This window comes from Stegostoma tigrinum, chromosome 7 (assembly GCF_030684315.1).
Source record: "Stegostoma tigrinum isolate sSteTig4 chromosome 7, sSteTig4.hap1, whole genome shotgun sequence".
NCBI lineage: Eukaryota > Metazoa > Chordata > Chondrichthyes > Orectolobiformes > Stegostomatidae > Stegostoma > Stegostoma tigrinum.
Genome location: NC_081360.1, coordinates 39,103,636 through 39,166,971, shown reverse-complemented (window position 1 = coordinate 39,166,971; position 63,336 = coordinate 39,103,636). Strand labels below are relative to the sequence as shown.

The window sequence follows — 63,336 nt, the reverse complement described above, 5'->3', positions numbered from 1 at the left end:
ACTGTCACAATTCCAAACCATCATTTGTCACACTGAACCCCCTTTGAGGTTGAGAGTATACAACCGTTTTCAGGCTCCTTTTATTTTGTTTTTTTGTGGTCAATGTGTATTTTTATACAGGAATGCTTCTCTTCAAGCGTCGGAGGTTTTCTAACGCGAGGGTGACTCTCAAATGCTAACATTAGAATCCAGGTCAGTTTATCGCAAAATGAGCTTGTTTTTGATGATGCTTTACTTCTAACTATTTTAAACAAACAATTTATTTTAAATGCGTCATTTTGAATTTCTGTTAACAATGGAGGCTAATTATTTTCACGATATTAAAATGAATATTTAAACCGATAAACTGCCTTACGTTAGGATCAAGATACCGAATGTTAATAGTTGCAAGCCCCAGGACTGTATTTTGGCGGGAAGCTGATGTGCCATATTGTGTGAAAAGGGACATGTACAATTAGTGTTTCGCTGTACACTGTCCTCAGGATCAGGTCACAGTCCAGTATTAACATCTCTTAACAGGTGATTTGAAAATAGCTCCAAGCCTTGATGGAGCATCTCCAACTGACTAATACTCATGAACGTTAATTTCTGCATTACGACTTACTGGGGCCATTTGTTTTAAGTGTCTGAAATTTTGCTTACCAGTTTAGTATTTGAAAATAAAACTAGTGAGAAAAGATATCTATTTTGCATTTGATCGAAAATCAATCGTGACTTATAACTACCGAGATAGTTGTCCCTTTATGAATGTGGCATATCATAAATTGCAGAAAAATTTCTGAAGAATACTGTTCTACAGTAGATTAATTTAAAAATATTGAATTGTGGTGCTTGAACACTGCCATGGCATTTTTTAACACTCCCCCAAACCCACAATAAAAAAATGAAATCTGGCTTTAATGTCAAATCTCACCCTGAAAGTTGCATGCTTTGAAGATGCAAGGAAATGTAGAACATTAACTTATATAACATTTTATTATATATTTCAAATATCCCTCAGTACTTAATACACAATGATTTGCTTTGAGATTTTGGCAGTTTGTTGTGAAAAGTGACTTCTGTGCTTGTGCTGCATAACTGGTCACAAAAACCACATGAGATTGTCTCACACATACGGAGGTTTCACTGCATTTGTTAATAGATAGCATATTTTTATCGGGCCACACATGTTTCACTACATGTACAGTATCTAGTGTGAATTATAAGTTGCTGAACGGTTTCAAAATGCATCAGAGATAGTAGGAACTGCAGATGCTGGAGAATCTGAGATAACAAGTGTAGAGCTGGATGAACACAGCAGGCCAAGCAGCATCATAGGAGCAGGAGAGCTGACGTTTCGGGCCTAGACCCTTCATCAGAAATGAGGGAGGAGGGAGGGGGTTCTTAAGTATGGAGAGGGGGCAGTGGATAGAAGATGGATAGAGGAGAAGATAGGTGGAGAAGAGACAGGCCGGTCAAAGAGGCGGGAATGGAGCCAGTAAAGGTGAGTGTAGGTGGGGAGATAGGGAGGAGATAGGTCAGTCCCTGGCAGGATGGACAGGTCGGGGGGGGAGGTGGGATGAGTTAGTTGGTAGGAGATTGGGGCTATGGCTTGAGGCAAGAAGGAGGGGGATAGGTGGGAGGAAGGACAGGTTAGGGAGGCAGGGACGAGCTAGGCTGGTTTTAAAGATGCAGTAGGGGGAGGAGAGATTTTGAAGCTTGTGAAGTCCACATTGATACCATTGGGCTGCAGGGTTCCCAAGTGGAATATGAGTTGCTGTTCCTGCAACCTTCGTGCAGCATCGTTGTGGTGGGAGGGAAGATTTTGTGGACTTCACAAGCTTCAAAATCTCCCCTCCCCGCCACAACAATTGCTATCCGCCACTGCCACAATGATGCCACCCGAAGGTTCCAGGAACAGCAACTCATATTCCGCCAGGGAACCCTGCAGCCATATGGTATCAATGTGGACTTCACCAGTTTCAAAATCTCCCCTTCCCCTACTGCATCCCTAAACCAGCCCAGTTCGTCCCCTCCCCCCCACTGCACCACACAACCAGCCCAGCTCTTCCCACCCCCACCCACTGGATCCAAAAACCAGTCCAACCTGTCTCTGCCTCCCTAACCGGTTCTTCCTCTCACCCATCCCTTCCTCGCACCCCCAGCTACCTACTAACCTCATCCCACCTCCTTGACCTGTCCGTCTCCCTGGACTGACCTATCCCCTCCCTACCTCCCCACCTATACTCCCTCCACCTATCTTCTTTACTCTCCATCTTCGGTCCGCCTCCCCCTCTCTCCCTATTTATTCAGTTCCCTCTCCCCATCCCCCTCTCTGATGAAGGGTCTAGGCCCGAAACGTCAGCTTTTGTGCCTCCTGAGATGCTGCTTGGCCTGCTGTGTTCATCCCAGCCTCACATTTTATTATCTACACCTTGTTATCTCGGTTTTAAAATGCATCTTTTTCTGTAATAACCAAGATTAACCTGTAATTTAAAAAATGTATCATCACCAAAGTCAGTGCTTTGTAAAGAAAAAGAAACTTTTTTAGGTTTCACTACAACAACATGTCAAAATTGAAGAACCAAGTACAGTGACATCTGCCATTGTAATTATTCTAGATTATCTTAGTACTGTACCAAATCTTTGAAAAATGGATGAACACATTTCTATACAATGATTTTTCTTAAACCAAAATACTTGGTTTCAGCCATTAAACCAAGAACACTTTATCTCTATGAAATTGTCAGACAGTCTCTGGAGGTGGCAACTAGATTCCTGCATCTGTTGCTGGTAAAGAGAACCTGGTAAGAAATTTAATATATAAAAATAAAATTACAGTTTGACTTATTTCCTCATTCAGTTACGCTAGTCAGTATTTGAATGAATTCCATGTCCCCCAAGAAGGTAAACAGTGAAGTATATATACAGATTGTCCGGTTGTAAGATTGCAATTTTAAGACATTATTTTTGATTTCCAGTAGTTGGAGAAAAAATCTGTACATAGGATATCAACACATCTCTCTCTCTCTCTCTCTCTCTCTCTCTCTCTCTCTCTCTCTCTCTCTCTCTCTCTCTCTCTCTCTCTCCCTCCCTCCCTCCCCTCCCTCTCTCTCTCCCTCTCCCTCTCCTCTCCCTCCCTCTCCCTCTCCCTCTCCCTCTCCCTCTCCCTCTCCCTCTCCCTCTCCCTCTCCCTCTCTCTCTCTCTCTCTCTCTCTCTCTCTCTCTCTCTCTCTCTCACACTCACACACACACACAACAGCACATCATGCTGCCTCCTTTCCTCTCTCAGTTAAAATTAGTTCAAGATTGTGATTGAGATATTGAATTTATCATATTAGTTTTTAGTGATATCTTGCAGGAATTGCAGTATGTGAAAGATTAAAAAAAAATGCTCAGATCGGTATTGGTACTAACGCTTATACTACTACAAGAAAGCTACAGAACAAAAAATATAAAGATGTATTTGCCTTTAAATTAATCAGTGGCATTTTATTGTTAGGATCACCTGTCTGGAATAGCTGCTTTAAATGGATGGACTGAATACACTCTAGTTGTGCACTCTGACAGGTATCTGCTTAGCTGAATGGCTGTGCTCTCATATTCAGACCTGTTTTATGTTTAAGCCCCAGTGCAGAAACTCAGTATGCACCCTTTCTCAAGCTGACACTTCAGGACAGCACTAAGGGAGTTCTGCAGTATTAGAGATGCCATCTTTTGGGTGGAAAATTTAACCAATGCTGTTTACCTTGTTAGTTTGAAGGCAAAGACTCACTGATGTGTTTGTAAAAAAGAGTAAGAGATTCTCCCCATGTTCTGACCAAAATTTGTCATTCAACCAGCGCCGCAAAGAAAACATGAATGGTTTGATCATCCCATTGGTATTTTGATTTTGTTGTGCAGCTGTCACATTTGCTAACACACAGTATTCACTGTGCATGGTTAGAAAGTAATTTGGAACGTCAGGAGTTGAAAGGCCGCCAATAAATATGGTCTAAATTTTTAAACTTTACTTTCTTTCTGGTACTCCCAGTGTCTGAACATATTTGCCTCAGACTGTGTAGTATAGTTATAGATCCAGTTAGCTTTGCTGACATCTCAGACAATATGAGCTCTTGGACTGGGTGAACCTAAAAAAATTCACGTGCAGCATAAATAACGTAACAGTATATTCAAAATAGCAGCTGACATGGGAGAATTCACAGTGAGTGTGTCAACGTAATGTTTATAGTGGTATTAATAGCAATTGGAGTTTGAAAATTTCACATCAGGCTAGGGTTCGATTCCATTTTTGATTTTTTTTAAGCCACTGTAGGTTCATATTCCTACTGTGAGAGAGCTTGAAAAAATATAATAGGTAAAAAAAACGTGATTCTGTGTTATGAGTGCTGACTTTCCCTGAAGGGAATAAACTGGGCATGGATTTGAGTGGGAGCCTAAACTCTTAGATGTTACCAACATGAGTTCCTTGGGGGTTTTCAATTGTAGGCTCTAGCTGAATTAACCCATAATGCTGATGGTCATGAATAGATGGTCCAGAGGACATCAGTCTGTCAGCCAGTACCATGAGTCAGCAGTTGGGTGAATCTCAAGAAGAAGGTCTCAGGAAACTCCCAATCTGCAGGAGGCAAGGAAGATTTGAACTTTCCTTGTGGGGCTTTGAGGACCATTCTTGAAACTCCACAAGAATCTGTTTTGTAAAAAGAACTTACTATTTGGCCATATGTTCTTCCTGCTGGCTTCACCTGGTGGGAAAACTAAAATGACTCGTCACCAATTTTAGAAGTCTTTCCCTCAGTTTTCACTGGACAGGCTGAGTTCAGATGTTTTGAACATATAAATTAGGAGCAGAAGAAGGCTGCATGATCCCTTGTATCTGCTTCACTATTCAGTACGATTAAAGCTGATGTGATTACTCTACTGTAAATCCGCTATAAGCGTTCACCATTTTCTTAGGTGAATCTATCACTGTTTTAAAAATATTGAGAGAGTCCACTTCCTCAAAAGGTGGTGAAAACAGTTCCAAAGTCTCACGAACCTCTTTGAGGGGGGGAGAAAGAAATCTCATTACTGCCTGGTGTTATTCACGACTGAAAAATATTTAAGTTGCTGTGGCCCAGTTGGTGATCATGGTACATGGGCTAGCTGCCTGATCCTCCAAAAGCTGGATTGTCCTTGTCTTAAAAGTATAATATAGTTATTTTAATGAACCTGCGGAGCAAGAGGGAATTTAACCCAGATCTCCTTGCCCAGAGGGAGGGACAATGCCAGTGTGTAACTAAACTTTATAGTTAAGGAAATACCTGATGTCCTTTATAATGCTGAGAACTGCTTTTACTATGCAAGGTGTCAGGAACATTAATTACATGTCATTTACGTCATAAAATAAATGTGCTATTTAAGAATCCACATTATGTCAGTTAATATTGACATAGCAGTTGACAGAATGGTGGATTACTCATTTTATTTGTTTATAAAAAAAATTACTCCGCCTACCCACATGTCACATGAGATTTGCTTGTGTCATTGCGAAGCTGTCAAAAAGAGGAATCATTAGAAACCAGCATTACTTAAGTACCTCATTAAATCATCTGGCACTGAGATCATATTTCAGTAACACATTTCCACTGCAGGTCAGCTGGGTCCCAGATTGATTGAAGCCTGACTGGTAGATTAAATTCAATGTCTTGTTCCTGTTTGAACTTTATATTATGCACAATCTGATATGACTGGAACTCCCAAAATACAAATTAATTATTGATTTGAAACATTATGGTTAATAATGACCCTACTGTTAAAGTCTCTTCTTTGCCCTCATTCATATTTCTTTTTATGCTATGTTTCCCCTGATTTATATTGTATGGAAAAACAGCGTAAACAATGATCAGATATTTCCATTCTATCCTTGACACATATCCCATCTTAGGTGAGCCAACCATAAGAATCACAAGCAGTTGAAAATTGTAATAATATTTTGATGTTCATTATTCTAAGAATGTTCTGTATGTAAAGCATGAGCCACAGCTTAAGCATTGGTGTGAAAATTACGTGTGAAATCCCCAGTGGATGTGTATCATCCTATTGGGTTCATATCACTGTCTACATTATACGGCATCTGAATCTGATTTTAAAGTGGTCAGTTTTGAAATTTAATTGTGTCATATTTAACTCTTTCGATGGCGTGGACATTTTCTGACTCAACAATTCAACTAATACAGAATTACCACAAGAAGGAAGCTCTGACCATATTATTATGTGCTCAAGAGCAGGGCTTTCTTCTGGCTGGCTTAGGAGGGGCTCAGTATTTGATCTGATTGAAAGAACAGAATGGTTTGTTGCATCATGTTACATTTCACTTCTGTTTGCCTCTGTTCTTAGTTCCGTGCAACAGAATCTGTCCCATTTCAGTAATTAATGATATCTCGGTGTGGTTGATTGAAGTGGCAGAAAAGCAAGCTTTGAGTCGCCATGTGATGATTAACATACATGCTGCAAGAATAAATTGCCAGAAACATGAAAGCAATGTGGAAAAGGGCTTCCTGTTAGCAGGATAGGAATTGCTAAACTAGAAATCTGTGATCGGTTGCTTCTGAGAAATTATCATCAGAATTTATTTAATCTGAAAGATTCCCAACTCCTCCTGTGCTGTTAATCACAGACTGGAGGAGGACAGAGATCATAATGCTGAGAACTGCTGTTCTGTGCAAGCTGTCGGGTACATCTATTCTCTTAGATCCTATATGCAAAAGGTGGCAACTGTACAATGTTAACTATTAAACACACTGAAAGTTGGTGAAAAGGGCAGAAAATGATTGGGAGTCAGAAAACATTCCTAAGGAACAGCTGCTCTCTAGGTTAATAATAGCTGATTTTTTTGAATTCTTCGTACAGAGTTTGATTATTAGAAGTTCTAAAACGAGCCAATGCTGTATTAGAATTTTTCAAATGCAACTTCAGCTCTTTTCAGGTTCTATGAATTTAAATAAGCATTCCTTTGCCTTTGAAATAAACATTTCTGAGTGGGTGCATGGAATTTGTATGTCTCGGAGTCAATAATGAGGTTGCAATTAATTCTACTAACACAAACCTACGATAAACCAGAAGCATGATGTTGTTAGATGGATTTCTGTACCATTTGAATGGCAAAATCATTCATACTCTGACTATTTCACCATTAGCCATTTATACCTTCATGGCATGTAATTGTCACCAGCTAGGCCAGCATTTATTATCCATCCCTAATTGCTCAGAGGGCAGCTAAGAGTCAACCACATTGCTTAGGGTTGGGTGTCACATGCAGGCCAGACCAGATAAGGATGGCAGCTTCCTTCTCTAATGGGCATCAGTGAAGGATTTGGATAAGGTTTCATGGTCATTGTTAGACTCTTAATTCCAGATTTTTATTGAATTCAAATTCTATGATCTGCAATGGTGTGATTTGAACCTGGGTCCGAGAGTATTACCAGGGTCTCTGGATTAACAGTCTGGCAGTAACGCTACTTGGTCATGACCTCCAGCTCCCTGCCCTTTCTGGAATTAATCTTGGACCATCCTGCCTTGTTGCTAACTGAGACTCTTAAGTGATTAATGAATGACCAGTTAAGCGCCTTTCCAGCTTTTGCTGCAGTTATTTTGACTCCATGTGTGATAAGAAAGGGTTGGTCAACTTGCTTAACCAGTGCGGGCATCTTTAGTTTTAACATGCAGGTTCAGTTAAGAAGGCAGATGAAATGTTAGCGTTCATTTCAAGAGGGCATGAATACAAGAGCAAAGATATAATGTTGAGGCAGTATGAGGCTCTGGTCAGACTGCTTTGGAATATTGTGAGCAGTTTTGGGCCTTGTATCTGAGGAGGAATATACTGGTCCTGGAAGAGGTTTCCAGAAATAATTCTGGGGATGAAGGGCTTGTCATATGAGGAGTAGCTGAGGACTCTGGGTCTGTACTCTATGGAGTTTAAAAGGATGAGGGGGAATCTAATTGAAACTTACACAATATTGAGAGGCCTGGATAGAGTGGACATGGAGATGATGTTTCCCCTAGTAGGAAAAACTAGGACCCAAGAGTACATGCTCAGAATGAAGAGACAACTCTTTAGAACTGAGATGAGGAGGAATCTCCTCAACCAGAGAATGGCGAATCTGTGAAACTCATTGCCTCAGAAGACACTGGAGGCCAAGCAATTGAGTGCATTTAAGACTGAGATAGATAGGTTCTTGATTAGTAACGGGATCAAAGGTCATGGGGAGAAGGCAGGAGAATGAAGTTAAGAAACATATAAGCCAGGATCAAATAATGAAGCAGAATCATTGGGCAATTCTGCTCCTATATCTTGCGGTCTTACCATTTTATTGTTAAACCCTGTAGCATCTCGTGATTTTTTTTTTCAGTGAAAGATCACTTTGTTAAAACTAAAACAAAAAAAAACAAATTGGATCTGTCAAGCCAGATTTATCTTGGGATCTGACATGCCCGGTGATAGCATCAGCTGGGATCATATAGTAAGAAAATATAGAGATGGTGGAAAATGTCAGGCAAAGAGGAAAGAACAAAGCATATTATCCGGAAGGAAGGACAGAAGTGATTAGCTGGCGAAGACTGGTGATGCAAGGCAAAATTGTGGACAAATAAAGAAACAGAAGGTGGGTTTAGAGGAGATGGAATTGATTTATGGTGAAACCATGAGAATAATATTGTTTTGAATCAGATTAAGGATTTTGAGCTCAATTTGACGTTATACACAGATGGGTTCAATACGAGTAAATTGCCAGAATATGGAGCGATTTAAAATTTATATGTTGAAGTTTTACTAAGAGCCAAACAGGTTGACTTCTCTCTTGCTAGTGCTTGATTGAAAAACAAACTGTGTTTTATCCGTAGCTCAATGTAAAACAGACTAACAGCAGCTGAGAAGTTGATGTGGCAGTGGCTGTTACCCCACATGCATGGATGTTATGAGGAGAAGAAACTTGCAGATGCAATGCAAGAGGGCTGAAGATTGCGCCTCAAATACATAATTGTTGCCATGAAAATTGAAGTTAGCATTTTGCAAGCACCTAGAATAGTAGGTATATCTGGAAATGTCACAGTCGTCTTTTCTGATAATTTGAATTAGGTGAAGGAGCAAATTTAGAAATGGTTGACTATCATTTGCGTGCCGAAATAGGTTGTAGTTTTGGGTTTGGTTCATGTGTTCATATAGTTACACTAGACATGACCATATCTGTTCCTTTTTGTTATCAACCTCTACAGTAGAATGACATACTCGTAATATGCCCAATAAAGCCATTTTGATAGCAATAAAGTGTCTAAATTTGAAAGGAAGACACACAGTTAGTAAGCATATGATAAAAGGAGGAGTGGGGTCATTTAGAGATTTAAAAAGATTCCTGCATGGAATTAGAGAGCACAGCTGAGTTACTTTGTATCTGACTTCATCAAGGAGAAAGGCATCACCACAGTTAACGTGAAAATGGAGGCAATTAAAACATTAGGTGAGCTAAAAATTGACGAACAAGTATTAGTTTGGGTATTGTATTTGAGGTTAGAGACAGCAGAACCAGATGACATGCATCCAAAGAGATTGAAGGACGGCAAAGAGGAATATGCAGAAGGAATGGCCATACAGTTCCAGCTCAGCTTGGATACAGGGTTGGTGCTACAGCACTGAGTAACAGCAAATGGTTACGCCATGGCGCCCTTTTTATAAATAAGGACTAGCCCAGCAACTACTAGCCAGCTAATTTAACCCAGTGGTCAGAAAACTTTCCAGAATAATAATTAACTGCCATTTGAGAAATGTGGATTATTGAGGAAAGCCAGCATGGACTTGTTATGGACTGACCTTTCTTAATTGATTTGATTACCCACATTATTTTAATGAGGCAATTAAAGGTAATGTAGTCCATATGGACTTCCAACATAATGTTTAATAAACTACACGTAAAGTGGCTTGTCAGCAAAATTAAAGCCTATAGAATAATAGGAAACTAGCAGCACAGATAAAGAATCCCTACCGTGTGGAAGCAGGCTATTCGACCTATTGAGTCTACGCTGACCCTCTGAAGGGCATCCCACCCAGATGCATTCCCTCTACCCTATCTCCCTGCATCTCCCATGGCTAATCCACCTACCCTGCACATCTGTGGACACTGTGGGCAATTTAGCATGGCTAAACCCCCTGACCTGCTCATCTTTGGACTGTGGGAGGAACCTGAAGCACCCAGAGAATGTGCAAACTCCACATAGACAGTTACCCAAGAGTGGAATCAAACCCGAGTCCCTGGTGCAGCAAGCTAGCAGTGCTAACCACTGTGCAACCATGCTTTGCCAATATAGGGGTTATAAGAAACCGCATAATGGTGAATAATTCTTTTTCAGACTGCATTGGTATACACCTAGGTTCCCCTGGATTGGTTTTGGGACCTTTCATTTTTATATATGGGTGTTCAAAGCATATTTACAAAATTTACACAGATAACACTGAACAATGAGGAGGAACTGAAGGTTTTCAAGAGGGTGTAGACATGCTGGTCAAATGGAAGAAAATGGTGAGTAATATTCGTTACAGATAATGTTTCTGACTGATGTGAAACATGTTGGTAAGAAAAGTAAGAAGAGACAAATGTAAATAAAAGATAATTCTAAAGGGGGTGCAGGAGCAAGTTGCTGGTGTATGTACATAAGACGTAGTGGGTTTCGGGGCAGGTATAAACAAGGGAAGTAATACAAAGGAAAATAAGTAATGTCAAATCTTTATCATTGGTAAGGCCTGGTTTGGAGTATTGTGTCAATTTCTGGCACCTTTTAGGAAAGATGTGAAGGTATTCACGAGGATGCAGAGAATATTTACTAAATGGTTCTAGAGATTAGAAGCTTCAGCTTATGTAAATGGCTGCCTCCTAATAGAGGAGAAGATGGAGAGCAGATTTGACAGAGATATTCAAAATCAGGAGGTGTCTGAACAGAGAAGATAGGGAGAAACCATTTGGTGAAGTGCTGAGAGCCACAACTTTCAACTTAATATCAAATGTACTAAAGAATTATAACATTTAAGAGGCACCTGGATGGGTATATGAATAAGAAAGGTTTAGAGGGATGTGGGCCAAATGCTGGCAAATAAGTCAAGGTCTATGACTTTACAAATCACAAAGAAGAACTAACAGTGATTAAGATTTAGAATGTATTGCCTTGGAGATCCAGTTTAATTGTGGCTTTCAGAAGGGAATTGGGTAATGGTCTGGAGAGCTACTTGTATAGCTAGGAGGATTATGCAGGGGAGCAGACCTAGCCTTAGTTGAGTTCATGTTGCAAAGCACAGGCACAGACATGACAGGCTAAATGGTCTCCTTCAGAGTGTAAGTGCTCTAGGATTATGTGATACGGTATCAAGAATGCCTTATTTCATTTTGTCTGATTAAACCTGTGAAAACAAGAAGCCTTGATAGAAACTGCAGCCTAAATATAGATATGACTGTGTATCTAGCCAGCTGTTGTGTAAGATTCATGCATGGTGTGCAGACAGCAGAAAGGAGCTGCCCTTCACCAAAGAATATTTGCTTTCTCACATCCTAATAAGTATCCGAATAATCTTACACTATTCTTGTCCAGGTAAATGTTTTTTTTGATGTGAAACTGGAATGTTTCTTCCCTACTTACATTGCTTAATAAATGCAAAACAGCAAAATGCAAAACAGCATTATGTCATACTGTTTCATGTTCCTTCCTGGTGATATAATTCTGCACCTCACCTAATTCTCATGTTTTAACATGGGTGATTAAAAAGATTGTTGTCTCTGATTCTGCAAAGTAAGTATAGAAGGGAAGAGATCAACATGTGTTCTATTTTACATGGGTAATATATTTATTATTATAGATGGTTTCATCAAAGTAATTTGAAATAAATTATCGTAAATAGGATCATAGAATCACAATTATTACAATGCAGAAGAGGTCATTTGGCCCATAATGCCCCATGTTGAGTTCTATTTCCTACTGCTAATCACCTGCATTTTCCCCATTACCCTGCTGACCATTTCTGTTAAAATAATTATCCAGTGCCATGTGTCATGGCCTCACTTGAGCCTGCCTCCACCACATTTCCAGGCAATGCATTCCATACCCTAACTGCTCACCTGTGAATTTTTTTTTTCTCACATCACCTTTGCTTCTTATGCACATCACTTTATATCTATGCATTCTTCTTCCTGCCTCTCAGCTGTTAGGTGTGGGTTTATAGCACAATGGTAGCATGTATGCCACCAGATCAGAAAGCTGCATGTTCAGATCACATCAGGCTCAGTGTTTGATGGCACCTCAATTCCCTGGACCTTATTGAGGTGGCATGGTGGCTCACTGGTTAGCACTGTTGCCTCACAACGTCAGGGACCTGGTTCAGTTCCGGCCTCAGGCGACTGTCTGTGTGAAGTTTGCACATTCTCCCCCAGTCTGGGTTTCCTTCGGGTGCTCCGGTTTCCTCCCACAGTCCAAAGATGTGCAGGTTAGGTGGATTGGCTATGCTAAATTGCCTGTCGTGTCCACAGATGTGCAGGCTAGGTGGGTTAGCCTTGGGAAATGCAGGGTTACAGGGATAACATAGGAAGGTGGGTCTGGTTGTGACGATGTACGGAGGGTTGGTGTGGACTGAATAGGCCAAAAAGCCTGCTTCCACACTCTAGTGATTCTGTCATTCCAGTCTACCTGCCTGCTTATGATTTTTAAAACCTGTATCAAATCTTCTCTTAGTCTTCTTCAATCCAAGGAGAACCGTCCCAACATCTTCAATCAATCCTCATACATAGAACATAGAACAATACAGCGCAGAACAGGCCCTTCAGCCCTCGATGTTGCGCTTACCTGTGAACTAATCTAAACTCCTCCCCCACACTAGTCCATCATTATCCATATGTTTATCCAAGGACTGTTTAATTGCCCCTAATGTGGCTGAGTTAACTACATTGGCAGGCTGGGCGTTCCACACCCTTACCACTCTGATCTTCTGAGTGTTTTCCCAGTACTGTTTAAAACTCACATATGCCCATCATTCTGAAAGCGAGAGCCTTCATGGCCACGTGAATTCACTCATTGTTTTCCTGTATCTAAAGACAAGAGAAATGTAGAAACTAGGACCAGAAGCGATTGATTAGACAACTCAAACCAATTCACCATGTGATGAGATCTTGGATGATCTGATGGTGGGTTCAAATAAACATTCCTCCCCACCCCTTATAATGTTAGTGCAGCATTCTTAGTCAAGAATCTGTTTGCCTTTGCCTTAAGAATATTCAATGACTTATCCACTTAAGCTGGATAAGAGCTCCACAAACACACTGTCCTTTGAGATGGTTAAAAAAGACACCATTTTTTTAAACTACGATGCTCTTCAGTTTTACTTACCTGAAGCTTTTTATTCTTGTAACCATTCTTGTGATTAAATGTGTACCAATTAGGTGATTTTTGATAGCAGTTTGAACTACATCTGAGAGAGAGCTGGTTTTTGATGTCGGTTGATAAACTACAAATTGGTTAACACTTGTACCTGTTACTGTTAAAACTAGTACTCTTTAGAAGCCCCATTTAGTTCCTACATTGTCTTGTACAAACATTGCATTTACCCACTATAGACTATCAGTATAATGTACTGCAAACTATTTGTCATTTTCAATTAATAGATTGTTCCGAAGAGTACAGTTACTGCCTTCAATTGTCACCTGACTCCTCCTTGGAGAAATGGACTGTGTTCTCTGATTAGCTGACCCCCAGGAAGTTGCTGTCCGTTGTTGTGCTATTTCATCACTTTTCCCATCATTCTTCATTTTCAGTTAGAATTCAATCTGTAATGTTAAATATCCTAGAAATTTAAATCATATAATGCTGTTAAATGTTAGTTCTTGCTCCCATTGTAGCCTTTTTTATAGTGGTTTTGAAACGAGTATCAATAACCAAATCTCACGTGTGCAAAATAAATTGTTTTGATTTGTTATTTTGATTTTCTTTTACTGAAGACTATTGAACCAGTAAAGTAAGAAATGTATTGACCATTTTTATGTAATGCTCAAAAGCAAATATTGCACAATGCTCGTCTAAGAAATCATAAATTGAGAGGTTATTGTCTGGAACATAATTGACAGTAAAACAGAATGAGTCAAAAAATTCCTGACTAAGTTTCACTTACTTTCTGTCGTCATCATATCCTTGTGGCCATGTTCACTGTAATCATAGATATGGGATTTGCAAGTCCATTGCTAATACATGGCTAACATGGTATTGGTCTGTACTTCTCGTGTATATGTAACAAGTTTTCATTGAAAATTGAGGATGCCTTTCTGAAAAATGCAACTATAAGCTTAGTGGAATCAGAGATTTTCCCTTTTCAACCAATGTAAAAGCTTGTAGGACCTTTCTTATTAGAATAAAACTATATCCTGCAAAATACATTGTTAAATGAAGTATTTTAAAATGAAGACATTTTAAAACAAAATAAATTTTAAAAAATACCTTCTGGAAGAGGCTGTGAATTGGAAGAAAAGCGGCAATTGAGACGTTACATGCGGGAAGTTAAGGTAGTGGGAAAGCCTCCTCCAAAATAGTGTTAATTGAATTTAGTGAAACCAGAGACTGGGCAGGTGAGCGGCCTACGCACTTTAAAGCGATGGGATTGAACTTGTGAATGTGTATGGACATTGGTGACGTTCTACTTTTGAATTTCTGCTGTTGACAGGTTTCCCAAGTTCTGAGGAACTTGGCACCTTCCTCATGATGAGGACTTTGTGGGCTTGAGGAGGCAAGTGCTTTCACCTTAAGTGCCAGTCAGGCTGAGCTTCAGGTCAGGAATCTGACCACTGACGCCAGAGACTCATTGTCATGTCGAAATATTACATGTGGATGAATACCAATTTGTGGATTTCCTTGATTTTCTGATTGATCTGCTCCCAAAGGTCCTTTGAGTAAAGCCTTGGCCATGTAGCCCCATCAGCCTCAAAATAAATAAACACCCTAGCCCAGGATGTGTGTTATGAAGAAACTTCAGGTTTAGAACTATCAGACAGCAGCCCGTCTGCTGTACATCAATATGAGCAACACACTTCAGTAAGCAAAGTAATGGATGACCCAAAAGTGACTAAAGTTAATGTAGAGACCAAATTATAAACAAAATGGGTGTGTTGATACTCCTAAAACATTCTCCACTTCCTTGCCACCTTCAGTGATTTGTGCTTATATAGTCCTACATCCTCCTACAAACAGTGGGCAGCGCAGGGGTTGTGTTTGCATTGCCAGTACTGAGAGTGATAATTTTATAGAAATTTAACTATTGAGTGCTACTTCTTGAAGTAAATTGGTTCATTTGACCCCCCTGGAAGAGTATTAAAAGGGACTGACCTGATGCTTGCCCCTCTTTTGTGATTGTATCTGTGCCTGGGTATCCCTGCAGAGGGAGCACAGAGCCCACTGATATGCTTGAGACCTTCTGCAACCAATGTGGCAGGGGCTAGAGTGAATTCTTAATCCTGGTAAAGTTATTTCGATTGGATAACCTTGCTTTAAAGTTTGTTTTTTGCTACAGTTTTCTCTTAAGGAGTTGTGAGTTAATTTATTAAGTTGGTTATTACTTGGTTAAGTGATTATACTCCCAAGTCTTTCTGTTCTTGTCCTGCTTTTAGAATTGTACCCTTCATTTCATTTTGTCTTTCCCTGTTCATTCTACCAAAACTTTCCGCTTTGTATTTTTCTACTTTGAATGAGTGGACGTGTGGCAGATAAAACTCAATCAGCCCGCAGCCTCTTGAAGTCAATTGCCACTTTTCTCATAGTTCACAATACTTCCAAGCTTTGTCAGCTGAAAATTTTAAAATTGTGCCATGGATACCTACAATTAGACCATTAATATGGATTTTGAAAATTGCAATTTTCCCAGTTCCTGAGGAAACCCCACAGTTTTTACCTTCTCCCAGTCTTATAAGCAGCTGTTCACCTCAATTCAGTTTCTGTCATAGAGCCAAATTTCTATCCACATTACCACTTTCTCTTTTATCCTATGGGTTTCAACTTTTTAAAGCAGGCACGTGGCACTTCATCGAAAATGCATGTTTGAATTTCATTTCTACCACATGAAATGCATTTCCTTATTGACTATCTCTTAACAACAAAAAACGTGAATCTATGAAAGAAGGAAATCAATGCATTGACCAAAGGAATCCGAGCTGCAGAGGTTTTTATACAAATAAAATACGCCTGAATGTGTAGTTTACATATTTATAAGTGGTAAAATTTCACTGTAATCAAGGCCAGAGCTGTCTGCAATGAAGAGAGAACTACTGCAGAGAGGCAGTCTATCACCTCTGCTATTTCACATTGCCAAGAGTAATTCCAGTGCAATATTCTGTCTGGCTTAAAACGTGCCTGGGGGTATGTTGGAAGTTCTAGACATCTCAAACATTCAATTAACTAGGCAAAGCAGACTATGCAGCATGTCATGTTTAAATGTTTAATAAATAGCAAGTCAGAGAGCAGAAGCATTGAAGTTAGGGAACTGAAATGTAGTCATAAATCAGGGATAGGTAGCAACAGTGCAAGTTGCACATTTTAAAATTTCCAATCAATTATCTCATGCTCCCTCCTGTCACCATTAACTTGTGTCCTAATCATCATGTACTTCAATTACTTAAAATCAAGAGTAATACCAAAATGTTTATTTTACTGCTCTTTAAACAATTTTAATCTATCTGAGGATGACGAATATGAGACATAGTGTTTAATGAATACTCTGCATCTGACTTCATAAAAGAAGGATGATGCACACATGTAACATGTACCAGGTCTATGTACTTGGGGGAAAAATGGATGCTGGTTTATAGCCCTCTCTTCCTTAAAGGGCAAAGATTTCATCTCCAAGACTTTAAGTCGGACAGTCCCACCAGGAGCGGTGACCACTGCTGTCACTGCAACTGCACGAGAGCAGCAAGAAAGGAGGTGGCTTTAGAATGGACAAAACTATTACAAACTCGCCTGGGTGTTGTGTTTGGGGGAGGAGTGTGACAGTGGCGATGGGTTTGGGGGAGGAGTGTGATAGGTGATGAACGAAGCAGGGGACTTTCTGAAGAACTGAACCTAGCTCTGGGCTGATGAGCAAGTCCCTCCTTGTCTCCACACCAGAGTCTGCAACAAAGCTATCAATTTTTACAAGGCGTCCTCCCCATCCCCTCTTTAAAAAAAATAGAAGAGATCCATTACTGACCATTATTTAGCAAGTTGGAAGGTTCAATCAATTCCTGGATATTTTTACCTTCCCTACCACTAAGAAAACATCCTGCATTTCACTTCCCTGCTTGCTCTCGTAATTATATGTTGTCACCTACCCTACACCCTTTGCCATTACTCAGCTTGATAGCCTTCATTGTCCAGACTTCCATCCTCTTGCTCCCATTTCTGTTATTGCAAGTGTATCTTATATACTTTTTACGTTGTTACCATATGCAACTTTCTTTGTCTCTCCCTGCTCCCCCCAACCATTCCCTACTGTAGCCTAGAGTACGCTTACTGTCATTTCCCCAAGTGTGTTCAGGGAGCCAATTTTAGCTTCTTTTAAAATGCTTAGCTAAATAGATAACGCATAATCAATATTTTAATGCACTTACAACCAGTGCGGAGGTCTTGGTCACAAGCTCAGCTTTTCAAATTGATACCTAACAATTTCCTTTACTGACAACACATTCACAGTACATTAAGAAAATGTATGTCATTTACACTAAATGCAATTCATAAATTTATTTTTAAACACAAAAAGCTGAAGGTTGAGTGTATGATAGACTTTCTTAACCTGTAATGATTGCTTTATGTATGATTTGGAGGGCTTGTATATTCATCATTAACATACGTTATTGAAAATTTTGTTGGATGTAAGCATGTTTTGCTCAAAAAAAAAGCAGACTGCATATTTGTCATGGAAATCAGTGCAGCCACTAATTTTCTGGTAATTAAAGTTAACAGCCATGGGGTTCTGAGCCAGGAACATTAATTCTAAAATTTACTGTACAATATCATAACAATCAAGATTGTTCCTTATGAAGTGATTTAATGTAGCTTGATAAAATAATGCAGTAATTCATCATGTTCACTAACGTGCGAGCTGTTGGATTCCATTGCAAGTTTGGAATATTTGGGTTTCTCTTTTGACTGCATTCATATTCTTTGCTTTGGTAAATCTGAGTAAATTTTTCGTTCTTCCTTCGAAAACATTATTTTTCCTAGCTAAATGGTGTAAAGCACTTGGGTATATTCACATATTTCTGTTTGTATGTTTGTCAGGTTTACAGAGAAGTTAGAAATATTTGTCAATTTAATTCACAATTTACGTTGCCTCCTGAAAAATTTACTAGAAGGTATCAATATAGATGTTGTAAATTGCTTCATCAGAGCTTGTACTACATAGGTGTTTATAACTATTTCCCTTTATTCATTACTTTGCTCAGTGGGTGATAAAAATTTTCTGTTAATCAGTTATTTTACAAAGTGTCTGATAGTTAAAGCAGTAAGTCAAAGTAGAGTGCATAGAAATTGTTGGTTGGTTGATTGATTTATTGTGTGTAATACAGTGAAAATCTTTGTTTAAGAGCAGTGCAGGCAGATCACAGCAAACAAGGGATGTACAGATCAAAAAGACTTAGAGGCATACAGGTTGCATTGCAGGTTACTTTATTTGAGGCTAGAGTTCATCAATAGTCTGATAATGGCCAGAAAGGAGCTGTTCCTGAGCCTGCTCGTATGTGTGTTCAGGCTTCTGTAACTTCTGCCTGACGAAAGCAATTGTAGGACATCATTACCGGGGCGGGCGGGGGGGTGGGGCTTGATGTTGGCCACCTTTCTGCGGCAACAAGGCATGTGATGGAAGGTTGGCTTCCGTGATGGTCTAGGCTGTACACACCATCTTCTGTAGTTTCTTACAGTCCTGGGGGCAGAGCAGTTACCATACCGGGCCATTATGCACTCAGACGGTATGCGTTCAATTGTGAGGGACCTTATGGACGTGTCAAATTTCCCGAGCTGCCTGAGGAGGAAGAGGTGTTGGTGTGCCTTCTTGACTGTCACATTTAGGCGGGAAGTCCAAGATAGGTCATTGGTTATTGTTGCTCCAAGGAACTTGATACTCTTCACTTTCTCAACCTCAGTTCTGTTGATGTAGATGTCGAATAGTTTCTGCTTTAGATTCATAATTTGTGGTGTAAGAGGTTGTTAGCTCACAGTGACAAACAAAAAAAGTTTAAAAATGCTCTGTCACTTAGAAGAATGGGCCTTAGTTATACTTTGCAGTAGTAAACGTGTATGCAACAAATATTTTGATAATTAAATACTTAGAACAATTTTGAAAGTTATCTGTTGTAGAACAATTGGATGCATGGTTCTCTGAGAAGTGGTTTAATCAGTCTTTGCTCTAAATGGGTGTACAGATGATTGTGTTTCTTGACTGGGATTTTCATTGTAACCTCCAACTTGTCGATAGTGAGCACTTCCTCTCCTCAAAAAAGACTGTTAGAAGATTGTCGAAAATCTGGCAATTAAACATTTTCATTTGGTGTAATGTTTTAAATATCCACTTTAAGAAATTATGCTGAAATGGTAATCTAGTGTTCCTGTCAATAAACTAGAAATCCAGAAACTAGACTAATGTCAGGGTCATGACTTCAAATTCTACCGTAGCAGATGGTAAAATTTGAATTTTTTAAAAAATCTAAAATTTAAAAAAAGCTGGTTATTTAACCATTGTTGATTATTGTAAAATGCACTGGTAACATGTAGGAAAGGGAATTTGCCATCCTTACCTGATCACATAGGATCCAGGGAGAGCTAGCCAATTGGATACAAAATTGGCTTGATGACAAAAAACAGAGGGTGGTGGTAGAGGGTTGTTGTTCAGATTGGAGACCTGTGACCAGCAGTATGCTGCAAAGATCAGTGTTGGGTCCACTGTTGTTTGTGATTTATATAAATGATTTTGCTGAGAATTTAGGAAGCATGATTAGTAAGTCTGTGGATGACAACAAAATTGGTGCTATAGCGAACAGTGAAGAAGGTTTGAGGAAGGGTAAATTGGGGTCTTAATCAGCTGAGCCAGTGGGCTGAGAAATGGCTGATGGAGTTTAATGCAGATATATGTAAGATTTTATACTTTAATAAGACAAACCAGGGCAGACATTATGCAGTTAATGGAAGAGCCTATGGGAGTGTTGTCGAACAGCAAGTCCTGTGGGTACAAGTACGTAATTTTTTGAATTTGGTGTCACCGGTGGACAGTTTGCTGAAGAAGGTTTTTGGCAAGCTTGCTTTCATTGCTCAGAGCATTGAGTACAGGAGTTGGGATGTCATGTTACAGCTATAAAAGACAATGACATGACAATATGGGAAATTTAAGGCCATATTTGCAGTACTGTGTACAAATCTGGTTGTCCTGCTACAGGAAGTATGTTATTAAACTGGAGAGAGTGAAAAGATGATTTACTAGAATGTTACTGAGTCTGAAGGATTTGATTTGTAAAGAGAGGCTGAAGGGACTGGGACTTCTTTCCATGGAGTATCGGATGCTGAGGGGTGACTTTTAGTAGCATGGATAAGGTGCATAACCAAGGTCTTCATCCCAGGATTGGGAATCCAAAACCGGACAGCATCGGTTTAAGGTGAGAGGGGAAGAATTTGAAAGGAACCTGAGGGGCAGTTTTTTTCACACAGAGGTTGATGTGAATATGGAATGAGCTGCCAGAGGAAGTGGTAGAGGTGGGTACACTTTCATCATTTAAAAGGCATATAGACAGGTATATGAATAGGAAAGGTTTAGACGGATATGGACCAAATGTAGGCAATGGAACTAATTCAGTTCAGGAAGCCTGGTCACAGGGCCTGTTTCAGTGCTATTTGACTCTGTGACTCCATACCCATTGCAATGTGATTGACTCTTAACTGCCCTGTACAAGATTAGGCACAGGCGATAAGCACTTACCTAGTTAGCAAAACCCGCATCCCATGAACAAATAAAAACATGTTTTCAGGCTAGAATTCATTATTGAATTAACTTACCCAAAAAGTTATTACCTGGAAGCAGAAGGCACTCATCCACAAAGCAATACTGGTTTGTGTGCAGAGTCAAATACTGATCAGCTACTTCCAAAGAAAATCTGAGTTGTGATCTACTTTTTAAGGATGCTTTAGCAAAATTTATTTTCTCTTGTTCCAGGGACATTATTTACCTTGAAGGTGCAAATAAACGATCTGGTCACTCGTCATTATCTGGATCAGGTCCTTGTTGATGTCTTTGTTAACTACACAAAAACAAACTCAGCCATCACTGAGAATGGTGGAGGAGTTGTTTTGAAAGTACCTTACAAGCTGGGCCTTACTCTGACTGTTACAGCACGTAAAGGAGGATACCTGCTAGCATCGTTGCCTTGGAAAACTCAAAAAGTGCCAGGTAAACTTTAATTCACCATTTATATTGCCACCTGAACAGTATACTAGAATAGAAATCTCTCTGAATATGTCAAAGGAGATTATCTTTTTATCATCTTTGTCCAATTTTAAATTGTTCTTCCCTTTTCCCGAGTTTTGCTTCACCCTTTTCAGCTAAATTAGCTTCATAATAAAAAAGATGTTTTCTTCAGAGGTATGAGGCATATATACCAGTCCCATTATTGCAGGCCCATTCCTGGAATGTCTTAAATGTAGTCTAGGGATGGCTAAGGAGAAGGAGTAGAATGAATGGCACATAGATTTTTGGCAGCCAACATTAGAACAAGTATAGAGTCCTGTAATACAATTGCTTTCCCACCAGTCCAAATGAGGAAGAGTTTAGATACTAGCTGCCCTGACTCATTTTTGAATCAATTGTCTCTGCTGCTTGTCATAAAATTGGTTATGATTTCAAGGGCCAAAAGAGACTTGCTCACCCTTGACCCTTCAGCCAGTGGTGGGACCATGTGTTTTAGTAGCTTGTGTATTATTGTGAGATGCCACAGTGTGTAACAACTTGTCAAGAATGCATTGACAGAACTTTATTTAATGCTTTTAGCCTTGCTTGTTGCACCGTCTTTGTAGAATCTCCTTAGAAAGTCTTCAGAAAATCTTGGGGCTTTCTTAGGATTTCATTTCCATGTTTTTTATTGTCTGATTCATATACGAGACAGTGAAGAAAGATTTTGTACAGACATTTCATTATGATAATTTATTTGGTGACTCAGGCTTTAGTTTTGGAAAGCATGGTCAAAATGTTTGCCATTTCATTGCATTTTGAAAAGTCAGGATTTCCCAGATTACATTTCATAACCCTGAGAGAGGTCTCCAGTACAATTTTGAGGTTGTGAGCCTGAACAAGTGCTAGCTGTGCATGGTCCTTTTAAATCTCAGAGATGCACCTTATGAACTCTGTGATATTAACAGTTTCCTGCACCCTTCCTTCCCCAAACATCCCCCTACCACAATCTCTTACCTACTCTTCAAGCTGTCACAGCTCTGAGGCCATGGCAGTTTTCAAGCACCAAAGTGGCATCTCTGTGGGAAAATCTTTGGGAAGTACTGGCTTAAGTGTTCCATTAGAAGGGTTGCTCGTTCTACTAAGTTCCTATGTATTAGATTTTTTTTGTTATTTCTACTTTTCAGTTTTTGCGGCTGTAACCCTTTCAATGCTTCCACAAAGTCGAGCAAATCTCTGGTTATTTGAAGACGCAATTTTAATCACAAGTGGAAAAATTGGTAGGTGAAGTAAATCATTGTTTTGGCTGCTTTATTTTTCATGGATTATGTTTTAGCTATTTAATGTTGTTCAAAAAATATATGATGATGGAGAATATTTGGTGCACTTTTGAACTTAAATTTATATCTGTCTTCAAATCTATTTATAAAAATATACAAAACATGACTATTTAACCTCCCGAGATAATCATAGACATAAGGTTATTTTAATGCACTTTCCTCTGAAAACTTCTCCTTTGGATTTGCTATAATGTGGGCACACTATCAATATCTCTTTAAGTTTGATGGTGTCGATCTCTCCTGTGAGTGATCTGAAGGTTTTCTTTTATGGGAATTATCTCTCACTGTCCGAAATGTACTTTAATGACCCAGTAACCCAACTTTAAAGTATCACATCCCTTTGTGATTTGAGTCAGTTCTTTGAAACAATCCACGTGCAAAAGAATCAATCCCTTACGTAGTAGCAAGAGCTAACAAATGAGATGAGGATTTATTCAAATTATTAATGAACTCTATTACAACAGCATCTACACTGAACGATGGTTCTGATCATACTTGCTTAGTTTAAATGGGCAAATCCTGATTTACAAAGGGGTATAAAAGTAGTGGGAAATGCTAAACGGGCCCATTTCAGTGGATCATCTTTGTAATTTAACGGAAATAACTCCTTTTTTATAAAAATCAGCATCCTTTCCATTCCATCTCCTGTTTATTCAACCTTTTTGCATAATTTTACTGCTTGATGGCGTCCTGCTCCAAGAATGCAGCCTATTATGTTAACAACAATTTGTGCAAAATAAGAGATAACAAAGTGTGAGGCTGGATGAACACAGCAGGCCAAGCAGCCTCTCAGGAGCACAAAAGCTGACGTTTCGGGCCTAGACCCTTCATCAGAGAGGGGGATGGGCTGAGGGTTCTGGAATAAATAGGGAGAGAGGGGGAGGCGGACCGAAGATGAGGAGAAAAGAAGATAGGTGGAGAGGAGAGTATAGGTGGAGAGGTAGGGAGGGGATAGGTCAGTCCAGGGAAGACGGCCAGGTCAAGGAGGTGGGACGAGGTTAGTAGGTAGGAAATGGAGGTGCGGCTTGAGGTGGGAGGAAGGGATGGGTGAGAGGAAAAACAGGTTAGGGAAGCGGAGACAGGCTGGGCTGGTTTTGGGATGCACTGTGGGGAGGGGATGAGCTGGGCTGGTTTTGTGATGTGGTGGGGGGAGGGGAAGAACTGGGCTGATTTTGTGATGCAGTGGGGGAAGGGGAGATTTTGAAGCTGGTGAAGTCCACATTGATACCATTGGGCTGCAGGGTTCCCAAGCGGAATATGAGTTGCTGTTCCTGCAACCTTCGGGTGGCATCATTGTGGCACTGCAGGAGGCCCATGATGGACATGTCATCTAAAGCATGGGAGGGGGAGTTAAAATGGTTCGCGACAGGGAGGTGCAGTTGTTTGTTGCAAACCGAGCGGAGGTGTTCTGCAAAGCGGTCCCAAGCCTCTGTTTGGTTTCCCCAATGTAGAGGAAGCCACACCGGGGACAATGGATACAGTCTACCACAGTGGCAGATGTGCAGGTGAACATCTGCTTAATATGGAAAGTCATCTTGGGGCCTGGGATGGGGTGAGGGAGGAGGTGTGGGGGCAAGTGTAGCTCTTCCTGCGGTTGCAGGGGAAGGCGCCAGGAGTGGTGGGGTTGGAGGGGAGTGTGGAGCGGTCAAGGAAGTCACGGAGAGAGTGGTCTCTCCGGAAAGCAGACAAGGGTGGGGATTGAAAAATGTCTTGGGTGGTGGGGTCGGATTGTAGATGGCGGAAGTGTCGGAGGATGATGCGTTGTATCCGGAGGTTGGTGGGGTGGTATGTGAGAGCGAGGGGGATCCTCTTGGGGCGGTTGTGGCGGGGTTGGGGTGTGAGGGATTTGTTGTGGGAAATGTGGGAGACGCGGTCGAGGGCGTTCTCGACCACTGTGGGGAGAAAGTTGCTGTCCTTGAAGAAGGTGGACATCTGGGATGTGCGGGAGTGGAATGCCTCATCCTGGGAGCAGATGCGCTGGAGGCGGAGGAATTGGGAATAGGGGATGGAATTTTTGCAGGAGGGTGGGTGGGAGGAGGTGTATTGTAGGTAGCTGTGGGAGTCAGTGGGCTTGAAATGGACATCAGTTTCTAGCTGGTTACCTGAGATGGAGACTGAGAGGTCTCGGAAGGTGAGGGATGTGTTGGAGATGGCCCAGGTGAACTTGAGGTTGGGGTGGAAGGTGCTGGTGAAGTGGATGAACTGTTCGAGCTCCTCTGGGGAGCAAGAGGCGGCGCCGATACAGTCATCAATGTAACAGAGGAAGAGGTGGGGTTTGGGGCCTGTGTAGGTGCAGAAGAGGGACTGTTCCACGTAACCTACAAAGAGGCAGGCATAGATTGTGCCCATGTAGGTACCCATGACCACCCCCTTTGTCTGTAGGAAGTGGGAGGAATCGAAAGGGAAGTTGTTGAGGGTGAGGACGAGTTCGGCTAGGCGGATGAGGGTGTCGGTGGAGGGGGATTGGTGGGGCCTGTGGGACAGGAAGAAGCGGAGGGCTTTGAGGCCATCTGCATGAGGAATACAGGTGTATAGGGACTGGACGTCCATGGTGAAAATGAGGTGTTGGGGACCAGGGAATTGGAAGATCTGGAGGAGGTGGAGGGCGTGGCTCGTGTCACGGATGTAGGTGCGGGGTTGGAGAACAATGAGGTTGGATGCAGGGGGTGGGAGGTCCCGTGAGGTGATGAGGTCATGGATGGTGTTGGAGATGATGGTTTGGTGCTCGGGGGTGGGGTCATGATCGAGGGGGCGGTAGGAGGTGGTGTCGGAGAGTTGGCGTTTGGCCTCGGCGATTTAGAGGTCAGTGTGCCATACTACCACTGCGCCACCCTTGTCTGCGGGTTTGATGGGGAGGTTGGGATTGGAGCGGAGGGCTGCCCGTTCTGCAGGGGAGAGGTTGGAGTGGGTGAGAGGGGTGGAGAGGTTGAGGCGGTTGATGTCTTGATGGCAGTTGGAGATGAAGAGGTTGAGGGAGGGTAGGAGGCCTGGGCTTGGTGTCCAGGAAGAGGGCTTTGTCTGCGGGTTTGATGGTGAGGTTGGGGTTGGAGCGGAGGGCGCAGTTCTGCAGTTGAGTTAACATAAATGGACTTCTTAGCAATGCGTGTGGATAGTTCTAAAAATATTATTAATAGTTTCTGGTTAAGATGCTGACATTCTTTTAACTTTAACTTTTTTAACTTTAACTAAAGGAATTCCTTTAAATGATCCTCTTGAAAGTTGAGCAAAGTGGGATAGTAAGATGGGAGATAACATAGAGCAAACTGCCGTCCACTTTTGGCATTGTCTGAAATGCCACAAACCTTACTGTGAAAGATTTGTTTCATGTAGTATCTATTAATAGGCAATAGCTCCAAAGGAAATCTGTGAATCAGGATTTGAGATAATAAAATGTGAGGCTGGATGAACACAGCAGGCCCAGCAGCATCTCAGGACCACAAAAGCTGACGTTTCGGGCCTAGACCCTTCATCGGAGAGGGGGATGGGCTGAGGGTTCTGGAATAAATAAGGAGAGAGGGGGAGGCGGACCGAAGATGGAGAGAAAAGAAGATAGGTGGAGAGGAGAGTATAGGTGGGGAGGTAGGGAGGGGATAGGTCATTCCTGGGAAGACAGACAGGTCAAGGAGGTGGGATGAGGTTAGTAGGTAGGAGATGGAGGTGCGGCTTGGGGTGGGAGGAAGGGATGGGTGAGAGGAAGAACAGGTTAGGGAGGCAGAGACAGGCTGGACTGGTTTTGGGATACAGTGTGGGGAGGGGAAGAGCTGGGCTGGTTGTGTGGTGCAGTGGGGGGAGGGGACGAACTGGGCTGGTTTTGGGATGCGGTGGGGGAAGGGGTGATTTTGAAGCTGGTGAAGTCCACATTGATACCATTGGGCTGCAGGGTTCCCAAGCGGAATATGAGTTGCTGTTCCTGCAACCTTCGGGTGGCATCATTGTGGCACTGCAGGAGGCCCATGATGGACATGTCATCTAAAGAATGGGAGGGGGAGTGGAAATGGTTCGTGACTGGGAGGTGCAGTTGTTTATTGCGAACCGAGCAGAGGTGTTCTGCAAAACAGTCCCCAAGCCTCCGCTTGGTTTCCCCAATGTAGAGGAAGCCACACCGGGTACAATGGATACAGGATACCACATTGGCAGATGTACAGCTGAGCCTCTGCTTAATATGGAAAGTCATCTTGGGGCCTGGGATGGGGGTGAGGGAGGAGGTGTGGGGGCAAGTGTAGCATTTCCTGCAATTGCAGGGGATGCACCCATCCCTTCCTCCCACCCCAAGCCGCACCTCCATCTCCTACCTACTAACCTCATCCCACCTCCTTGACCTGTCTGTCTTCCCAGGAATGACCTATCCCCTCCCTACCTCCCCACCTATACTCTGCTCTCCACCTATCTTCTTTTCTCTCCATCTTCGGTCCGCCTCCCCCTCTCTCCCTATTTATTCCAGAACCCTCAGCCCATCCCCCTCTCTGATGAATGGTCTAGGCCCGAAACGTCAGCTTTTGTGGTCCTAGGTGGTGTTGGAGGGCAGTGTGGAGCGAACAAGGGCGTCACGGAGAGAGTGGTCTCTCCGGAAAGCAGACAAGGGTGGGGATGGAAAAATGTCTTGGGTGGTGGGGTCGGATTGTAGATGGCGCAAGTGTCGGAGGATGATGCGTTGTATCCGGAGGTTGGTGGGGTGGTTTGTGAGAACGAGGGGGATCCTCTTTGGGCGGTTGTGGCGTTGGCGGGGTGTGAGCGATGTGTTGCGGGAAATGCGGGAGACGCGGTCAAGGGCGTTCTCGACCACTGTGGGGGGTAAGTTGCGATCCTTGAAGAACTTGGACGTCTCGGATGTGCGGGAGTGGAATGCCTCATCGTGGGAGCAGATGCGGCGGAGGCAGAGGAATTGGGAATAGGGGATGGAATTTTTGCAGGAGGGTGGTTGGGAGGAGGTGTATTCTAGGTATCTGTGGGAGTTGGTGGGCTTGAAGTGGACATCAGTTTCTAGCTGGTTACCTGAGATGGAGACAGGAAGGTGAGGGATGTGCTGGAGATGGCCCAGATGAACTGAAGGTTGGGGTGGAAGGTGTTGGTGAAGTGGATGAACTGTTCGAGCTCCTCTGGGGAGCAAGAGGCGGTACCGATACAGTCATCAATGTAACAGAGCCTGATTCTGATGGGAATTTCAGGAGACGTCAGGAAAAGCATACCTTGGCTCAGAACACCATGCTACCTTGCATATCCACACATACAGAAAATCTGGAAAACTATGATATACAGGTCAGAAAGCTTTTCTACCTAACTGTTTACTTTAGTCCTGAGGATGTAAAGGATGAAGGTTACTTTTAACTGAGATATCCTTATTTAAATCTGTATTTTCTTCAGCCCTTTCAATTAAATTAATATCAATATCTCTTTACCTAAACTGTCAGAATAAAATTCTATTTAATTGCAATACATAAGAGACCCATATCATAACCAGGTTTAAAATGCAGGATTTGTATTCAAAGCCACTTCTTTGCTGCAAAAATACCCATCTGAGTGTTTAAAACAGTGATCTTGGTTGAAAAGGAGCTGGAGAAACGCATTAACCCCGAGAATATGTTGTGAAGCGTGTATATGTTTCAGAAACATTTGCAATGCTTGGTGTAAGCTGGAGGTGCAATTGGGATGTGACCAGTGGGAATTTAAAATTAGTGAAAGCAGCAAGTAAGGTTTGTGTTTTAACAGATGGTGTTGTTACAGGGCTGGGACTTGCATTGAGAAATTAAGCAATCAAATGATATGATTGGCAGACTGCTAAATTTGCAAATAACATAAGCCCTGTTCCACTGTCCTTGTCTGGTTTAAATTGAGTGTGAAATGTCAATTTCAGTCATTTAGTGATATTACGATATGAAGATAGAAAAAGCTCAGCTCGTCCGTCTATCAAGCCAGACAAGTTCATGATGTCTTGGGTCCTCTCTCTATTGAAATAGCCTTAACCAGATCTCATTTGCCACTTCTCACTCTACTGCTACCCACAGCCATACAATCTTCTGAGAGGAAAAGATAAAACATGGTTACGAGGTGGGAGTGGTGTTCTCGAAAATGCTTCTCTCTATCCCCACCCCTCAGGTGATCAAAACTAGACTTGGAGATCATATTTATTTTCCAAAAATATACTTGTAAAATTTGTAGAAGTATAGTGTAAAATATTTAAGATTGAATATTGACAGAGTGTGGCAAAGAATTCAGCCTTCCTTCATGCAGTATGTTCAACTCTAAGTTATTTCACACTGTTATTTACAAGGTGTACTCCATATCAGGCATATAGCCCAAGGGTTGTACGTTTTTTGGTCCCTGGGTGTATTATGCCTGAAAGGTGCAGGATCTTTTTCTGTTGTGCCTCTGCTGTAGCTATTCCAAACTTTGTCTGTCCCTCAGGATGCAGTCTTGAACCTTGGAAGGTACCAGTCTGCAATACCCAGTCAGGCACAACCGTTCACATTAGAAAACCGGCAGGTTTCAGGCAGGATTTTCCACTGTGTTGATGGTCCTTCAGCATCAGATGATATTTATTGCGGTATGTCCTTGTGGGAAGCCCGTAATACAGACAGTCCTATGTTCTTAAGCCACTTGAAATGAAAGTTAACAAATACTGCTGTAGAGATAGTAGGAACTGCAGATGCTGGAGAATCTGAGATAACAAGGTCTAGAGCTGGATGAACACAGCAGGCCAAGCAGCATCAGAGGACCAGGAAAGCTGATGTTTTGGCCTAGACCCTTCTTCAGAAAACTGCTGTATCTGTCTTCAGATCTCCTTTGCAAAGACACATTCCAACAGGTTGTGATTGTGGTCTCTCCACCACCATAACTTCCTTGAGGGTAATTTGCAGGTGGGCTGAGGCTCTGATTGTGTAGGGTGCCTATGATGGCAAGTAACATGTATTTGAAAGTTCTGGCAAGGTGGCATTCTGTTGGATAGCTTTGACAGTCTACTGAGTGAAGCAACCGACAGGGCCCATGACCTCGAGGATGTTGCATGTGAACAATTTGCCTAATGACCTTGTTTCCAAAGGTGTTTTTCAGCATAATTCTTTCTGCAAAGGACAGGTAATGCGCTATGGCCCAACTGCTTGGAGCATTTCGCATCAGTGTGGCCAGATCAGCCCTTTATAACACTAAGGAGAAGTAGAACCTCAGTAGTTAATGGCCCGTGGTGTTTGGAAATCGATAGCTTCAAGTGTCCGCACACAATGACTAGTGGAATGAGGGTGATGCTGGGTATGTTTCTATCCCCTCATCATTTAGAGGTTTCTGCATTAACCAGGCAAATAGCTTCAGTTAATTCACATACCTGCCATTTGATACAGCCTCTGTCCTGGCCTCAAACCAATCTAGCTGATTTTCATAGTTTTCAGAGTGAGAATAAAAAATCCAGCTATGCATTCCAGAGGTACACAACCCTCTAGAAAAATACGAGCCTTCTAACATCTAGCTTATACCTATTTGCATGTAGATTAAATACATTGTATCCTTTTGATTCTTCCAAATTCCAGGGGATGTGACGAAGCTGAGGAGTGGTGAAATCACTAGACTGTAATTCAAGGATTGGATTAATGCTCAGGGACATACATTCAAATGCCATCATGGAAACTGGTAGAATTTAAATAGAATGAATAAATCTGAAATCTAATCTCAGTTATGGTGCCATGAAGATATTATTGTCGAAAAAAAACCATCTAGCTCTTAAATGCCTTTTGGGGAAGAAAATATGTTGCCCATACCTTATCCAACCTGTTTGTGACTCCAGACCCCTGGTAATGTAGTTGGCTCTTAACTGCCCTCTGAAATGGCCTATCAAACCACTCCTTTCAAGAGCCAGTATTAATGGGCAATAAATGATATTCTTGTCATGAACATCCATATCCCATGCAAGTACAATAAAAACAAATAGATCAGTTAGTTCCATGTCTAATGGGGGAAAGTGTTAAAATCAATCATGAATGAGGTTATAGCAGGGCGCTTGGAAGGATTCACTGTAATTGGGAAGAATCAGCATGGCTTTGTCAAAGGTAATCCTATTTAACTAATTCATGGGATTTTTAAAAAGGCATAACATGTACTGTGGAGAAAGGGGATTCCGTTGATATTTTGTGCTTAGATTTTCAGAACAATGTTGACAACGTTTCACTTCAAGGATTATTGCACAAAGCAAGAATTCATGGTGTGGAGAATAATATTCCAATACGGATAGAAGATTGGCTAGCTGGTGGGCAGAAAGCAGTATGCTGAATGGATCTTTTTCAGATTGACAATGCGTACAAGAAGGGCCCAACAGGAGTCTCCTTCAATTTTATACAATTTGTATCATGACTTCACAAGGGTTTAAAGGCATGGTAGCTAAATTTGCAGTTGCACAAAGATCGAGAGCAAAATATATTGCGAAGATGATGTAACAAAGATGCTGACCGATTATAGACAGGTTACATGTGTGGACAACAATCTGTTAGATGGAATATTATGTGTGAAAAAGTGGATTTATTCACTTTGGTGGGAAGAATAAATAAGCAGAGAACGGTTGCAGAATTCTGAGATGCAGAGGGATCCAGATGTTCTGGTGTACGTGCTACAAACAGGATGCAGTTACAGTAAGTGATTAATATCATTATTAGAATACTCTCCTTTATTGTGAAGAAACTAATGTAAAAATAAGGTTGTTTTATACAGGTCATAGTTGAGACCAATATCGTGTGCAGTTTTGGTCTGATTTAAATAAGGATGTAAATCTGTTGAAAAGAGTTCAGAGAAGGTTTCCTAGATTGATACCAGGACCGACAGGTTGTTTTATGTGGAAAAAATGGTCAGGCTAGGCTTGTTTTCACTGGAGTGTGGAAATGGGAGGGGTGATTTGGTTGAAATGTATAAGATCCTGAATGATTTTTACAAAGTGGACATAGAAAGGATGCTTTCTTGTGGGTGAATTTGGGAAGCACTGTTTTAAGATTGGAAATCACCTTTTTAGGTCAGAGATGAGGGGAACATCTTCTGAGGGTTGTGTAACTCTGGGGTCTTGGTGGGCAAGGGAATCGATGGTAGATGGAAGTGTACAATTCTGAACAAACATCAGCTGTGGTCTTATTGAATGGCAGACTAGCTTTGAAGGGCCAAATGGCCTCTTTCTGCTCCCAATTCATATATTTGTATCAGAAGGCAACCAACCTTTTCATTATTTTGTGGTACTTTAAGATAGTTTTGAATTTTTTGAGAAGATTTGAGGCTTGGGTTGTGGACTTTATTGCAGTGCTAATGTGTTTGTTTGCAGATGTTTAGTCACCCTGCTAGGTAACATCATCAATGCGCCTCCGGTGGAGCATTGGTGTTCTATTCTGGTGAGCAAGTCAACAGGATAGTTTTGACTTTTTTTTTGTTTTTGCAAATTGTAGGTTGTCAAGTTGAAAGTTGATGTAGAACTTTAGTCATCAATATTAAGATGTTGAAGTCAGTAGGAAGAAGGCTGATGTTGAATCAGAAATTGTAGATTGTAGGGATATTGAATCCTGAGATGTCAACTGATATTATGAATTTCAGGGTAATATCTCACAAGATGTGCAATTTCTTGACAATTTGACTGTGATATGTCCTTTCTCCCAGAATAGTCAGTCATTGTTTAAAAGAAAACATTTTTCATACTGTGCCACTCCCAGTGTTCCAGTGCCATAAATCAGATATGCAGCTGTAATTCTGGCATGTCTCAAGCTATGAACTTTCAGTCTCATTATATAGTACTAAAGTCAAGATTCCAACAGGGTTATTGCGGAAAAGTCTGCAAACCTGTACAAGCAACATGTTCATATTGTGCAAGTCTATACCTTTAAGTGGCTCAATATAATTTCATATTTACCAAGTATTTTGTACTTTCATTCAAAATGGTATTTTTCATGTATGTAACATTGTGTGCCAGTTTCCTGATACTTAAAGCTATTAGTGAGCATATCTTACTACCAAATAGAATAATGTCACCTAATTCTACAGGATACTCCAGATCAGGCTGCTGATTGCCTTCCATTTGTAATGAACATTCTTGTGTTTTTGAGATGATCGAAGGTATCCTAGTGTCCAGTTTCCAAAGGGATTGCTGAGACTACCGAAGAACACCTATGTTTCTAACCTAACAGCCTATCTCACAGCTCCACAACCTCCCTGGGGAACAGACAACTTTATCCATACAATGGGAACCTTAATGAACAAATCAAGTAAGAGAGTCTTTTCTTGCAAGTGTCACATTTCATCTTGTTATTCTGTGTTTTATTATAGTTGTGGTACTTCTAATACATCCCACTGTAAAGTGTCCAGTTCCTGCACAGTGACATACTTGAAGGAGGGAGATCGCTGTGTGGGAAAATTGTTCTGGTTACTATCATAGATATGTGAACTATGAGGAGACCAGTAATAAACTTGAAGAGGGCCTAGATATTAACTAGTAAATATTAACTTGTTCGCAACAGGAGTATTGTATATATTTCCAGATATCATACTTGAGGAAGGATATAAAGGCACTGAATAAAGTACAGAAAAGATTCACAAGAATGTTTCTAGGTCTGAGGAACTTCAGTTATGAGGATAGATTGGAGAAGTTAGAACTTTTTTCCTTGGATAAAAGAAGGCTGAGAGGAAACTTGGTCTAGGCATTAAAAATCATGAGTACCTGGACAAAGTCGATAGGGCGAACCTGGTTCCACTCATGAAAGGATCAAGAACAAGAGGGCACAGATTGAAAGTACTTGGAAAAAGAAGCAAAAGTGAGATGAGGAAAAACTATGTCATGAAGCAAGTAGTTAAGGTCCAGAATGCATTGCCTGAGAGGATGCTGGAGGCATATTCATATGAAGCTTCAGCAACAGGTTAGACAGCTTTTTGAAAAGGGAGAATGTGCAGGGTTGCAGGGAAACAGTGGCAAAATGGCATTAAGTAAGTTGCACATTTGGTGCAGGGAAACTGGGTGGTTTAGTCTGTTTCTACACTATCAATGCTGTTATTCTGTGGCAGGATGGTGGAATGGATGCACATGTAACGTGAACTTTGAAGCAGAGAAGCATGAAATAACACATTATTTTAGAAAGAACGAGGAGAGACAATAGATAATAGAGGGTACACAAGTAGCCGTGGAAGTAAACATGTACAGATTATTGAAGATGGCAGCAGTTTGAGGAAGCAGTTAACATGGCTTATAAAATTCTAGACTTTATAATTTAAGACAAATAGTACAGAAACCAAAGAAAATACATTGCACTCTTATAAAATGCAGGCCCTTCCTCAGCTGGAGTACAATGTGTTGTCTTGGCTTAGGGAGGGTGTCTGAAATATTTTCATCCATAATTCCAGGGATGAGAGACTTCAGTTCGATTGATGAGGGAGGAGTTTTCTCCTTGGAGCAAAGAGGAGAGAAGAGATTTGACAGAGATTGTGAGTAGTTTGTACCACATAGATGGGGAGAAATTGATCCCATTGGTAGAATAGTCAAGAACAAGAGCACATGGTTTTACAGAGTTGACCTAAGAACCAGGGCAACATCAGGAAAAACCTTCTTATGTAATGATTGGCTATGATAGGATCTGGAAAGCACTGCCTGAAAATTGTGGAGGCGGATTTAATTATGGCCTTCCAGAAACAAATGGCCAATTATCTGAAACAGAACAAAAATCCAGACTGCTCTGAATGGAGGGGTAACTTTCATAACTTTCTGACTCAAAGTAAAATGCCACCTTCATTGGTTAAACTTACATTAAGTCCATAGATTTTCATTAAACAATTGTATTGGAAAGTAACTGATTCTCAACCAGATCCACAAATTGCTGTAAAATTTTTTATTATGATGGTGGCCAATTTACTGTTATGCTTGTGCGCAATTAAGCCAATTGAAAATATAATTTTTAGAATTTGAATAGAAATAACACGTAATCAAAAAACATGATGAAAACCCATGCTAAACCACTCACAATGACTGCCAGTAATTTATTATTCAAATAGCAACCTGAGAAATTGTTGCTGTTTCTTCCTCCTGCACCTCAGAAACAAGTTTTAGGAATAGAGGAAGGTCATTAGGTATGTGTTCGTTTTTGTTTGGTTCACTGACAAATGCATATTTGACCTCCTACCGAAATTTAAATTGTGTTGATGTGAATCTGTTTACATTTTTCACAGTTTTTTAGTGGAATATTATTTCTCTTATAGGACTGAAGAGCATTGAATTGACACCTCTTGCTGCTGTTAGTGTTCAGTTGTTTTCTGCTGAAGCAAATGTGAAGGTTTCAGGATCCATCCAAATTACATTACCTCTTGGACCAACAGACCTAGTGACACATGCAGATGCCCTTCCAGCCTGGACTTTTGACCTAAAAATTGGTATGAATGAACCTCAATATCTATAATTTTGATTTAATGTAGAACAAGCCTAATACCTGGTGGGATGTAGTTTGTTTGTATACTAAAGTACAGCAATCAAGATATGAAATTGAGAGATACTACCTGTCAGTGAAATGGCCTGTTTACGTGCTTTCACTCAGTAGAAGAGTGGTAAATTGCAGTAGCATGTTTCTTACACAATTTCTGATGTCGACAGATGCTGTTTGGTTTTGATTTAAATGTACAGATGAAATGAGCTCTTGATCCTTTCAAGTAGTTTTTCAACAGTAGCTCAAAATGTTAGCCAATGAGCCCTGCAACTCAGTTCAATATCTGGCTGCCTGTTGCGTGGTTAAGTCATTTTCATCCACAAATCTACCATGAGGACTATTGATGTAAGCTGCACCTCAAGGTCGGATGAACTTTTCTGGGCTTTCTCCCTCAAGTGAGAGGTAGACTACTCATTTCCACATGCCTGAGTACATGGAGAACCCAACTGTAGACACTGTGGTATCAGAGCTGGTGGCTACTGGTATCAGATCAAGTGATGGGGCCGCATCATCAGTTTTGTATTACTGCTGTTTCCCTCCTGGGGCTTCTGTGTTAGTGCAGTTGGCAGTTCTAGGGTGCTGTAAAGCAGGAATTCAAAAAGACCTGTTCAGGATGGGAAGAAAGCAGCCAGACGGCATAGAACAATACAGCGCAGAACAGGCCCTTCAGCCCTCGATGTTGCGCTGGCCTGTGAACTAATCTAAGCCCATCCCCCTACACTATCCCATCATCATCCGTATGCTTATCCAAGAACTGTTTAAATGCCCCTAATGTGGCTGAGTTCACTACATTCTTGTTGAGAGTGTACTGGTAGTGAAAAGATACTTAATGCAGGAACATACCATCAAACCCAGTGTCTTCAGCGATACCATGAGGCTGATCACAAACATCATCTTGATGCTGAGAGCCACCTGCCACACAGGCCTTTGGAGTTGAGACATTCTTGTGCTCAACCATTTCTAGTCCACTCACTTTTGGTGTGAAGGAGTAAGGGCAGAATGTCAGTGATTGTTAGGATTGTGTTTGTTGATGAATTGTACAGTTAACAGGTGGGTGTGAGTGTAACATCATTAGAACATATATGACGGTGAGTTAGGCTGGCTGTACAGTCTGAATTTTAAATGCCAGGGACTTTTAGCTGGACGAGTGAAAGATAGGGTGTGTATTGAGCAGCCTGAGAAGATGATGGTATAATGGGTAGGAGATGTCTGGTGCAGATACACTGTCTGACCATCAGCGCCCAGGTGACATCTTCCAAATTCTTGTGGCATAGCTGACAGGGCCCAAATTGTGGGAGTGAACTTACTGCTTAGCAGCTCCCATTCATCATTGGAGAGTGGTCTTCAAAGGCCTTGATAGAACCATGCCATTAAACCTTCTGCCAATGTCCAGCACTATGCATGCCCCAATGCCTCCAAAGCAGTATGGAACCCTGTCACTGCCCTCAAGTTAATTTTGCTGTAATTTATGTTTAAGCAGTTTTCCTCATTCTGGTTTATTTTTGAGAGAGGCAGCCTTTCTTTTTGAGGCACCATGCTGTTTGTGAATAATGTAGCTTGTTTCTCCTGCTGAGCTGTGAGGCAGCTGACAGCATTAAGATGAAGACAGTAATGCTGAATCCGTTCAATTATAAATGCTACAATCGTCCAGACAAGGTACACCAAATTTACATATTTATCTGAATGCCCTCATCCAAAAATCAGAGCAATCCTATTTCTATGCCAGTGCCTTTCAAAGGCTGAAAAACCAAACTTTTTAATAACCTATTCCTTTAACACAAAAGGGTGGGACCAGGGTAGGACGGCTTTCCCATTATAAAGTCAGCCGCAGTGAAGATTGAGTTTGGCCTTCCTGTTCATAGGCCAATTGACACCCTTAAATTGGAACCACCCCCTCAAAAAAGACCATGGGCTTTTCCTGAGAAGCTACCTCTCTTATGTGCAGTCTGGGACCTGCATTGTTGTTCTTTGTTCTGGGCCTACTTCAGCATCAGCAGTAGCTATTTCTTGGAGGCGGGATCCTTTTTTTGACGGTACCAGGAACCTTGACTGCACACTGATTGAATTTGAACTGCATTCCGGGAAATAATGAGCTTGCCCTGACTTTCTGGCTGGAGAATGGGGTCAGTGCTGTGGCCATTACGTTACTGCAAAATGCCAGCCTTTAGCTTATAGTCGCAGAAAGTCTAAAGTTTGGTACTTCCGATCTAAGCACCAGATGACGAATTGCATGGGAACAGTGAAAAAAATGAAACATGTTCCAGCCTTTAAATTTTGAGGAATGGTTGAAATAAGCTGAAGAACTGACACGTAGGATAGAATTTAATGACTTCGCCTCTGGTGAGCATGTTGAGGAGAGGGTGGTATGCGGAGAACCTACCTCCATCCCACCTCTGTTTTATTATGTTTGGGGCAGAAAGACTTACAGATGGCTTTCTGTTTCTGTCACCAGTTAAAACCTTCTGGTGGCAGAAAGATTCACCATGTGGGCAACCCCAAAGTGACTCTGTCAGGGATTCTTGTGGACTTCCACAGATGTCTTTTGTTCAGAAGCACTCAGTGTCTGATCAAGGGGCCCAACATTGGAGGGGGGAGAGGCTCATTGAAAGCCAACACTGTCTTTCCCCAAGGTAATTTACCTAATACCAACATCACTTTCCGGTGGCCTGGGTCACACATGGTCCTGACCTTGGATATGTCAATTATTGGCAACAGCTGCTGCCTTCACAGTTTGGCCATGGTTCATAGTTGGGAGGACTCTTGCTTATGGTCCTTGGTCCTGAACAAGACCTTTTGCTGCTCAGTTAAATGCTGGTGCCACATAATGCATTGGGTCTTCCCAAAAAGAATAGACGTGGAACTATAACTGGCTCTCCAGCCAGCAGTCGAGTCTTCTTTGTCATCTGCATTAGATTCCACTCATAGATTATTGTGTTGAATATAGTAAATGGCATGAAATTAATTATGACCTAACTCTTATTTGCTGTATCACAGATTCCCTATAATATGGAAGAAGGCCATTCAGCCCACACCAACCCTCCAAAGAACATTCTACCCAGATCCACCACCTTTTCCATCCCTGTAACCCTGCATTTTCCATGGCTAATCCACCTAACCTACATATTCCTAGAGACTATGGGCAAATTAGCATGGCCAATCCACTTAACCTGCACCCAGAGGAACCCCACGCAGACATCGGGAGAATGTGCAAACTCCACACTATAGTCGCCTGAAGGTGGAGGTGAACTCAGGACCCTGGCACTGTGAGGCTTCAGAGCTCTCCGTTGAGTCACTGTTCAGCTCATGTAGCCAAGTTTATCATTTATTTAAAGTATACTTTAAGTACAAACTGATAAGATCCCCAATTCTAAATTGAAAACCAGAACTATAATTCCAAGTTTAGTATGTAACTGGCATTAGTTTGAATTGTTTCTTAAAAATATCTAATGTTGAATGATTCTTCCATTTTATTAATCCATCAAACCATAGCAGTTGATGGATTCCACTTGTCACTGTGGTATTTCATAATTCCTTAGGCATTGGAGACTCATCCTCATCTCTTATTACCAATTTTTTTTTGTTAGCAATCTGGAGCAAGTTGTCTCTTCACCCACTCAGCTGACTTTTTACGAAAACCTTTGAATCTGGGCTATAAGAGGAAAATACAGTTATTTCAATATAAAAAGCACGTTTTAGTATAAGTAACTGATTATAAAAGAACAGTCTTTAAATATAAGTAGAGTTGGCTATTTAGCCCCTTCAGACTGATCCACCATTTGCTGCGATCATGGCTTATATGTGCCCTAGCTCATTATGCTTCTTTACTGTGTCTGTTCGCATCTTTGGTCATCAATAATCAAACATTTTGTGTTTTAAAATTAACAATCGATTCAGAATCAACTATCATTTGTGGAAGAATGTTCCAAACTTGCACCACCCTTTTGTGTGAAGATATGTTTCCTAATCTGTCTGCATATTTTTGACTGTAACCCCTTAATCTTGGTCTTTCCAAGAATGAATATGCTGTATCTGATTGACCTTCTCTATTATCTCATTTTTTAAAATCGTTTAATTTATTTTCTAATCAACCCGTTCAGAGATGTTAGGTTACCCCTCTGGAGCAGATGGGACTTGAATCTGGGCCTCCCAGTCCAGGGGTAGGGACGTTACCACTGCAATCAAATCACCTGTTAACTTGCTAAATTTCAGGGAAAGTCACTTTGATCTCCTTGTGATTTAGCCCTTGAGATCCAGGTTTCATTTTGGTAAAAACCGAAAGAACTGCGGATGCTGTAAATCACCAAGGGCTCTAAGGAAGCATCACCAGACCTGAAATGTTAACTCTGACTTTTTTCTTCAGAGATGCTGCTAGACCTGCTGAGCTTTGCCAGCAACCTTGTGTTTGTTCATTCTGGTGAATCTACTTTGAACTCCATTCAAGTTATCCCCCATTATCCTCCTGAAGGTGTAATACCCAGGACTCCTCACAGTACTCCATACCATACATAATTTAAACTGGGCTTTTTAAACTGTCTTGTCTTCTGGATTTAAAACCCAGTACTCCATTAACATTTTTGATTATTTTCTGTACTGGCTCATGACATTTTGATGATATGCCTGTTTGAGCCCTCAATCTCTTTGACTTCCACTGATTCTAGTTTTTATCAGGGGAGGCAATGGCCTAGTGGTATTACTGCTGGACTGTTAATCCAGAGACCCAGATTACATTCTGGGAATTTGGGTTTGAATCCCATGTCAGCAGATGGTGGAATTTGAATTCAGTAAAATATCTGGAATAAAGAATCTAATGATGACCATGAATCCATTGTCAATTATCGGGAAAACCTACCTCGTTCACTAATGTCCTTTAGGGAAGACAATCTACCATCCTTACCTGGTCTGGCCTATATGTGACTCCAGACCTACAGCAATGTGGTTAACTCTGAACTGCCCTGTGGACAATTAGGGATGGACAAAAAAGGCTTCCCAGGCAGTGAAGTCCTCATCCTATTAATGAATAAAAGAAAAATCAATTAGACAATATCCTGTACTCTGCTATTTAGGCCCAACGTGGATGATGATGCATTTTCCTACATTGAAATTCATTTGCCACAGTTTTCTCATTCACTTAATAGGGTTGATATCTCTCTGAAATTTTAAGTTTCTATCTGCTCTGCTTACTATTTAGCTAACTTGTATGTCAGCAGTAAATTTAGACAATTAACCATCATCTGTGTTGTGTAATGAGTACACCAGGTATTTCTGCAGCATGAACTGTAAACTTCTTTAACTCTTTTAGTCTCCTTTAGTTTGTTTCAGATATTCCAATTTAAAATAACTAGCATCAACACTTTTGATTTAAACAAGATCAAAGTTATTACACAACTAGTCCTGATTCCTAAAAGGTACAAAATAAATGATGCTACAATTATTCGATAAAATAACTAATATTCACTTTAAAAGTAGATGTGATGCAAAGATACTTACAAAGTGGAAAATAAGATCAGTTGTTGCAGGCCTGTTACCTGCCTGAAGATTTTTTTTGTCTGAGGCAAAGGGTTTGAAAACATGAAATCAGAATTCAGCAGTTGCAATGTTTCTGTCGTTGATTAGTTGGAGGTTGCTTATACAGAATGGCTTAGCAGAACAAGTTCTGTGAGGAAGTGGACGCTCCTTTGATTTTGCTTCTTTGTCACTTTGGGTTGTAATATTTGGTAACTTGGTTCAGTACAACAGTCCATAACTGCTTTACTTTCTTTTTCGCTCCCTGTTGAAAACACTATTTTTGTTGCTGAATTCATTCATTCAGTCCGAATTGCTGTCTGATCTCAGTGGTTTGCTAGGGCCATTTCAGAGGGAAATTAAGAGTCAACCATATTGCTGGTCTCCTGGCATTATATGTAGACCAGATCAGATAACAATGACATATTTCCATCCTTAAAGGGTATTAGTGAATAAAATGTTTATTTTTAGGACAGTGGTGAAATGGTCACCATTAAGCAAGATTTAATTTCAGATTTTCATTGAATTCAAATTCAAGTGTCTGCTTTGGCAGGATTTGAAGCCGGGTTCTGGATTACCTGGTTCCGCGTCACTGCCACCCCTTGCTCCCACTTTTTCATACTATTTTGTTTAAGGTTTTGTTTTGTTACATCATGCTTCAGTATTGGGTGTTTGGTTATTCCAAGCCTGGAGCCTCATCCCTCCATTGTCAGTTAGTTGAGATAATTAACTTATAAGTGTTCCATCCATCAGTTTGGCTTTCATTGTCAGGTTGTGGTAATCTAAGATAAGCTGTTAACATCTCCAGGAAACCATCATCTATGATATTCAGTTTACCTCTGGAAGTGTACATCAGCTTTAAAAGGTTCTCATTTATCTGGGTAGGTCTGTTTGTAATCCACTTGAAGCCTTCAAGGAGCTCAATGTAAAAGGTTAGGTGACTTTTGGCAGTCAATTTTTAAGGTTGCTTCTTATCATTTAAAGGTGTAATATGATATCTGCCTTGTTCATAACAGTAGTTCACGAATAAAGATACACCTTAAATCTTATAGGATAGCTTATTTTTATCCTGCCAAATTGGGTAGTTGCCCAATATCCACATCTCTAATCTGCCAGTTTCCTAACTGGATTAATGCAGTTGTACATTTGCAAACATTACAGGTTCGTAGTAAGAGCCCATTTAGCCCCCCAAGCCTGCTGCACTATTTAATAAGATGGTTGCTGATCTGATTGTAACCTCAATTCACATTGCCACCTAATCCCGTTAGCCTTTTGCCATTTTGCTTTCCGAGAATCTATCTGCCTCTAATTTTAAAATTTTCAAAGGCTCTGCTTCCCTCTAATTTTGAGGAAGAGAGTTCCAAGCACACTTGATTTTCTCAGAGAGAAGTAAAAATCTGTTTATCTCTGTCTTAAATGGCTGAATCCTTATTTTAAAATGGTGACCACTAGTTCTGGCTTCTCCCACAAGAGGAAGCATCCTCTCCACATTGATCCTGTCAAGCCCTTTCAGGATCTTAAGTATTTCAGTCATTGCCTGTGACTTTTCAAACTCCAGTGGATACAAGCACAGTCTGTCCAACCTTTCTGCAAAAGGCAACTGCCTTTTACATGCCAGAATCTCGCAAACATTTGAACTCTGTCCACTGAGTTTGAGTCCTTCCTTGGATAAAGGAGACAAATACTGCACACAGCATCCCAGATATGTTCAACTTGTCTTCAGTCCTAATAGCTTTAGTTTAGCTAACGGCTTCTTATGAGGGTCTTCATTGAATGTCTTCTAGAAGTCTAGATAAATCATATCAATGGCTTATCTCTGTTCACTACTTTCAACATCTCTTCAAAAATTTAATCAGAATCATCACCTGTGTCTTATCCTTTACCAGCCCAGGCTTTGTCTCTTTGATCAGCTGAACATTTTCAAAGTGTTCCTTTATCTTGCCCACAAATATAGATTCTAGTAATTTCCTAACGGCAGATGTTTCATTAACTGACCCATAAGTTCTTGGTTTTATCCCTTTAAACTTTCTCAAGAAATGAAGTGATATGTACAGTTTTCCTATCCAGATGACAATTCTCAAATCAAGAGAACTTTGGCCAATTATAGTTGGGGCATCTAAAATGTTCTCACTGACTTTAATTAGTGATGTTTCTTTTGTTATAGTTAAAGTCTAATAATCTTGAGATAAATGCCTGGCTCACAGATATTCTTCTTTCATCCAAGGCGCCTGGGTAAACAGAGGACTTGGAAAAGTTAGAAAGGAAGGTGATCGACTTGTTTGGACGTACATGGCCCCTCATTTGGGTCACTGGATAGCTGCACCCTTACCTTTAACCACAGGTAAACATGCATTCTACGTTGCATTTTATACTGCTGGAAACTTGTTGCTGAAACCTTTTATTTCAAGGCAAATTTAAGAAAGCCAAGTTTTAAGCACAGAAATTTATGTTACTGGAGAGAGAAAAAAAACTGCTGACTAATTGGCCATGACATTACCTCGAGAAAGTTTCAGGAAGGGAATCTCCCAAGCTGTTTTTAATTTCAAAAAAGGCCAGTTGACTTCAGTTGGTTGAGTCACTGACAGGAGAGTGTGTGACAGGGAACAGTTGGCACCCAAGCTTCTGCTTAATTGAAAAAAGCATAATAACTGGGCACGTTATTTCTATTTGTAAAGGACTAGGCCCTGTGTATGAATATAAACCGTTTGTAACAAGCATTAAGTGAGTCATGTTGTAAACTTGAATAATAATTTTAAATTGGTTGTTAGTATAGTTCTGGGCACACTTGCTGATTGTTTAGTAAGTGATGTATAATCACAGAGTTGCGTCGAATGTTAGGCTCTGTTTTGAGTTTTTCAAGCATGGGTTAGATTAGTATGGTCAGTACTCTGCCTGTTGTGAGTAGCCAACAGGACATGCTTTTTGTATGATCCACCAGTTATTTTGGGAGGTGGAAATGTGGCCTCCATAACTGTCATCATACTGACATAGAAACTCATACTGGATTGCTAATTTGTGTGGTTGGCAGGATTTTTTTTGGCTTGATAGCAATATCCTGTTGGTGGAAAATAGCATTTGTGTTGCTACAGCACAGAAGTGGTTTGAAACCTCTAGCTCCATCTGTTGCTCAAATGTTTGAGACGCCTTACCCTTCCAAGGAAAATTGTAGTAGAGTAGAACATGTTTAGGACCAACAGTTGCAACCTTAGACAGATTCATGATTTTGCATGATAACAATTAACAGATATTTGATCAGGATAGCTTTTATCCCACAGGATAACTTTGACACATTTTAATTTAGTATTAAGCCTGTATGGTAAAGAAAGAGCTTGGACCAAATTTACACGCTTGCCAATAAGGTCAATTCTATAGTTCGTGGAGCTATAAGAATCCAGATCTATCTATTGACCGGAGAAGGTAGGTTTGTAATAGACTGCAGAGACGAACCCATTTGGCGTTTTCACAGAAAGGAAAGAGAGTTTGTTTGATTACTCCCTGAGCTCCTGAGTAATACAATACAATAAACATGTTAAGATTTGGGAATCATTAGTTTTGTTTGTGGGAAATGGATCTCTGTGCATGAATTCATGTTGCTTTTCACAAGTGGCTTGACTGATTAACTGAAGTTAGTTGTTAAGTAACTATTATGATACTCGGGATTGTTCAGCAAGTGTTGACCAATATTTGAATTGTACCTAACAGTGGAGATCTTGGATTCTGCAACCATGAGCTGCTTGAATATTCTCTGAATTCACTCTATTACAGGTTGCCTTTTTTAAAAATCATGCAGTAGCTTGAGATCCCTACAGTTCCCATTGCTCTCTCTATGCCAATGTCTTAGTCTTAGAGTCCATGCGCTGATTATTCAGCTCCTGTCACACAAATTTTTGTAACTGTTTGAAAATAGCTTTCGAGGCAATGGCTGTCTTTTCGGAAAATACCCAAGTTCTATACTAGCAAGTAATTGGACTTATTTCTTATCATTTTTCATTTTAGCGCTGGTGTGCGAGATTATTTTAGGTTTATAAACTTCTAGGCATTGGGCAGAACAGTGGAACAGATTGAATTCTGAAAATTCATAAATAGCGGGCATTATTCTTGTATTTGTTTCAAAGGTGAATACTTCATCAATTTGGCTACTTGAGACATCAGAGATAAACCTTACTTTGTCCTTTCCCAGTGTCCATGAAGACAGCCTTCAAAAGATTACCCTCAAGATGAAGCTTTTTTGCGTATTAACTGATACTGAAATATTGACTTGCAGTTTGCAACAGCTTTTTTCTCAAGATTGTTCTTGCATGCACAAAGATTTAAATCTGAGGCTGGGATCTTAACATCCAGATCACTCACAGACCCTGTCTCCGTGTTGTGTGAGTGATAATGGGAACTGCAGATGCTGGAGAATCCAAGATAACAAAGTGTGGAGCTGAATGAATACAGCAGGCCAAGCAGCATCTCAGGAGCGCAAAAGCTGACGTTTCGGGCCTAGACCCTTCATCAGAGAGGGGGATGGGGAGAGGGAACTGGAATAAATAGGGAGAGAGGGGGAGGCGGACTGAAGATGGAGAGAAAAGAAGATAGGTAGACAGGTGAGTATAGTTGAGATAGGGAGGGGATAGGTCAGTCCGGGGAAGACGGACAGGACCTCTTCATCTCCAACTGCCGTCGAGACATCAACTGCCTCAACCTCTCCACCCCTCTCACCCACTCCAACCTCTCCCCCGCAGAATGGGCAGCCCTCCGCTCCCACCCCAACCTCACCATCAAACCTGCAGACAAGGGTGACGCAGTGGTAGTATGGCACACTGACCTCTACATCGCCGAGGCCAAACGCCAACTTTCCGACACCACCTCCTACCGCCCCTTTGATCATGACCCCACTCCCGAGCACCAAACCATTATGTCCAACACCATCCATGACCCCATCACCTCAGGGGACCTCCAACCCACAGCCTCCAATCTCATTGTTCCCCAACCCTGCGCGGCCCGTTTCTATCTCCTTCCCTAAATCCACAAACCTGCCTGCCCTGGTCAACCCATTGTCTCAGCCTGTTCCTGCCCCATCGAATTCATCTCCACCTATCTAGACTCCACTTTCTCCCCTTTGGTCCAGGAACTCCCTACTTATGTCCGTGACACCACCCACGCCGTCCACCTCCTCCAGGACTTCCAATTCCCTGGTACCCAACACCTCATTTTCAACATGGACGTCCAGTCCCTATACACCTGTATTCCGCATGCAGACGGCCTCAAGGCCCTCCGCTTCTTCCTGTCCCGCAGGCCCGACCAGTCCCCCGCCACCGACACCCTCATCTGCCGAGCCAAACTTGTCCTCGCCCTGAACAACTTCTCTTTCGATTCCTCCCACTTAGAGACAAAGTGGGTGGCCATGGGTACCCGCATGGGCCCAAGCTATGCCTGCCTCATCGTACGTTATGTGGAACAGTCCCTCTTCCGCACCTACACAGGCCCCAAACCCCACCTCTTCCTCCGTTACATTGATGACTGTATCGGCACAGCCTCTTGCTCCCCAGAGGAGCTCAAACAGTTCATCCACTTCACCAATACCTTCCACCCCAACCTCAAGTTCATCTGGGCCATCTCCAACACATCCCTCACCTTCCTGGACCTCTCAGTCTCCATCTCAGGTAACCAGCTAGAAACTGATGTCCATTTCAATCCCACTGACTCCCACAGCTACCTAGAATAAACCTCCTCCCACCCACCCTCCTGCAAAAATTCCATCCCCTATTCCCAATTCCTCCGCCTCCAGCACATCTGCTCCCAGGATGAGGCATTCCACTCCCACACATTCCAGATGTCCAAGTTCTTCAAGGACCGCAACTTTCCCCCCCGCAGTGGTCGAGAACGCCCTTGACTGCGTCTCCCGCATTTCCTGCAACACATCTCTCACATCCTGCCCCCGCCAGAACCGCTCCCAGAGGATCCCCTTCGTTCTCACATACAACCCCACCAACCTCCGGATACAACGCATCATCCTCCGACACTTCCGCCATCTACAATCCGACCCCACCACCCAAGCTATTTTTCCATCCCCACCCTTGTCTGCCTTCCGGAGAGACCACTCTCTCCGCGACTCCCTTGTCCGCTCCACACGCCCCTCTAACCCCACCACACCCGGCACCTTCCCCTGCAACCGCAGGAAGTGCTACACTTGCCCCCACACCTCCTCCCTCACCCCTATCCCAGGCCCCAAGATGACCTTCCGTATCAAGCAGATGTTCACCTGCTCATCTGCCAATGTGGTATATTGTATCCATTGTCCCCGGTGTGGCTTCCTCTACATTGGGGAAACCAAGCGGAGGCTTGGGGACTGCTTTGCAGAACACCTCCGCTCGGTTTGCAACAAACAACTGCACCTCCCAGTCGCGAACCATTTTAACTTCCCCTCCCATTCCTCAGACGACATGTCCATCATGGGCCTCCTGCAGTGCCACAGTGATGCCACCCGCAGGTTGCAAGAACAGCAACTCATATTCCGCTTGGGAACCCTGTAGCCCAATGGTATCAATGTGGACTTCACAAGCTTCAAAATCTCCTCTTTCCCCACTGCATCCCAAAACCAGCCCAGCCTGTCTCCGCTTCCCTAACCTGTTCTTCCTCTCACCCATCCCTTCCTCCCACCTCAAGCCGCACCTCCATTTCCTACCTACCACCTCATCCCGCCTCCTTGACCTGTCCGTCTTCCCCGGACTGACCTATCCCCTCTCTACCTCCCCACCTATACTCTCCTCTCTGCCTATCTTGTTTTCTCTCCATCTTCGGTCCGCCTCCCCCTCTCTCCCTATTTATTCCAGAACCCTCTCCCCCTCCCCCATTTCTGATGAAGGGTCTAGGCCTGAAATGTCAGCTTTTGTGCTCCTGAGATGCTGCTTGGCCTGCTGTGTTCATCCAGCCTCACACTTTGTTATCTCTGTCTCCACGTTGTATTTGTTTTATTGACGCTGTACTATTTTAATATGGAAAGACCCTAATCAGGCCAGAAGCAAACTTAGTGGTGCCAGGAATTGCTTGAATTCAGAATCTAGAGCTGAAACTTTAAGCTCTGTGGCAGACGGTAGCCACGAATGAGCTTACAGATTTAAACAGGAAGGATAGCTGTGGCCCAGCAACCTCACAGTGCATACAGTAGCCAAATGGTCAGTCACAAGGTACCTACCACGGCTGAGCAGAACGGGCCTACTTTGTGCCACTGCTTGAGCACCTCAATCTGAATAACGTTTTTTTTAATCACTTCAGTTCATCATCGGCAGCATCATAAAAGCACACCACAGAATTCACTTTTCACATTGCCGCTTTGAAAAATTCTTCCTGGTTCTTTCAAGCTATTAACAAGCTCTTTGATGAGCTGAACAGACAGTTAATTGGAGGTGAACTGATTTCTAGCCCCTTTCCACCAGTGCCCTCACTTTGAAAATTGTGCTTCCTTCCAAGGGATTGGAAGATTGGCATGCCACCTGGGAGTTCTGTTTTCAAAGCCTGCTCACCTGCAACTGGCCTCGCCCCGTACACATTTGAAAATCCTGCCGTCTGTGTCAAATTTCTAATCAGTAAAGCAGCTGCTTAAATCTCAAACAAGATTATAGGGCAGTAATTACACTCTTCATAAAAGTCAATAAAACAGAAAACCAAATTCTATCTAATAAACGTACAGAAATAAACTTTCAAGTTCATTTCAACTACCTACCTTGAAAATAATCAGAGAAAGTCCGCCAAACTCTTTGTTACTTTTTCATTCGGAATGAGAAATTGACTTTGGCAAATAGCAGTAATAGATTAGATTAGATTCCCTACAGTATGGACACAGGCCCTTCAGCCCAACAAGTCCACACCACCCCTTGAAGCATCCCACCCAGACCCATCCCCCTATAACCCGCACACCCCTGAACACTACGGGCAATTTAGCACGGCCGATCCACCTACCCGGCACATCTTGGACTGTGGGACGAAACCGGAGCACCCAGAGGAAACCCACGCAGACACGGGGAGAATGTGCAAACTGCACACAGACAGTTACCCGCGACTGGAATTGAACCCGGGTCCCTGGTGCTGTGAGGCTGCAGTGCTAACCACTGAGTCACCGTGCCGCTCAAATAGACTTTATTGCTATTCTATATTTTTCCTCTCTGCCATCTGTCATCTTATTGGTACATAATGTTTGCATTTTGAATATTTGTTATTCCAGATAACTACTGTTCATTTGACTGAAACTATCAGCCAGGATTTGTAGTGTCTTTCAATCACTTTAATTATTTTTCTCCTGTCCATATAAAAGTCTTGAATCAAATTTAAAATATGTTAACAAGCCCACACACTCATATCGTCTGTCTTTACATTATTACAAATTTTCTTCCCTCCTTATTTTTGAGTCTGACCCTATTCCAGCTCCACAAGCCGCACCCAGTTTCCAATCTGTCGGAGTTGGCAAGTAATCATCTTTCAGGTCTGTCATTTTCAGCATATAATCAGCAATAGCAGCTGCGTATGTGTGATCCTGAGTATGTCTTGCACATTTTATTTGCTCCCTTGCATGTCCCTACTGCACTACTTTCATACCACACAATGGAATTTAACAGACATCATCTGACATTGATTATGTAACATTAGCATCCATTATGAACTATCCGTACAATATGCGTTACCCTGTTGTAGGTTTTGAGAGTTCTGCTTCAAAATCTTTATCAGTGGAGGCAATGCTGTTTATTGGAAGGGAACATCTCCTGTTGTGAGAAGCATATGGGAACCGTACTGTAAGAGAAAGAGAGAGAGAGAGAGAGAATGGCTAACACGAATAGAATTAGCAAGAAAAATGTACAATTATGCCATGGGAAGGTAGGAGAGTAATTTCAGAAAATAATGATTGTGTTGTTTGTCAGTGCCCTCACAGAAAATTAATTGATGTATGACTAAGTCCCCCCCCCCTCCATTATTTCATTTATATTGCATCATTAAACCTAGGAATATGTTCTGCTGTACTTCATATAGTCAAACACTATTTTGTACCAGGGCACATAAAATGATGTCAGAACAGGTCATCTAAATTTTGAGTAATGTGGAGGTTTAGGACCCATGCTATCAAAGGTATGCATTTAGACAGTGGAGTGATTAAAATCAGATGTGCTTGAAATACAGGAAAATTCTTTAGTTTCTATAATGTATTACTAATGACCTATTTTAATTATTCATACATGACAAACTGCTGAAATTTTGAGAGGTGAACAGCATTTGTCCAGAAGAGACTAGAGGCAAAAAAAATACATCAATGGCGATTAACAGGAAATCTGATTGAGATACTGAAATTATAAAGGATTTTGAGATAAACTAGGATAGCTATCAACACTGGTTGATGATTGAGTGACTAAAGGGTAGCAACTGAAAATAGAAGAAAAATGGAGAAGCTAAAGGTTCCTTTTACACTGAACTTTGTTAGGGCATTAGCTAGAATCTAGAGGAAACAGAAAGGTAGGGGATAAATATTAAAAACAAAAATAAGTGTGAAGTGTTATTAGGAAAGGGATTAGTTGGATAGTTACTTCACTTACCCAATATTGATATTGTAGGCCAATTAGCTTCCTCCTCTGCAGTAAATTCTGTGACTATAATACTTCGTACTATGTTAAGTCAAGCCTATAAATTTCACTAACATCCAAATTTACTTGCAGAAACTAGACAATCACATGATCTACTTACTCAAAGATGTGGAATCATAAAATTAATTTCTAGTTTGCATTTGGTATGAGGTTAAGAAATGCAGAAAGTCTTTGCTGAGTACTACAGGCCTTTGTTAGTTCACATAATCATTTGGTGCTGACTGTGAGTTTGTTTTCAAATCAATCCATTCAGAGATGTTATTACATAACTCTTGAGCAGGTGGGACTTGAACCTGGGTCTGTTGGCTCAGAGATAGGGACAGTACCACTGTGCCCCAAGAACACTGACTAATTTTTTAACCATTTGTAGCATATTGCAAACGTGATTAATATTAAAACTCTCTGCCTTATATTTAGGTACAATTGGTCGTATTGCAAAAGATATCACCACCTACCATACCTCGCTCCTCGTGGCTATATTAGGAGGAACTGCAGTGATTCTTGCAGGATTTGTGGCTGTGCTGTTTTGTTACTGCAGGTAAGACTTGCATATCTTTGCATCTGGAGATTGCTATTTTATATCTTTGCATTGTTTACATAGTGTGTAATAAAATGTAGTGAAGTTATTAATTATCATGTGGTCATTGATTGAAGCACTGTTCATAACTCAAATGCCATAGATCGGCTTGAATGGGAGATGATTGTAATGCAGTGGGAACAAATGAAAACGGTGTTCAGTCGATAGCATATCTTTGTCACAGTGTCTGAAGTCGGTGTTTTTACAATTACTCAGCACTCTGCAAAGGTCTTCCCTTTATAACTACAAGTCTGAAAAAATACCTTTATTTGAAGCTTCAACCATACTGAGAATTCCTATCTAACAACCTGCATTGAAAACTCTGTTTGATCTGATTTGCTGTGACAAGTTACATCACAGCAGGTGAGGCAATCCAAAATATTATAAAACTATCAACAGCATTTGTAAAAGAGACAACCCAAAATGTTATAAAGAAAAGTCAGTTCATTTTATTTTAATGCTGTTTAACCCTTTCTGTCACTGCAGTATTCAGTATACCTGGTATCAACCAAATCTCTGTTGCCCTTGTCTTTACTTGCTCCAAGTTCTGTTCATCGATCACTTTTGTGCTCACTGATCAACATTGATACCTTGGTCAAGCAGTATTTTGATATTAAAATTCTTATCTTCATTTTCAGTCTGTCTGTGGTCGCCACCCTCCTTATCTTAGTGACTTCCTTCAACCTTTCAACATTGAACCATATTTGCATTACCCTAATTCTGGCCTCTTATGCAGCTCAATTTTAATAGCACCATCATTGCCATGACACCTTGAAAGTCCCAAGCACAATGGTTCTATTCCTATATCTCTCCTCCTGTCGAATTCTTTTCCTCCTTTAAGAAACTCCTGAAAACCTATTTCTTTAAACAAGTTTTGTCCCTCTTATTTAGGATCTTCTGTGGTTCCATGTTCAAATATTATTTTATCAGCCTTTCTCTCCAGTATTTTGGGATCTTGTATTATATCAGGCTGCTGTATAAAACTCTTATACCTAACAACAAACTTAATTTTTGGTTAAAGATCTATTTTGGCGCATGCCCGTTACTATTTGGAAATGCTCAAACATTCATAACTTTTGTTTGAAATGAAATCTGTACACAGATAAAGAACCCTTTGCCTGCCACATCCATTGACCTGTTTGCTGCGGAACTGGTTAACAGTCAGACATTAGGTGACTTGCAGCTGCATGGGCAATAGGTTGAAAAATATTCAAGTTTTGGGCAGCAGTTTAGTAATGCTTATATCCTGGATAAAAGGAGATTGAGGCAAATTTAAATTATTGGCTTTCCTCCTTAAGCCCAAGATTGTTACATAAGATTTTCTGTTTTCAACCAACCCTTTACTGAAGTAGGCTGAGGCACAGTTCCCCAAACCCTGTGTGTTTCTTTTAGACGCAATCTCTAAGACTTTTTAGTTTTATTAACAAAAACACTCAGTACAGAGAATGCCTTCCATGCTTCATTCACACAAAAACATCATACAAGGTAGAATGAAAAAGGAAGGAAGGAAGGGAGGGAGGAAGTTGGAAATTCTGAATTTCTTTTAAAAAAAATAATGGGGGCATTACTTTATGTGACTTAAAGAGTTCAATAGGCCATTATCTAATTCAGTGCCTATCAGTTGTCTCATCTTGTAGCAATTATTTTCCTGGGATGCAGGTAGATGCTGTATGAAGATGCAGCAATATTTCTTGTGCCCTTGTGCCAATTTGGTAAACAATGTACGAGAGTTCTTTGGAGATGTGACTTCTGGGAGAGAGAGATGCAAGGCAGTCCTTCTGGCTGTTAAGGCCAAAAGCTGCTTTTCTGGTGATGTCAAGATAGCAACTGAGTTAGAATTCCTGACCTGGGTAATTAGCAAGTCAACAAGTTCAGATTTCAATCATATGACAAAAACATGTATTTCAGGGACTGAGATTAGAAGTTTGTTATGCTAATAGTGTATCTTTACCTCTTCCATTAGAGTTTAAATGTAAATTGAAGAGGAATCTGTAAAGCTGATCTGCTATCTCACCGTGTAAAATTTTAATAGCTTCATACAAAAAGGCTGCAATGCCCATGAGTGTTATTGGAGGAAAGGTGGAGGCTCTGTTTAAATGTACATGTGCGAATCTAATTGGTATACAATGTGTTAACAAACACAGCCACGGGCATTAGCACTCATTTTAGCATGGTGGACCTTAAGGTTTTCCTTTGTTCAAAGCTAACTGGAAACAGAAATCTTACCTCACAGTGTTATGCTGCAAAAGGGGGCCATTCAGCCCACCACACCCTCGCCGACTCTTCAGACAAGCATCATCACCTTGTGTTAATCTCGTCCTCTTGCCCCAGATCTAAATAATCGTTCATTGCCCCTGATGTATGCATCAATTGAACTTGTTACACCTCACTTCCAGGCAGTGTATTTCGTACCAACTATTCACTGAGTGATAGGTTTTATCTCTTTTTCCCTATTTCTTTTGCACATCTCTTTAAATCCATGCCCTGTTGTTCTGGTTCCTTTTACAAACAGGGCCTTTTTCTTCCTTTCTGCTGTATCCACCCTGCTTATGATTCTGAAAATCTCCTCTTGGCCTTCTTCTCTCCAAAGAGAACGATGTCAGCTTCTTCAGCCTATCCTCATAATTGAAGTTTCTCATTGTTGTAATTAGTCTGCATTCTGCATTCACATCTTTCTTATAATATGGCACCCACAACTGTACACAGTGCCCTGGGTGAGGTCGAACAAGTATTTTTTCACAAGTTCAAATCACCTCCTCGCTCTTGCACTCTTTGCTCCTATCAATAAAGCTGAGGACTCTTGTACGTTTTATGAACTACTCTTTCCACTTACCCTACCACCTTCAATGATCTGTGCACATATACAGCCAGATCCCTCCACTCTGATATTCCTTTTAGACTTGTAGCCCCTATTTTATATTGTCTTTCAACCTTTTTCCCACTAAGTATATCATCTCTCACTCCTCTGCATTGAACCTTATCTGCCATCTATCTGCACACTCTTCCAACTTGTCAGTGTCTTTTTGGAGTTCTACACTGTCATCTTCACAGTTTACGATGTATGAGGGGAGTCAGGATCACAGAATCCCTACAGTGTGAAAACAGTCCCTTCGGCCCAATAAGTCCACACCGACACAAAGAGCGTCCCACTGAGAGCCGTCCCACTAACCTGCACATCCCTGAACACTACGGACAAGTTAGCATGGCCAATCCACCCTAACCTGCACATCTTTGGACTGTGGGAGGAAACTGGAGCACCCGGAGGAAACCCACGCAGACACTGGGAGAACGTACAAATGCCACACAGTCGCCCGAGGGAGGAATTGAACCTGGTCCCTGGCACTGTGAGGCAGCAGTGCTAACCACTGGAGTTCTGGACAAGGGTCATTTAGCAATATTGACATTTTGTGAATCCAGCAACATTGACCATTTTTAAAGGAAGCAGAATTTAAATCAGAAAATTAAAAGTAAGTTCAGTTTTCTTCAGGATTTCTCTTCATGTCCCCTGCCCATGATGCTTATCAAAATCACAAACTTTGTTATTAAGTTGATACAGTATTAGTTGGGTGTGTGCTTCCTTGGGATTTTATTTGCAGGTTTTAATTCAGAATATTGAAATTATGGATGAAAATCGGTGCTCTTTCAGACATCTAATGTTATTCTGAGGGTGGATTTATAGTAATATGTTGAAAACTATGCACAGTGGAACAGGTTTTAATCTTACTCTCATGTGCCAAAAGTAAACAGAAATCATAAAATGATTTAACAGAGAACTGTTAGCCCAATGCTGCCCCTTGCTCCATGTCTAACTAAGTCGGAAAGAATGATATCTCAGAAGGAAAGGCGTTAAACTTGCAAATGACAAATTCTGATCTGACTCATTTTGAGTTCTTCAAAATAGTGCTGAACTACTTTCAATTCCAAGAATTTTGTTTTTAGCAGACCTGGAATTACCTGTTAAGCGCAGAATTCATTAATAAAATCTTCACAACATTGATGATCAGGTTCAGGTGCCCAGCCTTTGATTCTATCCCCAACAAATATCAGGCCCAGAGTCATCATTCAGCGTGAACATGGCTGATCCAGTGCCATACATCTGCTATTTCCCTATGTTCCATGGTACATGGAGTGTCTTGGAATCAGTTTATTTTTGAAATATACTCACGCTCGGCCCTTCTGCCTTACGTTGTGGAGAATTCCATAGCGTTAACTCCTAGTGAAGTAGTTTTTCCTCATCTCAATCCTAAATTGTCAACCCTGTATCCTAAGACAATGACCCTTGTTATAATCTTCCAGCCAGGGGACCATTTATCTTGCATCCAGTCTGTCCCCAGCCCTGTCAGAATTTTATATGTTTCAAACAATTCCATTCTTCTCAACTCCAATGAATACAGGTACAGTTGACCCAGCCTCTCTTTATTAACCAAACCTGCCATCACAAGATCATCTTTGTGCACCTTCGCTGAACTCCCTCTTTGGCAAAGTGCATATTTTCTTGGGTAAGGAGACCAAAATTGCACAGAATACTCCAGGTATGGTCTCACCAAGGTCTTCTTTGGCTGCATCAAGACATAAAAACAGAAACATTAAACCAGCAAATTTGGCATTATCTGTGGGTTCAGAGTTCTACAGAAGACTCGGACTGGACTTGAAATATTAACACTCTTTTTCTGCCTCTACAGGTGCTGCCAGTTCTGTTTTTATTTCAGATTTCTACCATCGACAGTATTTTGCTTTTATCTTTGGTCTTGTACTCAAATCCCTCTTGCATTGAAGGCTAACTTTCATTTGCCTTCCTAACGACCTGCTGTACTTGGATGCTTACTTCCAGGGACATTTATACAAGAAGACCCATGTCCCATTGTACATCTCCTTCCGAATCTACCATTGTTTAAATTGTAATCTGCCATTCGATTTTTTTCCAATTGAAGTGGGTAACTCTACATTATACTACATGTGCCATGTATTGCCTGCTCAGTCAACAATCACTATAAAGGCTCTTCTTCTTCATCACTCACAATTCCTTGTAATCTTGTGTTGTTTTTACATTTGAAATAATGCATTTAATTCCCTCGACTAATTCATTGGTATATGTTAGGACGAGCTGGGGCCTAATCACTGATCCTAATAGTACCCCACTATTCACCAGAATCCACCCTGAAATTGACCAATTTATTCCTATTCTATGTTTGCTATCTTCTAATTCTCAAGCCATGTCCCTGTGTGCTGAACCATTAAAATTTGCATTCGTCCTATTAACATTCTGGTAACAGAACTACATTTTTCTTATTCATACTAAGCCTATTTTCTGGTATGACAATCGTTCAATTTAAATGGTGTTTCTGAAGTTCAGATGAAGTTTAAAAGACTTGCTTACAACATAGAAACTCCTGAACAGATTTAACAAGATGGACATGAAACAGAGAAGCCGGAAAGTTGATGTTTCAGGTCGGGACCCTTCTTCAGAAAAGGGGGAGGGGAAAGGAGCTCAGAAATAAATAGAGGAGGGGTGTGTCTGGGGAAGGTAGGTGGAATGGTGATAGGTGAGTGCAAGCAGGGAGTGGTGCGGATTGGTCAGTGAGGTGGGAGGAGTAGATAGGTGGGAGAGAAGCTGGACAGGTTGTATCAAGTCAAGGAGGCTGGAATGAGAGAGAGGGTTGGCCATGGAATGAGACTGGGAGTGGGGAGATTTTGAAACTGGTAAATCCACATTTAGGCCATTAGGCTGCAGGCTCCCAGGCAGAATATGAGGTGCTGCTCCTCCAGTTTCCACGTGGCGTCTTTGTGACACTGGAGGAGGCCCAGGATGGATACACCACCAGGAAGTGGGAGGGGGAGTTGAAATGGTTCACAATCAGAAGTTGATGTTGTTTTTCGCGAACAAGAGTGTAGGTGCTGTATAAAGCGCACTGTCCTTTACTTAGCCGAGGGCAGGAGCCAACTCTCTGACATCTCCTCTTACTTCTCCCTCAGTTATGACCCCACCCCTGATCACTAAACCATTGTCTCTGAAACCATTCACAACCTCTCACATCAGGTGACTTTCCATCCACGGCCTCCAACCTCATTGTTCCTCAGCCCCGTACCGCCTGTTTCCATCTCTTTCCCAAAATCCACAAACCTGACTGTCTCGGCCGATCCACTGTCTCTGTCTGCTCCTGCTCCACTGAACTTATCTCCACTTACCTTGATTCTGTTTTCACCCCCCTGGACCTGGAACTCTCCACCCATGCCCTCCACCTCCTCTGACACTTCCAATTCTCTGGCCCCCAACATCTCACCTTCACTGTCGACATCCAATCGCTGTACACTTGCATCCTCCATGCAGATGGCCGAAAAGCCCTTGGCTTCTTCCTCTCCTGCAGGCCCAACCAGCCCCCCTCCATCAACACCGTCATCCACTTGACTGAATTTGTGGTTACCCTGAACAACTTTGCCTTTAACTCGTCCCACTTCCTACAGACTTAGGGGGTGGCCATGGGTACCTGCATGGGCCCAAGCTATGCCTGCCTCTTTGTAGGATATGTGGAACAGTTCCTGTTTGAACAGTTGATCAACTTTGCAGACATCTTTCATCCCAACCTCAAGTTCACCTGGACCATCTCTGATACCTACCTCTCATTCCTTGTCCTCTCTGTCTGCATCCGTGGTAACCACCTCAAAACCGACATCTATTTCAAGCTCACCGACTCCCACAGCTACCTAGACTACACTTCCTCTAGCCCACCTTCCTGCAAGAATACCATCCCCTATTCCTAACTCCTCCACCTCTGCCGCATCTGCCACCTTCCTGCAAGAATACCATCCGCTATTCCTAATTCCTCCACCTCTGCCGCATCTGCTCCCAAGATGGGGTGTCTCACTGCCAAACATGCAAGATGTCCTCTTATTTCAAGGACCTCAACTTACCCCTTCGGTAGTCAAAAATGCTCTTGACTGCATCTCTTGCATTTCCTGCACCTCTGCCTTCACATATCGCCCCACTCACCTCCGTGTCCAACATATCGTTCTCCATCACTTCCGCCACCAGCAACCTGGCCCCACTACCACCACTATCTGCCTTCTGTAGGGGCCGCGCTCTCCACAATTCCCTCATCCACTCCACACTCCCCACTAACTCCACCACCTTCTCTGCAACCACAGGAAGTGCTATACCTGCCCCTACACCTTGTCTCCACACCTCCTCCCCCCCCCCCCCCCCCCCCATACCACCACCACCTCCATTCAAGGCACCAAACAAACCATTCACATCAGAGGTTTACCTGCACACTCGTTAATGTGGCCTCTTGTACCCGCTACTCCTGATGTGGCCTCTTGTACCCGCTACTCCTGTTGTGGCCTCTTGTACCCGCTACTCCTGATGTGGCCTCTTGTACATCGGTGACACCAAGTGGAGGCTCAGAGACTACTTTGTAGAGTACCTGCGCTCTGTTCGCAACAAACAACACCACCTTCCCGTCGCGAACCACTTCAACACCCCCTCCCACTCCCTGGATGACATGTCCATCCTGGGACTCCTTCAGTGTCACAATGACACCACCCGAAAACTGGAGGAGTAGCACCTCATATTTTACCCTGGGACCATACAGCCTGATGGCTTAAACGGATTTTACCAGTTTCAAAATTCCCCCACCCCCCGGCCTTATCCCACGATCAACCCTCCCTCTCATCCCCACCTCCTTGACTTGACACAACCTGTCCATCTTCTCTTCCCACCTATCCTCCCGTCCCACCCCACTGACCAATTCCCGCCACTGCCTACCTGCACTCACCGATCACAATCCCACCTACCTTCCCCAGCCTCACCCCCCTCTCTCTATTTCTGAGCTCCCTTCCCCCTCCCCCATTTCTGAAGAAGTGTCCCGACCCGAAACGTTAGCTTTCCTGCTCCTCTGATGCTGCCTGGCCTGCTGTGTTCCTCCAGCTCCACACTGTGTTATCTCTGAATCCAGCATCAGCAGTTCTTGCTATCTCTGGACGTGACTCACCCTTTTTTAAAAAAGGGGTTTCCCATTTAGAACCAATATGTCAATAATTTGTTTTCATTTGGGTCATGAACATCATTGCTCAGTCTCTCAAGCCCCAAATGGATCATGGTTATCTTGCACTGTTTATTAACCAGCTGCACACAATGTATTGCATGTGGTCCCCCATTCCAGCCAGACGATCAAAGAGTTGGCATCTTTCTTTCTTTCTTGTTTATTTGTTTGTCTTTTTTTGCCTAGGGTAATAGATTTTATCCATTTGTAAAGTAGTGACTGTTGGCTCCAAGCATATATTAAAGCAGAATAAAGCATGGCAGTTCAGCACGTCAGCAGTTGGGAGCAGCTGGACTTACATGTTGACTGATCCGTGGGACACTATGATCCCTCCCAATGTTGGAGACGTTGCGTTGAATTCTTTCTGTACACAGTCAAATTAGACTTAACAATCATAACTACTGTTGTGATAATACCTTGCAGCCAAATGGATAGTCCTATTCAGAGCACTGCTTGCAAATTGTAGAGAGAGTGTAGGCTTCCCAAATGTCAGAACCCTGAATTAACCTCTGGTTGGGTTCAGTGGAATGTAAACCATCATGTTTGAATCAGCTTGATCACAGACATTGCCAGAAAATTGTCATATTTAGACATTAGTTTGCTTTTGTCACTGCTGCAGATTTTTTGTCAGGGTTTACTCCCTTAGCGGTCAGCTGTTCTGAGGTGTCCACAAAGGAGTGAAGGTATTCACATGCAGCTGGAATTTTGGTTCACAAGTGCCAAAGGAATCCAAATGCTTGCTGGGTTTTCATAATGCACAGCTAGGACCTAGGCTCCTCTTAAGTTTTTTTTAGCCTGGGAGTTTAACTAAGGAGTTACAAATGGATAGGATGTATATAGGTACGAAGAGAAGACACGTTTGGCTTCCTTTTTCATATTGCTGATAGCCAGTGGAATAGGTTAAAAAAGAGAAGCAAGTAAACTCTCTCAAACTGAAAATGTGCTCACTGTCTTCACATCATACTAAATGAATCACAACAAACTATTGGATGCGTAGTTTTCATAATTAAATAATTATTGTGAAATAGCTTCTGCTTGATTAAAAAATAAGATTTTCTATTACGATAAATTCCACAATTTAACTTTTTAGTGAATTTTATAATTTACGTTCTACCTTACTCCCCTCGATCATTTATTTCACTTCCTGTAAAATATTAAATTCAAACAGACTTCAGTGATTTTTGCTTACTGTTTTGCTGTTTGTAAGAATATTTCATTGAGATTGGCTTCTTACCCTGCTGCATGCTTGGAACACCCCTGGATATTGTTCCGGATTCAACCCTATATTGAGAAAGAAGAGGTCATTGTGACAACAGATCACAATGTCTTTTTAGACAACTCTTTGAGGTCACTAAGCTTAGAGCTCTGGATCTGTAGAACTTAATACAGCATTGTGATCACAGAATAACTATTTTATTAATGGGACTTACTACTTCAGTCTGGAATTGAAAATTTATTAAAAATGTGACTGTTCTTTAGCACCACAAATTGCTTGTCCTGATTTCCTATAATCTTGCATACGAATCATAGAATGTAGGGCTTTTTAAGATGTATTTTTACTAAAATTAATCATTAGTAGAAATCCTTATAAAATTAACCAGCCCTGAAGGAAGCCATTAAGCCCAGCAAGTTAGTGTGTTCTTGGAAAGAAGAATGTGATTGCCCCCATTCCTCTGCTCTATCCTTGTTGCCTACAAATGATCTTTGAATATCAATTCCTGATAGAATCTGCATTCACTGCCTTTCAGGTATTTAAATTGAAAGCATTTGCCATTTATAATGAAAACCAGTTTCCCTTTCTTGACAGTGGAAAATACGGTCATACACACAAGAAGCCAAGAACCAAGACCAAACTGGATACATCAAAAAAGGACCAGACTACGTCAACGACTCACATGAACTTGCTGCCAGTCACCAAAGAAAATTTGAAATCTGAAGAAAAGCTTGCTTCTCAACAGCCCAAGATAGCCCCCTATAGCCCAAAGAAAGAACTGTCTCAAAAAGAAGTGAATGAGTTTTGTAAACTTGTGAATAAGACTTCAGAGAAACAAAATAATGAAACCTGCAAAGTTTACGTTGATAATTTCACAGTGCGGTCTCGGAAGAAAACAAGTGATAAACTTCATAGTGAAACTGTCTCCCTGCAAGCAGTCAGTAGCCCTAAGGATACACCCAAAAATGCATTGCAGATAAAGCATATGAAGATGCTAGCGAGGAGAAAGGAGATGATGGAAGAACAGTACAAAATACAGCACAATAACAATGAAGAAATGTACCAATTACCCCATATTTCAAACAAACTATTGCCTATTTATAATCCAGCCATGGCTATTATGCAGACTCAAGGCCTCTTTTGTACTTCAGACCAGGTTGCCAGGTCAGCTACTTTGCCCAGAAATAAGCAGATCATCTATAGCCCTTTGCCTGAGCCACTAACCAGGGATAATTACACTCAGACCCTTCCTAAAATGCCATTGCACTCCCAGCAACAGATTGAATCCCAGAGACAGCAACAGATTCTGCAGGGACAACAGGATTATATAAATTCAAAACAGGTAATGGATTCTAAGTCAGCGCTGCCTGTAAACTGGGGAAGATATAGCAACAACCTCCTGGAATCTGTTTCTGTTCCTGGCACATTGAATGAGGCAGTGGGAGTGGCTCCATTTGCCACTGAACTGCAAGGCATATCTGAACAGACACTGTTGGAACTGACCAAAGGCAAACCTTCCCCACATCCCAGAGCATGGTTTGTATCGCTGGAGGGCAAGCCAGTACCTCCAATCAGACATTCATGCATGATTGTTCAGAAACCGAAAAAAGCGCACAGTAATGACACAAGCCTCGACTCAGGAGTTGACATGAATGAGCACCACACTGGCAAGAAGCTTGAAAAGGAGAAGACCTTCATCAAAACTGCACCTGCTTCAAAGAACCTGTACTCGGAAGACATGGATCTGAGTGGCAGTGAAAGCGGCACCACTGTCTGTACCCCAGAGGACCTATCTTTCAGACATGTATTGGATATAGGAAGCGACCAGATAGTTGAGGTTGAGGAAGAGCAAAATGACCGAAGTTTGCTAGACAATGCAATAAGTGTAACCCCTCCACATAGGAAGGGAGGAATGAGTACTAATGGAGATGGGGAAGATAGTAAAAAAAGTGTTTGGCAGAAGAGAGAGGAACGACCTCTCATCTCTATAAACTGAGTTGAATTTCTTTGATTCCAAGTTATTACAATGGAACAAAGCATGTTTTTAGTTTTGTGGTTATTTTAATAATTAGTTACATTTTGTGGTATTGAATAAAGACATCCTGTTTGTATAAGTTGTACATTTAGGATCACTCATCCTGAATTCACTGTAAATATTTACACACAAGGTTATTAAGCACCAAGTTATTTCTGTCCTTTAAATTTTTGCACCAGAATTTCTTTATAAACAAATGATGGAATATCTGATCGGTTTGCAGTATATTTTTACCAGCAGACCTTGAATTCTTTCTGTTACAATCCATTGCCCTCTTTTGTATCTGTCACCTCTGCCACTGTAAATCTCCAGCAAGAAATGAACAAAGTGATCTTTTCTCTCGTCTTAATGTTTAATGTTAATCTGTTCTGTAAATGCATTGATGATACGCCCTGCAAAGATAAAAATGGTTAAGTCCAAATCCAGTTGTTACGATCAATTCATGTGATGCCCAGACATAACAGCTCATCTAAAAATTAAAAAGATATATTCTGAGTAGAATGCTGACTTAACATGAATCTGTATCAACAACAGGATGAGATAGAGCGCTTCATCTTCAGGCAGTTGTCATACCAAACCTTTATTTTAGCATGAAAATAGTATGAGACACTGCCTTTTACAATTTATACAAATGAAATGTATTTGCCAAAGTTGAAGCAATATATAATTTTACACGAAATATTTTGTAAAATGTTTAAATATATATGTTTTTTAAAAGCTCCAATCCCAAAAGCACAAACTTTTCAAATTTACTCAGCAGCGGGAAAAGATTGTTAAATTTTGCATGGAAGTACAGGATTAGTGATTTGATTCGGGCAGTGACATTTGCAGAACACCAGAGTTTTGTTTGATCATGCACTCTGAGAGGCTGCTGTTCAGATTTAAGTAGAAACCCATGCTTTATAGTTAAATCTAAAGGACTTTGTGAAAACACAATATTCACGAATCGCCATAAGACATGGAAAGCACAAGGCCGAAGTAAAACTGTCACTAAATTCTAATCCCAGTAATAAAGGCATAACTATTTTTATTCTTTTTGTGACAGAGGTGGGCAGAAAATGTTGAAGTCAGTTGTTTTGGAGTTTTACTAATAAGCAACAGGGAAGCATGTGTACTATATGTAAAAATGCTGTAATGCTAGTTTCCATTGTTCTCATTAGCCTCCTACATTTTGTT

The 63,336-nt window shown here is 41.5% G+C and overlaps 1 protein-coding gene across 1 annotated transcript; it reads left to right on the top strand.

Moving 5' to 3' along the window:
• Positions 1-9,451: 9,451 nt before the first annotated feature.
• fam171b (family with sequence similarity 171 member B) lies at positions 9,452-62,553 on the top strand. Its single transcript, XM_059647648.1, has 9 exons — positions 9,452-9,630; positions 18,283-18,373; positions 21,175-21,433; positions 22,618-22,710; positions 32,826-32,984; positions 34,963-35,133; positions 42,910-43,026; positions 50,714-50,834; positions 60,720-62,553. Exons 1-9 carry the CDS (start codon positions 9,452-9,454, stop codon positions 62,119-62,121), a joined length of 2,592 nt encoding a protein of 863 aa, XP_059503631.1. The 3' UTR covers positions 62,122-62,553.
• The last annotated feature ends 783 nt before the right edge of the window (positions 62,554-63,336 follow it).

What these genes read in the sequence shown, in the direction of transcription:
- fam171b (XM_059647648.1), top strand. Translation starts at nt 9,452, where the DNA reads ATGGAGGCAATTAAAACATTAGGTGAGCTAAAAATTGACGAACAAGTA. An exon ending in AACCTTAATGAACAAATCAA is followed by an intron (nt 32,985 to 34,962) that starts GTAAGAGAGTCT and finishes TTTCTCTTATAG; the next exon opens with GACTGAAGAGCATTGAATTG. An exon ending in GACTTTTGACCTAAAAATTG is followed by an intron (nt 35,134 to 42,909) that starts GTATGAATGAAC and finishes CTTTCATCCAAG; the next exon opens with GCGCCTGGGTAAACAGAGGA.